The following is a 72,089-nucleotide window of genomic DNA, read 5'->3' on the forward strand; positions in this document are numbered from 1 at the left end:
TTAACAATTTTTCGTGAGAGTAACCTGCCATTTTAGGCCCTAGAATTTTGCCCCAAGTAGCCAATCCGAAGGGAAAAAATCGATTGAGGAAAAAACTAAAGTGACCTTATCCATTTCTGGAGTTCACCTTGATATTGACCAACTGCACAAAACCCATTCGGAGGGGGACACTCCCAGGGCACCACGAGGGAGTTTAGAATGATCTCACAGTGCGAACCAATGACAGAGACCGTAGGACATGTTGACACACACCCTTTACCTACTTACTGTAAACACTCTCTCCATCCACCTTGATATTGACTCATGCAAACACCATCCGAAGAGGGATGCTCCCAGGGCACCACAAGGGCAAGCATCAATCTCATAGTGTGAACATTCAGGGAGAAATGTGAGTGGAATCATTGACATATGAGATACATCTCTTCCTTCCACTGAGTATTTTATAACCTAGGATTTAGTGTATTTAGAAAAAAACACAGCTAAGAATTTTAACTAAGTGACTTTTTAGGCTTGCCCAAGAGTAAGATTTACCTTGGATAGTTGAACAACTTCTGATCATCATCCATTAAAATCTTTAGCGGAGTCTTTGATCAACTGTCGCATGCTTGCAGAAATCTATCTAATTCACCTTTCCAGGTAGGTTCCTAGGTAGGAGTGTTCCGTTTCCGTCAGCTTAAGTACCCCAGCCTAGATAGAACCCATCTTAGACAAAAAGTCCCTTATAGATAGATTTAATACAATTTTAATCTTTTATGCTAATCAATTTAATCCTGTTAAACCGATTTAAAAGATTAAACTAGGTTACTAATCCCATTAGAACGTTGAACTTAGGTCTATCTCAATCCAATTTTAAAACATGAGTTTGCCTAAGTCCGCATGCAACTCTTTCTTATTGATTTTAGTTCTAATTTCTATTTTAACACTTATAATAGAAACAACTAAAACCAACCACAACGCAAAACAAACACATACAAGGCATTCATAACTTTTACAAACAGCCTAAGTGCTATGCTCCATGTATTGCTCATTCATTGCTAGTTTTATATAACACTTATACAACACAGCAACGAACCAAGCAAAACATGCTTACATTCACCCTTAACTATAATGCTTATAACATAAAGATGATGCACTTACTACATGCATGAATATAACTCTTATATTTCATGATGCAAGGGCATGCATTCTTGTAATTTCATCATGCCATATTATAACACTTATAATAAATGATGCATGAATAATTGCACAACCTAAGGTGGGTTTCAAATCTGTATGTCATTCATTATGCCATATAAACCACATACATCTCATGTATATTAAACAAAAGTTGATGAACTAGGATAATTTGCCTCAAATCCTCAAAAACTAAAGCTAACTATTACAAAAACAAAGAATCTCCGGTTCAAATAGGCGAACCGGGTCTAAAACTATTCGGTCGAAGTCCGCGTCTCCACTAATCGTGTACCAAAACCCAAGCGATCGTCTACATGAAAGAATAAATGCTTTACTCAATCATTTACCTACACTTCTAGAGCTAAACGATCGTTTACCTTTTACTATGCGATGAAGCATGAGGTACGCGATCGTGCAGCGGGCAACACGACGCAAGCCTTATACGATCGTCTAAATGACAGTGATGCAGTGAAGCACTATCGTTTAAACAATCACTGAGTGAGCGCCTAAGTATCATATACCGCGTGATCATGTAGTCAGTAACTATGCGATGAGGCATGTTAACTACACGATTGTTTAGAGCGTGCGTCTTTTAATAAACAATGAGCATCAAATGCTCCCACTCGATCGTTTACCTCCAACGTCAACGCAATTAAGCAACCAATGCTACGAGATAGAGCAAACATTTTACCCCATCGATTAGCATTAGCTAAACAATCATTTACTAAATATTACACAATCACATGCTTGTAATTACTACATGAGCTCAACTCCACCTCAAGAATTAAGGGAACCTCGACGTAATGGGAGGGTTGCGAACCCGTCTGATCGCTATCTGGGTTTCACGAAAATCCTAGCTATGGTGACAGATGGCGACGTTGAGGATCCTTGTCTATAAAAAGGCAATGGAGGATGTTGATCGAGATGAATGGGTTAAAGCCATGAATCTCGAGATGGAGTCAATGTACTTCAACTCGATATGGGATCTCGTAGATCAGCCTGATGGGGTAAGACCTATAAGTTGTAAATGGACCTACAAGCGCAAACGGGGTACTGATGGGAAGGTGCAAACCTTCAAGCCTCGACTTGTGGCAAAGGGTTATACCCAGGTGGAGGGAGTCAACTATGAGTAGACTTTCTCACATGTTGCCATGTTAAAGTCGATGCGCATCCTCTTGTCCATTGCAGCTTATTATAATTATGAGATTTGGCAAATGGACGTCAAGACGGCTTTTCTGAATGGCAATCTTGAGGAGACCATTTACATGGTGCAACTCGAAGGATTCATTGCCCAAGGTCAAGAGCAAAAAGTTTGCAAACTGAATCGGTCCATTTATGGGCTAAAGCAGGCGTCTCGATCTTGGAATATTCGATTTGATGTTGCGATCAAATCGTATGGCTTTAACTAAAAAGTTAATGAACATTGTGTTTACAAGAAAATAGTCAACGGTTCAGTAGCTTTCTTAGTATTGTATGTAGATGATATTCTACTCATTGGGAATGATGTAGGTCTACTGACTGCAGTTAAGAACTGGCTAGCGACCCAATTCAAAATGAAAGATTTGGGAGAGGCTCAGTTTATTCTGGGTATACAGATCTTTCGGGATTGTAAGAAAAAAGTGCTAACGCTGTCTCAAGCATCGTATATTGACAAAATCTTGCTCAAGTACTCGATGCAGAACTTCAAAAAGGGCCTATTACCATTCAGGCATGGAGCCACTTTGTCTAAGGACATGTGTCCTAAGACGCCTCAAGAGGTTGAGGACATGAGACGGATCCCATATGCATCTGTCGTTGGCTACACTAGGCCAGACATTTGTTATGTTGTGGGAATAGTCAATAGGTATCAGTCTAACCTAGGCCAGGGTCACTGGACCGCAGTTAAGAACATCCTCAAGTATCTTTGGAGAACGAAGGACTACATGCTCATGTATGGGTTTAGGGATTTGATCCTTACTGGATACACGGATTCTGACTTTCAGACTGATAAGGACTCTCGAAAATCCACTTCAGAGTCAGTATTTACTCTTAACGGAGGAGCTATAGTGTGGCAGAACACTAAGCAAGGGTGCATCGCCGACTCCACGATGGAGTCCGAGTACATAGTGGCTTGTGAAGCTACTAAAAAGGTCATCTGGCTTAGAAAGTTCTTGACAAAGCTGGAAGTTATTCCAGATATGTCTAGGCTCATCACCCTCTATTGTAACAATAGTGGTGCTGTGGTGAACTCCAAGGAGCCCAAAAGTCATAGACACAACAAACACATAGAGCGAAAGTATCATCTGATCTGCGAGATAGTGCATCGAGGAGACGTGATCATAGTGAAGATCGCCTTGGAGCAAAAAGTTGTTAATCCATTTACGAAGGCTGTCATGGCTACAGTGTTTGAGGGTCACCTTCAGAGCATGGGTCTACAGAACCACCCGCAGCTGGACTAGGGCAAATGGGAGATTTTGTTGCACTTGGTTTTTATGCCCTACTTTATTGTTTTGAACATGTTTTTCTATACTCCCCACTTCGCTTTAGGACAAGTGGGAGATTGTTGGGGTTTGTGGCCTAAAGTCTCTTGTCCTATAGTTTGTAAACAACTTTGTAAGAACACTTGTGATGTATAATATATATGATATTTACTTCACTTCTTGACTTTGCACATTTAGATGTTTTTTATTTTACCACAAACCAATAAACTTAATATCCCTGGTTGTCTTTATGAACTTAAGCATATATGTAGTGACATACAAGTGGATCATGTCTTAAGTGACAACCAAAATAGTCTGTAGTATATGGATATAGGAGGAAAACCTTATCCTAGTAACACTATGGACGCAGCCCGCTTTGTGGAATTGTTACAAATGTTGTGACTTGTCACAGATGGTCTGATCCTGATCATTCGTGTAGTGGACATGCGAGTGGGGGTGTCCTATACAAAGAGTTTGTATAAAACCTGACCTCGAAGTGTTAATGTCTTGTCATATTTCATGATTGAGACTTTACTTCACTAGGATGACCATAGGTTACATGACCTCAATCCTGAGTGAGTTGGGAACTCCTGCCATTGAGGGCGATCCTTTGATTTGCATGGGTGCGAGTGGCCAGAACATCGACTCAAACCTATCACTTTGGGGACTCGTTTGATTTGGGAACTAGGAACTCAACTTAACAAGATGAGTTCACTCCTTCCCCAAAACAAGGGTAAATAGATAGATTGCTCTCTTAAGGGCTGATCCTGTGGCTTGAACGAAGTGGCGCCACGCACCTTCTCATGGCCCGAGAGGTGTTCACACATAGTAAGACTATGTTGTATTGTTCATTAGAGGGATCAGTGGTACTTAAGGAGGAAGATGTAATTACAGGGGAAAAACGATAAATTGGCATGCTGTAATTACGAGCATCTATGAAAGGTCATCGTACTAATGATTGGTTATATCCAATGGACATAGAAATATATCTATGGTAAAAAGAGTTCAACTGTCAGTCTTTAGTAGAATGCCTGACAGTTAACAGATGGTGGATATCGTGACTAAAGAGTTTAGTCAGCTATTCACATACCGTTGGAGCTTCGAGTCTTAGGTCCATAAGGTCCCCTTGGCAGCTTGGATACAAGTTAAGAGTCAAGTTTTGGGTCAGTTTGAAATGTTCAAATTGACAAGAGGGAATTCGATTATATATGATATAATTGAACTAGTTAATTATATATGATATAATTAATTTTGTGTAAGAGATACATTAATTTGGAGGAAATTGGATATAAATATGATTTATATCTAGTGGAGGAAAAATACTATAATTAATATATGATATTAATTTATATGTTATGAATATGATGAGATCACATTCATTGGACGGTTAAAAAGGAAATGGGATGGCGTCTCTTCTGTTTTAATAACAGATGAGTGTGTTGAAACACTTTGAGGTGCATAAATAGCTCACGGTGTGTTAAGCATGAGATGCGCGGACATTGTGTTAAAAAGTGTGTCATTGCTTAGAAAATCAGTGTCTATACGATTGTGCCTACACGATCGCTTACATATACGAAATTTCTAAGCGATCGCTTATCGATTACACCTTCACGCACTATTTACTAAACTATCGTTTACCTTTTCCTAAGCGATCGTTTAGCTCCGGATATTTATTAAACGATCGTATAGACGATTGTTTAGTTTTTCCTACACAATCGTTTAGACGATAGCTTACCCTTTTTTCCTACACGATCGTTTAGACGATCGCTTATTTTTTCCTACACGATCGTATACTTCACCTAAACGATCAAGCATCTTTTCTATGCGATAGACGAGCTCATCTTCCACTTGCTTGATCGTTGTGCACGGTCTCTTTTCCTCTTCCCCTCTACCAAACCGAACAAAGCCCACACTTTGGATTCTCACTCCAAGAATATTGAGGGCTCTAAGTGGTAGTGTCATCTCCGTTTCCTTCTTTTCGTATGGTGATTGTTTGAGGTAGACGATTGGGTTTTAGATTTACTGTGAAGAAGAAGTCTTCAACTGGTACGATCTCTTGATCTCTTTAGCATTACGAATGCATATTAGTATGTTTTAATGTATATGTGGTAATTCTGTCACAATGAATTGGAAAGATCCGCTTCCACTCGTAGGTACTCTTGAATAAGAGTTTCTTCAGTAAGTCTCAAGTATCAATGGCATTATATAAAGAGACTAGTCATCTCGTGGTCCGGTCTTATACAAACTCTTTGTATAGGACACCCCCGCTCGCATGTCTCCACATGAATGGTCCAGATCTACCATCTGTAGTAGTTCACAACACTTGTAAACCTCTACAAAGAGGTTCGTATCCATAGTGTCACTAGGATCAGGTATCCCTCCTTAATCCTTATATTACATACCTTTTTAAGTTATCACGTAAGGCATGATCCACTGGTATATCTCATATACATGCTTAAGTTTACATACAATAACCTGGAGCTTTGTTTATTGGATATGAGTAAATGCCAAATAAAATAACTCTTATTTTATTCATAACAATGTGTACAATTTATAAACTACGAGACTTCGGGAGAATTAGGACACCAATCCCAACACTTCTCACATAGAGAAGCAATTCATCATTCATCACTATTCATCAGTTATCATCTTTCACCTTCATTCATAAGCACTTTTAAATACAAATCACAAGGCGGACAATATATATATATATATACGCACAAGTTTCAAACATTTAATGTTTAATTCCCATTTATATGTTACTTTTTAAGTACAACAAGCCATTTTTACGTGTTTCTATATGAAAAAATGAAAACATTGAAAATATGAAGAAAAATTATATATCAAATTAATTTGATAAAAATATATATAAAATAAAAAAAAATATTAGATACAATTTAATTTGTAACAACATTTAAAAAAAATTGAAAGTTAGTTGGATAAAATCAAATTTTATGATAAAAAAATAAATTCAAATATAAATTAGTGAAAAAATAAGGAATATTTTGTTTATTGTGATTAATTCAATAAGTAGTTAGATAAAATCTAATTTGATAATAAAATATAAATTCAAATATAATTCAAGGGTGAAAAAAATCATGAAGGGAGTTCGTTGATTTACAATTACACAGTATTCATAATTCCATTTTCATTTAAAGTTTCAACAATTATATTATATTTATAATTCCATCAACCACAAAACCTACAAAAGAAGTCTAACTCGTTGTAGAAGCATAGCAAAAACAGCAAGATTACAAAAGTGAATACTTATTTGTTTGTCAAAAAGACAAATTAATGGTATAATAATATAATAAGATGATAATGAATAAAAGTTGATTAAAGAAATACAAAAAATAATAAAAATTTAAATAAAATATGCAGCTTGTTAGATGATAATATGTATGAAATATGAAGTAAAATCCTAATCAGGATAAAAAAAAATTAATCCGAATTTAAAATAATAAAAAACGAATAAAATTATGTGAAACTTAAAGATATTTTATAAATTAAAATCAAAATGGTGGTAAACAAATTAAAGACAGATTAATTCTGAATATTTTTGAAAAGTAGTTAAATGAAATTAAAACTAATTTGAATCAATTAGGGGAGGAATGGATTGGTTTATTTTAAATAAATTAGTGAAGTAGTTATCAAAATCTAATTTGAATATTAAAAATAAATTCAAATTTCAAAATAGGGCAAAAATTAGAGAATGGCTCTCATTTTCAATTTTGAAATTGGATCTGTTAGATTATAATATGATTAATTTGATTATTAATCAAGCTCTCCAATTTCATTATATTTATATCTGATTATCAATCAAGTTCTCCACTTACACTATACTTATATCTTAGTTATTCATAAAGTTCTACCTTTACACTTAATTAATATTCTGAATATACAAACCAACTAAGGGCAAGTAAGATATTATCAAAATGTCGACTAAAATAGTGAATAAATATGAAATATGTACAACTGAATCTAATAACATGTACAAAACAATTTAAACCTTCAAAAGTATGAAAAAATATTCAGTTAATTTATTAAAAATATGAATAAAATAATGAAAATCAATTCAAACATTTGAATAAATTTAAAATTTGATTAGATAAATGAAATTTGATCATATATGGATATTTAAAATATAAATTTGGTAGAAAAAATTGGATATTTAATTCAGAAAGTGGTTAAACAAAATCTAAATTAATAATAAAATCTGCATTGAAACGTTAACTACGTCAAGAATTCGTCATTGTTTATGATTCTACATTTACCATGTATTTGTAGTTTCATCAATAACAAAAGCTACGAACGAGACAAAGGTAAAACAGGATCTGAAAATCTGTGGCATGTGCATGTCATGTGAGTTGCCATAAATCTTATTATTTATCGGTTTTGCCATTTTTGAAAATCAAACCCTAAACTTTGTTATACGTTCCAACTCAAAAAAATGAAAGAAAAGAAAAGAATTTGAGGCCTAAAGCACCGTCTAAGAAAGTATTCAAAATGGTTCAAATAAGCTTGATGGGTCAATCCAAGAGCAAGGTTGAAATAGTGAGAAATTCAGCTCATGATGACAAAGAATGTCACGAAGGCAGCGCAAAATCAGAAAAGTTATATTCTCAATCAAATCGGACCCGCAATCATAAATGACTAAACCATGAATCACAACTTCAAAGTGGCAGCCAATGTTGTGGAAAATTAATTTTGGACGAGCCAAAATAAGCTAAAAGATAGGAAAAAAGGGTTGATTGCACAAATAACAACCAGACCCAAAATAATTAAAGATGTAGAATAAAGATAAATATATTGGGGATATGACACAAAATTAGCATTAGATATCACCGATAGCAGCTATCAGTCATAGCTTTCAATTTGAGAAATATTAATACAACCTTAAAATAGTAACACTTGAAATATCACCTTTCAATTTTCTATCAGTTTTCAATGGCTATCATTAATATACTTTGATCAATTGGAATCAAACTTAAAATATTAACACCTATATCAATGATAGACTTTTATGAGTAATTATCAACTTTTGAAAAGAAACTATCATCTTTCAAAGATTAACATTTAAAGCTATAAGTGATAGAAATTTATCAATGAGAAGTCTATAAGTGACTATCTTTGATATTTACCTAAGTTATATCACCAATATCATTAATATCATTTATTTTATTGATATATATCTAAGTCATATAACTGATATACAGATATCATTGATGCTATAGCTATCATTGATAACTTCAATCAGTGACTATCACTGATAACTTTTAGCAGTGGCTATCAATGATAGACTTTCATCAAATAGAACTGACTTTTATATCATTGATATCATCGATATATGGATATCACCTAAGTTCAATCATCGATATATTGATATCACCTAATTTCAATCATCGATATATTGATATCACCTAAGTTCAATCATCGTATCACTGATAACACTTATATTATAATTATCGATGATAACTTCTATCATTGATAACATGTTACATAGATAACTTATGTCATTCCTTTTTATCATCAAATAACATGTCATCGTTGATAGCTTCTATCACTAATAACATGCTATTAGTGATAACTTTTAGGCATCTCACTTACACTTTAGTTCGAGATTCGACTTTATTAATTAAATTCACTAAGTTGGCTATCAATGATAGATTTCTATAAGTGGCTATTAACTGTGAAAAAAATCATCAAAGATTAAGCTATCAATGATAGAACATTTTAATGGCTCTTACTGATAGACTTTAATTAGTAACTATCAACTTTGAAAGATTAACACTCAAAGCTATCAGTGGTTATTATTAAGAAACTTAAAATTAAAAACTAGATAAAGGAAAGAAAATTTAAAAAATAAATAAATAAAATAAAATAAAATAAGCAAAAACTGGAGAAAGAAAAAAAAATTAAAACAAGAAAAAAGAAAGGAATCAAAAATCAAATAAATTAAAGAAAATTAAAAAAAGAAAGGGAAGAAGAAAACATCGAAGAAAGAAAAGAAAATAAAAATAAATAAATAAATAAAGGAAAAAAGCAAAAATCGGAGAAAGAAAAGAAAATAAAAAAATAAAATAAAAAAAGGGAAAAAGCAAAAACCAGAGAAAGGAAAGAAAATAAAAATAAAGGAAAGAAAATAAAAATAAATAAACGGAAGAAGAAGGAAAGGAAAGAAAATAAAAAGATAAAAAAATGAAAAAGAAGAAGCAAAAACTAGACAAAGGAAAGAAAAAAAAGAAGCAAAAATCGAAGAAAGGAAAGAAAAAATAAATAAAAACAAACGAAAGAAGCAAAAACAAAACAAAAGAAAAAAAAATAAAAATAAAAGAAAGGGAAGAAGAAGGTGTGCAACCAGACAAGACAAGGGATGACGAAATTGAAAATTATAAAAAATTCAAAAGTTGACTAGTCAACACTTTTATATTTGGAAATATTATAAAGATGTGATATATTTTTAGATTTTTCTCTTATTTTATAATCTATTACAAATATCCAGGAAAATATATACTACGAAAATAAGTCTATAATGAAAGTAGACATGAGCTCAAATGAATTCTAGGCTAACTTATAATTGATCAATAATCCTAATTTATTCAAGATTAGAAAAAAACTCACATCCTAATCTTTAAAGGAAAGAGAAATCATATGTCATGTCATTGTAACCCCATAAAAGTAACTTTAACTTTTGACTTCTTCATTTAAAAAGTTTTTCATGGTTTTGGCATCAGAGCCATCTTTCTTTGTTTTGCTAGTCATCTTTTTTCTAAATTACAAATTTACCGTTAAAGTATTCTGAAGGTTAGGTGAGATTGTCCAGCTATGTACCTAAAGATTACTTGATACATAGTATGACAGATATTTGCTCTACTATGTGTCTTGAAATCACTCGGTGCATAATAATATAGAGATTGTTCTACTGTGTGTATTTAGATTACTCTGTGCTAGCATGACAAAGATTTATGTACATATTTGGTGATGGTTTTTACCAACTTATAACTACTTTTTCCAGAGCTACTTCTACAAAACTTCTATTTTTTAGTTATCTCGAAATTTAAAATTGCTCACTAATCATATAATTTTATAGAGTTTCAGATTTCTATTGAGAATGTGAAAACTTTTGTTTAAAATTATTTACTTATTTAACTACTACTATTCATTGGACTTTTTAGCTCATTCTTTTCTTAATTTTTCCACCAGATAGCAATTAAATTTTCGATAGATCTACTGGAGTTTAGATCTATCACCAGTTCTATTTATACTACATAGAATTGCATACGTTAATGTAGTACAATTATTTTAACTTATAATTAAACAAAATGGCTAATCATAGTTTGAAATATTTGAAAAACAAAACTTAGCATGTTCTTATCCGACGAGTGTTCATGATTTCGTTTGAATGTTGTGTTTTGAATTTTATTTTCATGAAGTTGAATAATGAGTTTCTTTTCTCTTGGTACAATTTTGTAGAAGTTTAATCATATGAGATTGCTAATATTTCAAATACAACCTTTATTATTATTATTTCCATTATTTTAAAATATAGTGAGTGTCCTTAAAACATTAAACTTAGTCTAAAATATCGTTGACATCAAATAGCACCAGTGGTCTAGTGGTAGAATAGTACCCTGCCACGGTACAGACCCGGGTTCGATTCCCGGCTGGTGCATTCTTTTTTTCTCACTTTTTTTTTCCTTCTCTTTTAGTGAATTTTATGAAACTTCTTTATAATGTGAAAAGTGTAAGTGTTCCAATTTTATTAATAATCAAACTTTAGCTTTTAAATTTTGTATCTACTAGATTATTAATTTAAATTTTAATAAATTCATAAGGTCCTTTTTGGTAATTATTTCATTTTTTATTATTTGCTTTTAAAATTAAGTCTATTTCTTTTCCATTTTTTGAAATAATTTGCATATTTCTTGAGTACAATTGTTGAATTCTCAGATAAATTCAAAAAACAAAAACAAGTTTTTAAAAGCTATTTTTGTTAGTTTTCAAATTTTGGCTTGTTTTTTAAACCATTGGTAAAAATAGATATCTAAGAAAGAAATTTGGAGGTAGAAATAATGCATATAGGCTTAAATGTCGAAAAAACAACAAAAAAAAAATGTTACCAAAGAAGGACTAAAATTTTGATTTTCTTTTCAATAAACTCCTTACGTATTTGAAAATTTTCAGACTTAATTTTACTATTAGACATAAAATTTAATGTTATGAACAAAAGATTCGTGAATTTGAGAAAGTTTTGCCAACATGAGTGTAGCTCAATTGGCACCGTGTTTGTAATATTAATCTCGAGGTCAGAGATTTGATCCACCCACCCCTTATTTAATATAATACCTTTGCAAAATAAAATTGAGAAAGTTTTTAGTACTTTTTAGATTTTTTTAAACTCAACGAATTAAATAGACATAAATTTAAAATTTTGAGAACTAAAATTATAATTTTTTTCAATTAATGTTATAGGCTTAGATTTACCATTTCAATTTTTATTTAACGTGGATATTATTCATTTTTTAGTGAGAAGTTTATGAGAAAGATAGTGAAATGGATGCTATTTAGATGGTTCAGATATTACCCTATTTGAAATATATTTTCAAATATTTAATTTAAAAATAAGTCATTTAAAAAAAAAATTGAGTGTTTGATAATCACTCAAAATAGTTTCGAAATGTATTTTAAACCATTTTGATAAAAAATACTTAAGTAAAAATGAATTCTTTGAAAATACTTTTTTCTCAAATCAATCTAAATGGGTCTGAGCATCAAATTTGACTTTAGAGACTTGCAATGTTTAACTTAAATTTAAATAATTATCACAAATTTTTACCTTCTAATGATCATTCTCTTTTTCCATTGACAAAAATTGAAAAGATCAAATTTTTTACCTCTAAATTAATCGATTCATGTCAATTTTCACTATAAACTGTGTCATCAAATTAAATCAAACTTAATTGTGATTATTTTTATACCATGTGCAGATTTCGCTAAATTCACCATAAATTGTAACTGAAAATAAAGTAGAAACCTTCAAAAACACACTAATTTCAAACAAAAATTAAGTTTTGCACAAAATTTATATCTAATTAATATACTAGATTGGTGATAAAAAGGACATTTGCAATGGATAACACTTTTAGTGTTAATAATTAAGTGTATACATATTTTAATAATTATAAGTATAACAAAATTTATTCGTAATAGACTCTATCATTGATAGAGTCCAATCAATAACATAGTCTATCACTTATGAACTTTGAGAATTGGACTTAATTTTTTTTTATATTTGCAAATTTTTTACATTCTATTATATCTACTAACACTTTGAGCATGATTGCTATATTTACAACTGTTCCAAAAAAATGTCAAATTTTTTTAAAAGTTTCATTAATTTAGAACCAAATATTTGTTTTTTATTTATTTGAAAAATTATTAGAGGGTAAGTGTGACCTTGTAAACTTAAAATACTTATTTAAGTTTTAAGATTATAACTCTAATAAAAGTTTGCTAACACATACGACTCTTCATACGATACTAACATTGATATTGGGAGAGAAACAGTATACAAATACGAGAAGCCAACTCATGCTCTGATAGACACCATTTCGTTCTTGGTACTAAATTAATGGGGCGATTTCGATCAAATTCTTCAAACCGACCTCATCCCAACCTACTTGCCCTGACCAGATCTCTACATCAACAATTCTTATTACAATGGATATACCATTATCATGCTTATTACCATGGATATAAATATGCTCTACTTTGTATGAATAGAATCTCATATGATATATATAATATATTGTTATTGTATAGTCACATTGTGACAATTATTTTTATTTCAAAGTTTCTACAAAAATCAAAGCATTATAAATTATTCAAACATTTGATGTTGTAGCCTCCACTAAAGTTGCATGTAACTTTAAGGCTTCCTCTAAAACACATTGCCTATCAAAAAGAGCTGACACAACAGCAACACCTTTAAGATTTGGGACACCAATTTCCATCACAGCAGCAGCATTACTATGATTAATACCACCAATTGCAACCACAGGCAATTTCGAAGCTAAGCAAACTCTTTTCAATCCTTCAATCCCAACAGTCAGATTGTTTGCTTTTGTGTTTGTGGGATAAACTCCACCACACCCAATGTAATCTGCCCCATCAAGCCATGCCTGTTCCGCTTGCTCCGGTGTCTTGCACGACACACCGATGATCTTATTGGGGCCAAGAAGTCTGCGAACCTCATGAGCAGGAATATCGGACTGTCCAACATGTACACCATCAGCATCACACGCTAGTGCAATGTCAATACGATCATTGATCAACAATGGAACTCCATGTGCGTGACAAATTTTTATACATGACTTTGCTGCTTCCAAGAAATCGCGAGTTTTAGCCTCTTTTTCCCTGTTCATAGAAATAAGAGAAGATTAATCACAGAAGAAAACTAACAATTGAATACAAGTTTCCATGAATATGCAAGTATTAAACTTATTGTCAAGTTAATTAAGGCCCCATTTGGTAACCGTTTGATTTTTGGTTTTTGAAAATTAAGTTATCTCCTCTCAATTTCTTACCATGATTTTTCATCTTTTCTTAAGTGAAAGAATTGAATTCTTTGTTAAATTTTAAAAAAAAAAAAAGTTTTTAAAAACTATTTTTTTAGTTTTTAAAAAATTGCTTGGTTTTGAAAACATTGGGGTAGAACGTAGATGTAAGAGATTAAGATAATGAAAATAGAGAGTGTTCATGGGCTTGATTTTTAAAAACTAAAAACCAAAAATCAAATGGTTACCAAACGAGGTCTCTAAGATATTCAAATCTTACGGTCGAGTCTGAATACAGAGAACTACTTCACTATGCCTAAGGAGTACCATTCGGCCTACATTTTATGGGTAAGTTCTAAAGCCATTTAACCTTTGAACTGAGGTGTTGAGAGGATATTAAAATGCAAGAAGGAATTCCATACATTTGAAGTTATGACTTGAACTATACATCAACTTGTGAATGACCTTTTTAACAAACAAAATATCAAATTGATAGATAGAAGCCATTAGACAAACCTTATTTGAATAATAGTAGCACCTCCTTCCACTGCAGCTTTAACAGCATCACTGATAGAACGGTCCCAACGCTTATTCATACCTGAGTCCGTAACGGCATACAAGAATAAGTCAGCTGGATTGAAACAGCCTTGTCTATAGGAACTTTGTTCTCGACTCTTGAGACGGCATAGATGATCGAATGGCCCTTGAGGTCCATTTCCAATGCCGATGTCCTTGCTGTACTTCAATGCTCTTTCAATAAACTGTTTGCTTGTCTGTAAAGACCCACATAAATAAAACCTTAGTTGTGGACAGCCATCAAGTGTTTTTTTTTTTTTTTTTTTAGATAAAATACGACATGATTGATTAAATGAAATATCTAAAGATATCAAAGGTACAAAAGACCCATTTCATAGGGTATACAAAAGATGTTTCCAGTTTGCAATAAGAAAGGAAAAGCCATGGCTTTTAATAGCCGATATATCTTTGCACCAAAAAAAGCAGTATGTATGATAGTATCCATAATGTCCTCTGTCAATTTGGATTTTTCCTGAGATTCTTGCATTTTTCATCCCAAATCTTCCACAAAACAACACAAATAAGACATAACCATAATTGATCTTTAGAGGCTTTGAAGAGTGAGTGACTAATCAGTAAATGCAACCAACTCTATATATCAAAAGGGAGTACAATCAACCAGTTAAAGGCATCAAATATCTCATACCAAAGCCCTCTAGAGAAAGTGCAGTTAAAGAAAACATGTTGGACAGAGTCATTGTTGTTTTGGCAAAGGCAACACCAAGAGGGAGAGAGGTTGATCCAATGCAGCGTTTCTATAATCTATCCACGGTATCAAGACAAGAGTTATTGATTTCCCCTAGGAGGAATTTCACTCTTTTTGGGCAAGGGCATCTCCAAAGTCTCTTGAAAAAATCATCTGTGAGTGAGAGTCTGCTAGTGGTGAGGAGATTTGATAACTTGTAGAAATACACAAGTTATTTTACCTTTTTTATCTAAAACAATTAGGAAAAATCATAGAAAATGTGTTAGCCTGACAAGGAAATCATGCAATTAATCACATTATGCGATCACAAGCATGCAAAATTCATAATACTTTGAAAGTTCTAAAAATTGCATCTTTTGAATGCAGAAATCTACTTGAAACAAAATGATGAAGCAAGCTGCAGCCGCATGAACACAGGAAAAATCTTGACGCCTAACTTGGAATCGCATAGTTCTTCGTGATAAGAGGAGACATGATATTTAAATGCAACTGATGCATGGGTGGTGGAGGTCAAATAAAAATGATCAAGTTGGTAGCTGACGTGAAAGGTTCCCGACAAAGCTAATGAACTTCTGACGTGAGGCAGGCGGCGCGACAGGGCATGGAATTTAATGCATGGTATCAGCATAATCATTAGTAAGAGACACATGGGTGAAGACTGCCCATTCTTCAATTTCATCATCCTTTAAGTGTCTTCTAAAATTTAAAGCCCAAATACAATGTTCATTATTCCAAATCTCCGCCACAGATGCATTTTTTGGGCCAAATAACTGATATAGCTTAGGGAAAATCTGTTTTAGTGGGTGTTCTCCAAACCATAAATCATGCTAAAATGTCGTAGATGAACCATTACCTATGTTATAGCAAATATTCCCATAGATAAGATCCTTTTGCTGCAGAATAAATTTTCAAGGCCACCTAGAAGAGAGGGTTCTATAATCTGTTACCTTTAGATCATAATGTTGAGAACCATACTTTTCCTTGATCAAGATTTGCCAGAGAACCGTTTTTTCAAGGTGAAAACACCAAATCCATTTGACAAGGAGGGCTTTGTTGTGTTGGTTGATATCAATGAATCCCAACCTGCCATTTTCAGGAGGTTTCTTTATACAATCTCATCTTATCAAATGGGATAGTTTGCTGGTCACTGTCTTTGTGACCAGACCATAAAAAATTCCTGAAAAAGCGTTCAATGCCATCAATGATTTTTGTTGGGGCACGAAAGAGGAATGAATAGTAAATAGGCTGGTTGGATAGGGTGGCATTTATCAAAGTTAATCGACACCTTTGGAGAGAAAGTTGTGCTGCCAAGAGTGAAGCCTTTTGTCAATCTTGTCCATGATTGGTCGCTAGAAGGATGGAGTGTTAGGCCTGCCATATAAGGAAAGACCCAAGTATGTGTTTGGCCAATGATCCACCTTGTATTCATATATTGCAGCAATAGAATCATCCCTGATGCATCTTCAAAAAGGCCAATCAAATTGATGAGATTGTCAATCATCCTCTCATTGTTCGTAGAGAAAAGGATAGTGTCATCCGTGAAGAGGAGATGATTGATGTTTATGGTAGATCTTGGTATCCAATATCCGCAAATGAAACCTTTTTCAGCTGCCAAAGAAAGGATCCTACTAAGACAATCTATAATAAGGATGAAGAGGAAGGGTGAAAGAGAGTCACCTTGCCTTAGTCTTCTAATGGCTTTAGTTTTCCTCTAGGTTTGCCATTAATAATGATTGAGAAATTGGTGGAGGATATACAACCTCTAATCCATGTGTCTCCATTTAGTACCAAAACCCTTCAATTTCAGTATTTCATCAAGAAAATCCCAATCAACCTTGTCAAATGCCTTCTCAATGTCAAGTTTAATGGCCACCCCTTCAGTATTTCTAGAGTGTCAATCTTCAATACTTTCATTGGATTAATGATGCATCTAAGATCTGTCTACCTTCAACAAAGGCCGATTGGTAAGGAGTGATGGTAGAAGGGAGGACTTTCTCTAGGCGATTAGACAAAACACGAGCAATAATCTTGTAGAGACTAGTAAGGCTAATAGGACGAAAATCTCCCACTTTCTTGGCATCAATTTTCTTGGGAATAAGGCAAAATATATGTCTCATTAACATTTGCATTGATGATTCCATTCTAAAAAAATCTTGGAACACTCTAATTAAGTCAAGTTTTAAGATGTTCCGTGATTTTTTAAATAATTCGGTGGTGAAACCATCAGGCCCCGGCGATTTATTGGTTCCCAGTGCCTTAATCGCCATCAAAATCTCTGTCTCAGTGAAAGGAGATTCTAAAGACTGGCTAAGCTCATTATAAATGGTATCCCAAGCCAAAGGATGTGGCAGAAATCTGTTCCCTGATTTTCTAGTGAAGAGTTTTGTGTAGAAAGAAATAAATTCAACCTCAATTTCAGCATTTGCTTACACTAACATTCTGTTCATCGAGGATTTTAGTGCTACAGCCCTTTCTCTTCTTAGCAGCCGCATACCTATGATAAAAGGTTGTGTTTTCATCCCCATTAATCAGCCAATTGGATTTGCACTTTTGCCTCCATTTAATCTCCTCATTTGCATTAAGGGATAAAATCTGTTCTTTGATCTCAAGTCTCCTAAAAGCAAGTGATTCTGTAATGGTGCCAATTTCAGCGGCGTGATCAATAAGACCAAGCTCTTTTTGAAGTAACACCCTCTGTGATTCAATAAGACCAAAGGTTGTTTGATTCTGTTCTTTAATCACTTGTTTGAGTCCCTTTCGTTTGTTGATAAATCCATGTCCAGGGTGGCCTATAATAGGATGGTTGTTCGACCGATTTGCAATAAAAGGAAGGAAGCTTCTGTGGATGAGCCACATATTTTCAAATCTGAAAGGGGAAGGGCCCCATTTCTGATTTCCAACAAGAGTCAGTAGAAGGGGATAATGGTCTGAAGTCGGTCTATCTAATTTTCTCAAAGATGCATCAATGAATTTGGTGATAATGGATTTTGTGCATAGAAAACGATCAATCCTTGTGTGAGTTGGTAGTGTGCGAAAATCGGTCCACGCAAACAAGCCATTAGTAATAGGTAAATCAATGAGTTCTTGATGATTGATAAAGGAATTAAAATCAGACATGGCTTTGTTCATTCTGCAGCTGTTTGAATTCTCGTAGGGCCATCAGATGAGATTGAAATCACCTCTAATAGTCTAATTTTCTTCCACAAGGCAGAAAAGATCTTGTAGTTTAGGGACAAAAAATTCTGTCTTGATTTATTGATGGTCCATAAACCCCTGTTAACCAAAGATTAAAGCCATCAGCAAGAGTGAAAAGGATAGTCAGGGACACCTTTGGTGATTGAAGATACTATAAAAGAAGCCGCATTCCACATTATAATAATGCCCCTAGAAGTCCGATCGCGTCCAGAGAAGCCCATTCAATTCCTCCAGAGTTCCATAGAGATTTGATGAAAACAATATCTTTATCACGACACTTAGTCTCTTGGAGGATGACAACTGCAGGATTTTGTTTAGTGATCAATCTCTTAATGGTAGCCCATTTTTTCCACGATTGGAGGCCTCTAATATTCCATGATAGGATTAACATTAAGATGATTGACTCCCCTCCCAGATCAAGGCCTTTGCTTTCTTTTCATAAGAGATTGAACACTCCAGATTTTTTATTTCTCGAGGGCCCTTTTTCTATTTAAGAGTGTACTTGTTTTTTTTTTTCTTTCTAGTTGGTATTGTCATGATGCAAAGACCACATTCTTCAAACCATGGTGCCAGAGCAATCAGATGAGGCATAGGGTTCATGGAAGAATTGTGTATAGGAGGTGGAGGGGGGGAGTAACATTCGTGCCAGGGGTTTTCCATGTGTGAGGGCGTAGGTTGGACTGTCTTGGGGAATAGATTGAAGTGGGCTAGAGGAGGTAGCAGTCGGAGTCAACTTCTGTTTGGTGGGGGATGATAGAAGTGGAGTGTTTGGTACTGGCAATGAAAATGGTTGGCTTATGATTGATAGTAATAAGTTTGGAGGGGGATTGAGGAATGTTTGATGGTTCCGGAAGGTCTAAAGGCAAAGGAGAATTTTGGTTTGTTGCAACGGGCGAGTCTGGGTCAATGGGCGGGTTAATGGGTAGTGTGTTTGATGTGGATGGGTGAGAGGATGAAGTACAGATGGGGTCCACAATGGTTAAGATTTGACTAGATGGATTGTTGCTTGGTTGGCGTGTTTGGGGAGTAATGTCAGTGTTAAGGACAAATGGTTGGTTGGAAACGACAATAGGCTGACTAGCAAGGACAATAGGCTAGCTGGCGAAGACAGAAGGCTGGCTGGAAAGGACAGTAGGCTGCTATGGAAGGATAGATTTTTCAGGAGATTGTTATGCAAGGTGGTACTGCATCTGAGTGGGTACAATACAATCAGAAAATTTTGAAAGTGCCTCTTTCTTCGTGCCATTCCTCACTGTATTTTTGACCGGAAAGCCATGGATTCCAACAATAACCCCCACATGATAATTTGCAACAAAAAAAGGGTCGATCCACACAGAAACCTCCGATTAGGATGATGAAGGAAGAATCACCCTTGCTGGAAGGAAGCCTATTTGATTTTGTTTAACTTTAAGGCTTATTTCCATGATATCCATTCTGTTAAGGGTCTTGTTTGCCACTTCAATTAGTCCACCACATGCTTCACCAATGTATTTGAAAGTAGCTATGTCCCACATATCAACTAGCAAACCTCTAACTTTTATCCATCCTCCATATGAGGGGACAACTTGTTCAGTGTGGTATTCTTCACGGTTCCATAGAGAGGAGTATTTGATATTTGTCAATGTTTTTCCAACCTTTGTAGGTACCCAAAATCTTTGCTTGCTCACAGTCTTGACAGCACAATATTGCTTTGTTTGGTTGAAAAGGAGCAATGGAACCAAAAGCAGTAACTTCAGCTTGAATGGCCCCGAGAATGATGGAAATTCTTCCTTCGGATAACAACTATGTTGTTTGTAAAGAAAGGGACCAAGGAGGGTACTGGCAAAGTCGTCAACTGGTTTGCAACAAGAGAGGCGATTGGTTCTTTAATTGTTCCATTGTTGACTTCAATCCGTGGGGCCTTATCCTTTTTCAACAATGTATTGGTCTCTCTCTTCTTAATGAGAGTACCCTTGAATGTTGGTGGCTGGCCTTTGTAAGTTGTATTAACAGCATCAGAGCTATAAAAGGAGGTGACCTCTACAAATGACTTCCAACCTTTTCGATCTTCACCAGCGGGGATGATGAGGCGGTTCTTTCCCCATTGTAATCCAGTTTTACCAATTCAAAAGAGAATCCTCTCTTGCTAGTGATCTTTTCAGTCCATAGAACATGATCATCTACTCGGGTTTCTTTGAAGAATTTTTGGTTCAAAGGTGAAATGAGTAAGCTCTTTAGGGTGTCAGTGATCCATCAAAGTGTACTCCAATGGATCAAGATGGAGAAGGATCTATCCTTGGCTTTTTCTGTAAGACTAACCTTTGTGCCCCGGAAGAAGGATCAATCTCGATCAAGAACTTCTTCCTTTCTATTGAAATCTGTCGATGTTGTTGTGTACGGTTCATGATGAGAGGGAGAATAATGTCGGTGTGTTCTACATCTTGTTGCTTACATTTAGGAGTGGTTTCAAATTGAAGCCAAATTTTAAAAAATAGAAAAGGTAGGAAACTTGTTTTTATTTTGAAATTTTGGTTAAGAATTAAAATGTTTAGATATAAAAGAGAAAAACCATAATTAAGAAATGGTGGAAAAACAAGCATAATTTTCAAAAATAAAAAATCAAATGGTTATCAAAAACCATAGGTTGACCTAGTGGTAAATAAGGGAACATCCCCTTAATAAAGGACTAAGAGGTCATGGATTCAATCCATGGTGGCCACTTACTACCTAGGATTTAATATCCTATGACTTTCCTTGACACCCAAATGTTGTAGGGTAAGGTGGGTTTGTCTCATGAGATTAGTTGAGTGCACGTAAGTTGGCCCAGACACTCACGGTTATAAAAAAAAAATAGTTATCAAATGGAGCCTTAATTTATAGTTTTTAGTTTTCGGAGATTCAATTTATAAACATTTCAACCCATGAGTTTCTTTATTTTGTTATCTACCTTTAAGGAGTGTTATCAAAACCCAAGCCATGTTTTGAGAACTAAAAAAAGGAGTTAAACCTTGTGTTTGTTTTTGGAACTTGGTTATGCAATTATTAAATGTTTCTTCGAAAGATGAAAACCATTGTAAAGAACTGTGAAAAACAAACACTTTTTAAAAATCAAATGGTTGTCAAATGGAACCTGAGTTTTTAACTCGTAACTTGTGGGGTTGAACTCAAGACAAGATGGAGGTAATCTCCAAATATCTCAAGCCCTAACCACCCCTTAGGGTAAGTGAGCATACATAGTGAATATAGCATTATTTTAAACAATTGTTGTCCTACAACAAGTAGAAAATGGTTCATAAGTTTTTATTTATTTGTCTGTTTAACTATTCAATAGGAAGTTGTATTATGAGCCCCTGAGACTTGAAGCTTCTTATGGCTTAAGTTATTAAAGAAGAGATCCATAGACAATTACCTTGACAGCTGAGAACATTGAAGACCCTTTAGCAAGTTCAGCTGCAATGCATGATGCTAAGCTGCATCCAGTACCATGAGTGTTGCGAGTCTTTATTCGCGAAGATCGTAGCTCATGCAAATCCTTGCCTGTAGAAAATAGTTCAAAATTTGAATTCAATGGATATGTTTCCTTCATCACAAAAATTAATATCAAATTATCAGAATTATGCAATATGTACTTACCATCAAAGAATATATCAACGGCATCCAATGAATCAGGAAGGTCCCCACCTTTGACAAGTACATTTCTGAAAACAACATGACGCTCTTCAGCATCTCTCAGGATTAGGTTAAATTTTAATAAATATAAAACCATTAAATCAAATGCCAACAATATCCAACAATGTATATTGTCTTAAAACGGTCAGGCCTACACAATGAAACCTTCTACAACCTAAAAATGACAGTATGAAACTGAGGCATCTAAAATGTGCAAGGTTCATTTTAATTGGGTAGAAAATTGAATTTGAAATTATTATAGTTATTATTTGAGTATAACATTAACAATTGTGGGGATGGAGAATTGAATCCTCCGACCTCGAGAAAGGGAGTAGAGCTAAGCTTATTTTGGCAAATCGAAATTATCTATATAATTAATAACTTGCAGACTGAGAAATTAGAAAAAAAAAATATTTAAAAATCTAAGAGAAATTTGGGTGCTTTTCTTTTGAGTAACCCAAGCCTAAACAACTAGCCATTTGCTTCTCTCAACTCCTGTTACTCTTTTTATAACTCCCTATCTTTATTTCCTTCTTTTGGATTATTTCATTCTTCAGTAAAATTGTTTCTTGTCCAAAAAAATAATCAATAAAATAAAATAAATTGTTGTTCTCTTCCTGAATGTTCTATAACTCCCTATCTTCTTTTTTTGTCTTCCTTTCTTTGATATCCATTGATCGAGTGTCTAAGCTAGCTGGTGTCCACCTTAACTAATTTCATGGACACCCATGTGCACCATAACATTTTGTTGTTAGAAAACTAGTAAGATTTTGATATTCAAGATACATAGCTAAAGAACGTTTGAATCTATTCCTCCACAGTTTTGATGACCGGCCAGTCCATGATGGTTTATTTACATTCTCTTACTAGCAAATTCCTTGACTAGATACAAATGACCAACAATATGCCTAACAGAACTTTTAGTATCTATCTTAATAATATTCTTAACAAAATTCTTGCAGAAAACTATACTAACAAGTTTTAACGTATCTTTGTTCTAATCCAAACAACCAAAGAATTAGAACCAAAAAAGATAGTTGAATTATAAAAGATATACATGAACGCTCTTTGTTTCAAAAATAAGTTGCAATATTACAATCCAAATTTCTACGCTAGATCATTACCATATTGTTTCATGTCCTAATTTTTCGTCCGAAATTCTAAAAGATTTGTACTCCTAGAGTAGTTTCAAAATTTAGGTTAGGTGCAACTTTTGAAAGAAAAGAGGCACCTGCAAAATGTACTTTTTTATAATTTAGCCTGAAAAAGTCTTCTTTGAATGAGTGCCAAAGTTGTTCTCTGTAACCAGAGGTGACAAAATCTCTCTTTATGAGAAAGATGGATTCCTGCATTAATTTCAATGAAATTACAAAAGAAGGCAAGCATATCTGATGATTAAAGACCTACTTTGATCCCATCTGATGGATTAATGTTGCAGCATGACGCATGTCAGAAATTGTTTTAAGTGGCATACCACCAAGTAAGGCAGATGCTTCCTTCAAATTTGGAGTTACCAAGTCAGCCATTGGTAGAAGCTCTTTCCTGCAAACGGAAAACATGTAATAGCTTTATGGAAAACAGACATATGAAGATCAAACATGAATTCTGAATAAAGAAAAATAACTGTTTTCATTCAATTAGCAATTTATGGCTCTAAATTTATTTTGTGGCTTTCCAACACACCAAGGACATGTCATCTGCAAAAATAAATAAATAAAAGAATGAAACAAGACCCATTATCAGCGGCCCATTTAAGGGGCGCTTTAAGCCCATTAAAATTCAGTCAGCCCAGCTTTTTTAAAAATTTAGGGCTTTGAGACACTTTCTCCACGCTAACACACTTCACCTTATCAAGACTTGACCCACTATTTGTCTTATTCAAAAAATAAAATATAAAATAACCCACGATGCTACCCAATTCTTCTTTCTAGCTTCATCGACGCAAGCGACTTCTGTGACTTCTTGGACCAACTTCGGCGACTTATCTTACTATTTGTTTTTTCTTTCCAATTTCAGTTTTTTCCTTTCGTTTCTTTCTTTTTTCCCGTTTCTATTTTTCCTATTGTTAAATCTTTCTTTTTCTTTTCTTTTGTTTTCTTATCTCACACTATATGACATTTTTTATTCAAAATAGGACGGCGGAATCCACGAAAATTAATTAAAAATGACCAATACTGAAGATGAAACAAAAAGGTTGTGGCAATATGTGACAAAGAATGAAAAGATTAAAGGCAGGAGGTGGAAAAATTGTTTGGCAGTGTAATTTCTGCCAAGAAAATAGGAAAGGTTCTTGTACATGAGTTGGGGCATACTTGCTGTGGATTTAGTATGTAAAAAGGTCACCCCTAAAGATTTTGTTGGCATGCAAAAGTTGGAAGATGAAACAAAAACTCAAATTTTGAAGAATGTTACTAGACAAATTCCTCTACCACCTTCACAACATATCTAATCTGAATCTCGATCTTTTGGAAGTATGAGCGGCTATTCTTATCCAACTATGGAACAAAAGAATAGAAAAGGAAACATTAGTGCATTTGAGAAGTCATTTAACTTGGTAATTCGTGATCAACTGCATGCAGAAATAATGTTTTATTCTTCAGGCTTGCCATTTCATTTGGTTAGAAATCCACGTTATGTAAATGCATTTGCTTTGGCCGCAAATTATGTATAGTCAGGTTATTTACCTCCGGGGTACAATATGTTGAGAACAACCTTTCTACAAAGAAAAAAAAGAAAATGCTGAAAGATTGTTGCAACATATTAAAAGTACGTAGTGTGAGAAGGGGGTAAGTATTGCCAGTGATAGATAGACAATAGGCAGAAGACACTCTTAATTAATTGTATGGCAATTACAAAAGGAGGATTAATGTTTCTTAAAGCTATAGATTGCTCACGTTAGATTAAAGATAAATACTTCATAACAAATCTGATGGAAGAAGTCATAAATGAGATGGGACATCAAAATGCGATTCAAATAATAACCGACAATGATGCTAATTGTAAAGATGTTGGACAAATTATTGAATCACAATTTTCAAACATAATTTGAACACCATGTGTAGTTCATATTCTCAAACTTGTTTTGAAGAACTTTAGTGCAAATTGATAGCGATCAACATGTATTTGCAAAATGTAGTTGGATTTCTAAATTTTCTGATGATGTGTTTGTCAAGTACATTATCATGGGGCTTGCTATATTCAACATGTTTGTCTTTGAAGTGACTTTCAATAACAAAAACATAATTTGCATCTACAATCATTGTGCTTCAATGATTTAAACTCATTCAGAGTGAATTGCTAATAATGGTTATTAGCAATAAATTGGGATGCTACAGAAAGGATGATGTGGGGAAAGCAAGATATGTTAAAAAAAAGTCGATACTTGATGATATTTGGTGGGATAAAATTGATTAGATTCTTTCTTTCACACCTATATATGATATGATCAGAGATTTTGATACAAACAAATCGAGCCTACAATTGGTAAATGATATGTTTTGGACACCATGATTGCAAAAGTGAAAGTTACAGCCTATAAATATGAAGGAAAGCATGCAAATAAATTCTCATATTTGTGTGATGTGGTGCATCAAATTTTGATTGATCTTTGGAACAAAAACAACACTAATCACCATTGTTTGGCACATTCTACAAATCCAAGGTACTTAGGTTTATTTTATATTATTTATTTCTAAACACATTCTAAAGGTTGATATATTTTAAGACTTTATTTAGGTAATTATAGTGATCAACGACTTCAAGAAGACAAAAATTGAGTCCCACCACATAAGATGTTGATGAGGGTCATACTCAAATTTGTGAAGATGATAAGAACAAGGAAAATAGGTATAAGGCTTGTGTGAAACTTTGTAACTTTGTTGTGTTAAACTAATTGCGAACTTATTGGAACCTGAATATTGTTATGACAAGTGTTTTCAAGGTGACCCAAGGCGTTCGCTTATAGCAAGAGGTGAGACGACCTTGGGCCAATGCACCTTGAAGGAAACTAAGGCTAGCCTAACTCCACCTTCATCATACACGAAGACGAGTATCGGTCTTTCTTTTTCTTCCTTTTTTTCCAATTTTTTTGTAACAAGTGAGAAAGAAAGGAGTATAATCAAACAAATTTTCTACCTATTTTCCTCATTCTTGTCCTCTTCTCAAATCTAAATTTAATCCTAGTCACCATCTTCAGTAAAAACTATAACTTCCAATTCTAGTTAATCCAAAGATAAATTATAGCTCCTTTTGAATATTCAAAAGTTCTTGATAAAAGAAGTAGATTGCTATGGCTATATGCCGAGTCTTCTACATGTTGTGGTTTCTATCTTGTTCCTTCTCATGTAATTCACAAATGAATATATACTCCAGTTTCTCTCACAGAATGCGAAAGATGAAGGTTGCACAAGCAACTTCATAGCTATCGACCTTAAAGTCGAAGTAGATGCACTATGGACGGCCTAACAACTCTTAGGATCCATATGATATCTATCACGTATAGAATCAGTTTCAGTAAACTCTACAGACATTGTAGAGATATTGGCAAATTGTATGTTTACTTTTTGTGTGCTCGTCCTCTAAACTAAAATATATCGTGATACACTCCATCCTCTCTCTCGATACTTCTAAATCTTTATGTGATGGGACTCGATACTTCTAAATCTTTACGTGGTGAAATCAATTCTTGTCTTCTTGAAGTCATTGATCACTATAATCCCTAAATAAAATTTTAAAATATATTAAATCTTAGAGTGTGCTTAGAAATAATAAATAAATAAATAAGATAAAGATCTAAAATATTTATAATACCCTGGATTTAGAGAATGTGTTTGTTTCAACGATCAATCAGCATTTGAAGCACCACGTCATAAAAAGATAAGAATTCATATGCATGTTTTCCTTCATGTTTATAGATTGTAGCTTTTACTTTTTCAATTATGGTGTATGCCATATCATATGAGGACAAGGTTTGCCAGTTTGATACACACCATATGTAGGAGGAGTAAAAGAAAGAATATAAATCTTATCCCACCAAATATCAAGTATCAACTCTTTTACATGTCTTGTTTTTCCCACATCATCTTCCCTGTAGCATCCTCATTTATGTTGATAATCATTATTAACTTCAAAGACAAACAAGTTGAATATAGCAAGCCTTGTGCAATGATTCATGATAAAGTTCTTGACAAACCCAACATCATCAGAAATTTCAGAAATCTAACTACATTTTACACATACACGTTGTTTACTCTCAACATTTTTTGTAACACAAATATTCTTCAAAGAAGATTGAGAGTATGAACTACACATATGATGCCCAAACTATATTTGAAATTGTGATTCAATAATTTGTCATGCACCTTTACATTTTGCAACTTCGTTGATGATTACTTTTTTCAAATTCTAGTGCCCCACTTCATTTATGACTTCTTTCATCAAATTTTCTATGAAGTAGTTATCTTTAATCTCACATGAGCAATCTATAGCTTTAAGAAGCATTGGTCATCTTAAGGGGCTTCTCTACAAATCGCTCCATCCATGACTAACAATATTTACCCTCTTCTCACACTGAGTACTTTTAAATTTTTAATAGCTTGCAATAATCTCTCAACATTTGTTCTCTCTCTTTGAAGAATGGTTGTTCTCAACATATTGTATTCTGAAGGTAAATAACCTAACAATGCATTATTTGCCACCCAAGCAAATGCATTCACATAATGTCGTTTTCTAGCAAAATGAAAAGGCAAACCTAAATAATAAAATATTCTAGCTATTTCTGATCATGAATGGCTAAGTTAAATGACTTCTCACGTGCACTAACATTTCATTTTCTTTTCTTTTGTTCCATAGTTGGTCATCCCATTCTAACCGATGTGGAAAAAAGGTAACCCATACTACCTTTGTTCCTAAGAATACCCCATACCCGGAAAGCCGATGTCGTGGTAGCTAGACTGACAGTACTTCACTCAGAAACCCCGGTCAGAACCATTCGCCCATGCTCCTCTTTGGAACATTGATAACTGACTCTGACACCATTGTTAGGTACTTAAGCACTTTGGAGAATCACCCCCCAAAAGCTAGCTATTGAGGTGAGAGAGTCAAGCCACTTAAGTACCACAGTGGTCATTCCATTCTAACCGATGTGGGACAAAGGTAGCCCATATTATCTTGGTTCCTAACAAATCTCAAGCCTCAATAGGTTCTAACTTCTAAGGTGCCTCAGATGTAAGCTTTAATGCTAAAAGTGTGAGTTACACACATAAGTTTCAGTCTTTCAGAGGCCTTTTAAACCAGAAAGCACTGTCCTAATTAAGAAGATATTTAAAAAATAAAAACATGGAGCACAGAAGTTATCATAATCATACAAATAGAACCAGCTTGAAGGACTGATAATATTCCCTTTAAAGAGAGAATCAACTTACTGTAACACTGAAATAATGGTAGGACCAGCCAGAACATCTCCACTGGTAGACACCATGACAGGATCAACCACCAAAGCTGCCTAATTACATTAAAATTTTAAACAACGATTATTAAATCAAAGAAATCCACCAATAACTTCCTGAATTACTTTATACCTTGAACAGGAAACTCCTTCAAGCATTGATGTAGAACCCGAACAATGCCAGTAGAAGGTAGCATTCCTGTTTTCACCTAAATTAATGTAATCATTAGTAATCTTCTATTTGTGCGTCCCAGCTTACATAAAGTATATATTAGTGTGTACTCTGAAAGAACAATAACAGCTAGCCTGTGCAATATCCTAATCATGAACAGTCCACATTCTTGTTCGCATGAGCTCCTAAAAAGCTTTCAATAGCCAATCATAACTTGAAATTTCTTATTTAAAATATATATGTGTGTGTGTATATATGTACATATATTGTTGAACCTACGAAGGGGTTACTCTCAATCCTAATTTAGTTATACTCACCACATCCACTTGCATATCAGAGAGAACAGATTTCAGCTGCTCTGAAACAAATCCCTCCGGCACAATGTTTACATCCTGAAAAAGTTATTACACCTTAGTGTTAAAGAAAATTTGTGTTACAGGCAATATAATTTAGGACAAAACATCTTTAGTTAATTTGATTTCAAAACAAGCAAAAATTAAGTACAAGGACGTTGTATATTCTAAGAGTGAGTTTAGGATGATTTTTGCAAAGATGAAAAGTGCTTTGTGCTCATCAAAAGTACTTCTCAAAATTTTCATAATGTTTAATTAGAAATTTAAAAATGATTTTTAAAAGTGATTTTGAAAATTATTAAAACAACTACGGATGAATTAGCGCTTATAGACTAAGCGTTAAGTACTTCTCTGATTACACCATAACTCAGTGACATTGTACTCCGATTTCATTTGCAAATCCAAGAGATTCTTCAGTGGGTCCATTCATTCATGTAAAGTCCTCAATATTGTTTCACTTAACTTTATATGTAACTCCTCTAATCCATGGTCATAATCGACCTGCTCTAATACCAAATTGATAGGAACCCAAACACAACCAAACTATCTTGTAACTTTATATGTGAATCAAACTTACAAGATAGTCAAGTAATTCAAGGTACTTGGAGACCCTCCCCTCTTGAGAACTCTCTCGAGCCTTAATTCACTCACCGCAATATTGCCTTACTACTCTCTCCCTCTCCCTCAAAATTTATAACCAAGTATCCTAACAACTTCTCTAACTAATTACTAATATAACCCTTAGTACTCTAATAACATTCCTATTATGCACCTCGGGTCACATGGAAAATATTGGTAATTACAAAAGATCTTCGAAAATCAAAACCAAACCCCACCCAAAGGGAAACATAAAATCAATGAGAGACCAAAGATCATTAGAATCCCTTTCTAACCCTCTAATAAACACTATTATTCCACAACCCCAAAGACCCCACAAAATAACGCACACTCCAGCAAGGCACAAGAATCAGCTTTTCTCACGAAATGGATGGAAGAAGAACTCTCTCATCATATCACTATTGTTTTGGGAATGAGACAAGTGTTTTTCACCATGCCTTAGAACTCAAGGACACAGATGAACAACCTATAGAACAGATCCTATTCAAGTAAGGTCGTGGTGTTTTTCACCGTGCCAAAAGCATCCATAAATACACCCTAGACAGCACTTAATAAATAGTGCTAACAAAGTATGAGCTTTCACTCAAAAGCACCTTTTTTCAAAAATCATCTCAAACTCCCCGAACATGTCACTAGTGCTGTGGAAATGAGAAAGGTGTTTTTCACCATGCCAAAAGCATTCCTAAACACACCCTAGACAACACTTAATAAAGTGCTAACAAAAGGATGAGCTTTCACTCAAAAGCACCTTGTTTTCAAAAATCATCCCAAACTCTCAATAACATTAGAAATTGACCATTGCAGCATGTTAACCATTTTCTATACCCCAATATACCAAAACGTCCAGATAGGCAGCAAGTGAACATTTGTTTATTTGTTCACCAGTCCTTCCCATTGTTCTTTCAACCCAAAACAAAGACAACAATTCATAAATATAGATAATAACTATAAGTGCGTGATAATGACCTGAACTCCCACAGTGTTCTGTGCAGTAATAGCAGTTATCACAGTGGAGCAGTACACTCCACGAGCAGCACAAGTTTTAAGATCCGCCTGGATTCCAGCCCCTGCTCCTGAATCAGAACCAGCAACACTCAACACATGTGGAATCCTCATCTCATAGCGATCACTTGAAGCTACAACGGTTTCTTCATGCTTCTTCATGGCCACACAAAATCTAGAAACTTGATTGAACTAAAAAAGACAACAGTAAAAATTAAGGCACAGAGAGGAAAATCTATAAATATTTTCATAATAGATAAAAGCTACCCCCTGCTTGGAACTCCTGAATGTGGAAGGATTTCAACCCAATTTTGGATGCATAAAAAAGGGGCAGGAATTTTGATATCAGTAGTGATTTGAAATCTTGTTTTATTTAAAAATAAAATAAAATATATTGTTCTACATGGATCTGATTTGAGAGGATTTTAAACTTTAAAAATTATGTTTCCAATTCTCCTCCATATGAGATTTTTAGAATAATAAAAAAATAATAATAATAATATCTGCCTAGCCACCTCCATATGACAGGATAGTTTCTTCTGAATTCAACAAGACTCAATGTCATTCAACCAAACTAAACTCAAGGTTAAGTTTTTCTATTCTGTTTGTGCATTGTATTTTGGAGGGTTTTTTTAATTGATAACAATAATTTCAATCTTTTAAAATAAAGTTTTTCAATTCCAACAAGTTTCTTATAGCCAACAAAACTACAGGGTTTCCTCTTCGCTTTGTTCATTCTTAAACAGTATTTGGCCTTTTTATTTATTGATTCAGACGAGAATTGATTTTTTTTTTTCTTGTTCTTTTTACTTCTTAGTTCAATCTGTTTTTTTCTTTCTAGTTTGTGAGGTATGCATTATTAGTTTTATGTTTTCATTTAGACTAGTATAACATTGGTTGTCAAAGAAAAATCAATAAAATTAAAGATTAAAAAAAATAGTACTCTTGATTTTCTTATCCGTGGATAAACCAACATAACCCAACGAAACAATATTAAAAAAAAAAAAAAATTTTAAAAAAGAATTAAGAAGAAGAAGACCTTGGGGATCTGAGAAATGAGGGGCAGTGGCACCATTTCACCAACGGCGCCGGTTAGGGGCTGAATTACTGTGTTTCTGAGAAACAAAACAGAGATATGTAACTCTGGTTGCTCGGAGAGGCGAGAGAGTGTGAGAGGGAGGAGGCGACGGCAATTGAGCAGCTGATAGTGCAGCGTGCGGCGACACCGCTGAGTCGGTGGTGGCGGGGGTCCGGGCGGAGTGCAGTTGCTGGTGGGTAGGACGTGGCTGACGTGAAATAGGGTTTTGAAAAAGGACAGCTACAGTGGTTAAAAACAATTTTTTACAAAACTAGTAATAAACTCGCTTGTGCATTCAAATTTAATTCTCAACGTTTTAAAGCAGTAAGGGGATGTTTGGAATCGATATGAAATGGTATATCTCAATATCCTATGTCATCTAAGTGTTTGGAAGTTCATTATTCTATCTCACTGATTTTAATTGTTTGTAGACCCATTTTTAGAACGTGTTTTGTATTTCACCGTCATTTTCCTTCCATATATTGTATATCATCTCAATGCTTGAACATGCTCGATCATACTCAATTGTTCATATTCGATCAGAACTCTCCACATTCTATATCATCTCAGCGTCTCAAACAGCTCTTAATAAAAATATTAAAGAATATCAAAAAATATATATATCATAAAAAAATTGTCAAAGTTTCAATATAAGGTTTTAAAATGGTATTTAATTATCTAAAAAAAAAAAACAATCTATCTAGAGATGTTCATTTTCCATGGTGGTGGGTCCCGAGGGGACCTATCCCGAACAAGACGGGGAATGAGTGAGAGAATGAGGAGGAAAAGTTTCCAATGGAGTAAATGGAGACAGGGATGAGGAATGCATTTCCCTCCCCGCCTCCTTAGTCTCTTTTATTTATTTATTATAATAATTTAATGTTATTGTCAGGATATTGAATATGTTGAATTTAGCTTTTAAAATTAAATTAGGGTAATTGTTTTAAATGACAATACTATTGGAAATATTTTCAAATATAGTAAAATGTCATTGCCTATCAACGATAAACACTAATAGACACTGATAGTCGATAGACAATAGATAGTGACATTTTTCTATATTTGTAAATAAGTTGACTCATTTTCCTATATTTGAAAACATCCATCTAGATTATATAGAAATAATTTGATCGGTAGTTATTTCTTTCTACTTGAAAATTTGAGTAATTTTCTTGAATTTCAAATTTACTTGTGGAACTAATCATATGAAAAATTTCATTATTCAAGGTATTGATTTTAAGTTAATCGATTTTTTTACATAAAAAAAATTAAAAGATCAAACGATAAAAAAATTCCCAAAGAACCCAACCCTGCGAATTTTTTTCGGGTGAATCCTCGTTCCGATCCTCGTAGAAAATTTTTCGGGATGAGAATGAAAGGGGGAGCAAGGATGGAAAAGCCATATTCGACTATGTATAGTATAAATCTATCCATATCTTTACTATTTAAAAGGGTTATGGGCAAAAAATTTATTTCCAAACCACTACTAGTTGATGGTAGTTTCTCATTTAAATCATTAAATAAATTTTTTTACTATTTTATTTTTATTAATTCATGTTAAAATTAAAAAAAAAAAAGATATCATATTTTATCTCTGATTCACGTTGAAAAAGAAAATACTCTCTTAATATATTTTTTTTTATTCTCTAATTCACATTAAGAGAGACAATTTAAAAAAAATATATATATATATCATCCTACCACTCACGTTAAATGATATTAGAATTTCAAAAAAAAATTACGTTTGGTCTCTATTTCACGTTAAATGATAAACATTTTTAAGAAAAATCTTATGTTATCGAAAAAACCTCCACGCACTTTTTCCCCTATTTTATATCTAATTAATTCAGGTTTAAAAATGCACCTTTTATCTCTAATATACCTTAAAAGATATTTTTTTAATTAAAAAATCTTATATAAAAATATGCCATTGACCTTAATGATGGTAGATTTAATTTTTTTAAAAATAAATAAATAAAATAAAATAAATAACCACATGTTATCTTTAATTCTTTTTTTTTTTTTTTTAATTTTGTAAAACCAAATAATGATTTCAAATCTAAGTTTTCTACCTTTAGTGTCTATTAGGTATCTTCTTTAGTTTCCATTAGTTTTTTTTTTTTAGTTTCCATATGAGGCATCTCTTCCAATTTTTCATTTGTTTCCATTATCTCCCATATTTTTTTTCTTCTTCTTTTAAGTGTAACAACCCCAAAAGTCAATACTAAACTAGGGAATGTTACTAAAATTCAACTTGTTACTAACTCACTTTAGAAAAATGTTGGCGACACTGTCACAAAAAAAAAAACAATTTTTTTACTGTGACCTATTCAAGAAAACACCTCAATATGCATTGATCGCTCGTGAAAGACAGGATTATAAGCTAACTGAATAGCAGATTTATTATCACACCAAATTTGAGGTGGATAAATACCAAAGATATGTAAATCTTTAAGTAATTGATGCAACCAAAATAGATTTGCAGCAGTGATTGCTAAGGCATAATACTCAGCTTTAGTAGAACTTCTTGAGACTGTATTTTGTTTGTTGGCAGCCTAAGAAATGAGATTGTTGCCCAAAAGAATTATGAAGCCAACTGTAGCTTGTCAGTCTAACAAGTCTCTGGCCCAATCAGAATTTTTAAAGAAAAGGTAGTAAGATGAAGATTAGACGATTGTTTGAACATAATTCCTTGTGAAATAATTCCAACAATGTAGCGTAAAACAAGTTTAGCAATAAATAAATGACTGTGAATGGGAAAATGCATGAACTACGATAACTTGCTTATAGTAAAAGCAATATCCAATCGTGTAAAGATAAGATATTGAAGGGCTCCAATCATTTGTGGATATAATGTACTATCCTCCTCAAAGTAATGATCAGTACTACCAGTAATATTGGTAGATTAAGCAATAAGAGTTTGATATGGTTTGCAACCACTCATGCCAAAAAGGGTATAAAATGTCTTGAGTGTACTTTGTCTGTGGTATAAAAATTCTAGCAACTCTAGAGTTAACTTCAAGCCCCAAGAAATACTTAAGATGAAGAAATCGAATTCCTCAATAGAAGCACATGAACGCGTGTGCCATTGAATTTCGTGTGGAAAACTTGAAAAATAGAGAAAAACATAACAGGATAAACATACATTCATAAGCATGTTGTTCACAGAGATAAAAATACATACCCTTGAAGACCTTCTTTATGTTTTCCTCCGCACGAACTCTTTGAAGACTTTCTTCAACAAATCCTTCACAATCTCATGAACAGCCACGAACAGGGACACCACTATATGGAAACCTTGCTATTCTCTGATAAGAATCGATATGGTGAAATCTCATTTTAGAAAATTTGGAAGAGGAACTTCACAGAGAAATTTTCTATAAAATTCTTTCTTTTGAGAGAAACGTGTCTTGTTGTGTAAAGAGGAAAAATCGTAAGAATATTTTCTTCTCTTTATTCTGTAAATCTTACCGAATGGAAAGTTATTCCATTAAGCCAGAGAGGGGGAAGTTATTCAAATTTAATTTATATATCAAATCTCATTTAATATTTAATTAATTAATCAATAAATTAAATATCATATATTTAACTAAAATTATATTTGAATCATATTCAAATATAATTATATCTCATGACCTATAGTTTAAATACGAATCTCATTCATATTTATTATAACCTATAGTTTTTATATGAAACTTATTAATATAATCAATATTTGAATCTTATTCAAATACATATCTCTCATGTAACCTATAGTTTTAATATAAATCTCATTCATATTGATTTAACATATAGTTTTAATATAAATCTCATTCATATTAATTTAACATATAGTTTTAATCTGAATCTCATTCATATTAATTAATATTTGAATCTTATTCAAATATTTACCTCTCTCATATAATAAACTATAATTTTGAATCTTATTCACTTAATATTATAATATATTCATATACATCATTGATAACTATCAAAAAGAGCTGCATTTCCTTGCTTAATTTAGGTTTGTTAATGGATTTTATGTGTTTATTGTCTTATTTTGTAGGTATCATGCAATCAAGAGGTAGAATTAGCTATTTGATGAGAAACAGGGTTAATTTGCAGCAATTTGGAGGTGATTTGAGCATTCAGACTTCAAATGAGAGGACATTACCAAAATGCCTTTGTGACAGAGTTGCAACGCTCGCCCAACGCTCACCTAAGGCTATAAGACAGAATGTGAAATTGCAGGAACAGTGTTGCAACGCTACAAATTTTGGTGGAAAAGTGTTGAATCTGCGCACGTCTCAAATTTGTACCAGCGTTGCAACGCTGCCTCAACCCTACCCTGACGCTCGGGGTTTGAATCAATTCTAGTGTTGCAACATTGTGCCCATTTTCTATAAATATTATCTTCAATTTTAGGTCAAATGAGGTTATCTTTTGGAGATTGAATTGTTGGAGGTCGAGATGGAGCTTCAATCTCCTTCTTTCTCCTTTAGATTTTAGTATCTTAGTTTAGGATTTATATTTGTTTCTTGGGATGTAAATGATGAATTAGACTTTTCCTCTTCCTATTGTCTATGGGATGTTGAGGTAACTTCTATCTAATTTTTGGAGCAAGAACCTAACATTAGATAGAAGTTGCCTCAACATCCCATAGACAAGAGGAAGAGAAAAAGTCTAATCCGTCATTTACAACCTAAGAAACAAATGTAAATCCTAAGCTAAGATACTAAAATCTGAAGGTAAAAGAAGGAGATTGAATCTTCATCTCGGCCTCCATCAATTCAGCCTCTAAAAGATAGCCTCATTTTACCTAAAATCGAAGAGAATATTTATAGTAAACGGATGCAGCGTTGCAACACTGGAATCGATTCAAACCTCGAGGGTCAGGGAAGGGTTGAGGCAGCGTTGCAACGCTGGTGCAAACTTGAGGCGCGCGTGGATTCAACACTTTTTCGTCAAAATTTGTAGTGTTGCAACGTTGTTCCTGCAATACCACATTCTTCCTTATAGTGTTGGGCGAGCGTTGGGCAAGCGTTACAACTCCGTCACATGAACATTTTGGTAATTTCCTTTCATTTGAAGGCTGAATGCTCAAATCACCTCCAAATTGCTTCAAATTAACCTCGTTCCTCATCAAATGGCTAATTCTACCTCTTGATTGCTCGATACCTACAAAATAAGACAATAAACACATAAAATCCTTTAACAAGCCTAAATTATGCAAGGAAATATAGCTCTTTGCAAGATCTATCAATTATACTAATTGTATCTCATACAATTAATTTTCTTATTTAATTTGAACAATTCAAATTAATATGAAATTAATTGATTCTTGTTTTACCCTTAGTACGCTAGCAATGAGACCTTATGGGCCTATATATTAGAAACTCCAATGATACGAGATTAATTATTCAAACTCTTCAATTAAATTAAATAATATTCATCAATTGTAGATCACTCATCTAATGACCCACAGCTACACTCTTCGCAATGTAGATGTATTTGTGTCCACGAATATAGCCAATCAATAGTAAGTCAACCCTTCACGAATAGCTCGTAATTACAGCTAGTTCAAATTATTGTTTCACCCCTATAATTACATCTAACTCCTTAAGTCCCATTGATCCTCTAATGAACAACTTGTTTATGGTCCTACCATAAACAAAACCCTCTTAGACCAATGAAAGGGAGGGGCCTCATTATTCACGACCTAAGTCGACATTTAAAGAAACAATTCATCTACTTATCCTAAAGGCGGGAATGAGTGAATTTTATCTTGTGTAGCTATGTTCTTAACTTTCTACTCGGACAAATCCCCAAAATGGTACATATATTGAGCTGACAAATCTGGCCACTCTCACCCATACAGATCAAAGGATTGCCCTTATAGATAGAAGTTGATAACTCATTCATAGGCAACAACGTTGTGTTGGGATTGGTATCCTAATTCTCCGAGAGTCTCGTTGTTTGTAATTATACACATTGTTTATGAATAAAATAAATGTTATTTCATTTTGGCCACTACTCATATCCAATAAACAAAGCTTCATGGTTATTGTATGTAAGCTTAAGCATGTATATGAGATATACAAGTGGATCATGCCGTAAGTGATAACCTAAATAGGTCTGTAGTATAAAGATTAAGGAGGGATTCCTGATCCTGGTAACACTACGGATACGACATGCTTTGTAGAGGTTTGCAAGTGTTATAAACCACTACAGATGGTAGATCCTGACCATTCATGTGGAGACATGCGAGCGAGGGTGTCCTATACAAAGAGTTTGTATAATACCGGACCACGAGATGATTTGTCTTTGTATATAATGCCATTGATACTAGAGACTTAAATCTCACCTAACGACAATAGGTGACATGACCTCAATCCTGAGTATTTTGGGAACTCTTGCCTTTGAGGGCGGTCCTTTGATTAGTATGGGTGAGAGTGGCCAGATTGTTAACTCAACATACCTAACTTTTTAGGGACTTGTCTTATTTGAGAGCTGGGAACTCAGTTACACAAGATGGAATTCACTCCTTCCCCGAAGCAGAGGTAAGTAGATAGATTGCTTCCTTAAGGGCTGATTCCAGGGCTTGAACATAACGGCCACAACTTCTCTTTAGAAGAATGGACTCATTCATAGTAGGACTATGACTTATGTTCATTAGAGGGATCAGTGGTACTTAAGGAGTTAGATGTAACTACAGGAGCATAATGGTTATTGGCTGAACTATACTTACAAACGATTTGTGAAAGGTTATCGTACCGTTGATTGGTTAAGATGGACACATAATATATTTGTGGTAGAGTTCAGCTATCAATCTTTACTGGAGTGTTTGGCAGTTAACGGATGGTGGAACCCGTGACTAAAGAGTTTAGTCAGTTATTCACGTACCGTTGGAGCTTCGAGCTACAAGTTCATAAGGTCCCCTTGGTAGCTCAATGGATTCAAGTTGAGAATCAGTTCTTGGTGATGATTTGAAATGTTCAAATTAACAAAAAGTATTTTGATTATATATATGATATGATCGGTATGGTGTATAAGATACATCTAGTGGAGGATTAATGTAAATGAGATTTATATTAAGTGTCATGGAATAGAAAAAGAGCTATGGTTTATATGTTTCATGAGATGAAATATTAAAACTATAGGTTATAAATATAGTATGATAAGTTGGTTATCATTTATACTTATAATAATATTAATTATTGGATAATTATCTCTTTTTCTCTAATAACCAATTGAGTGGGAGGTTATTGGTGGTTTCATGGTAATCGTGAGATAAAAAGGAAAAATGTTTTTCTATTTTTAGTGTTGTTGAATTGAGAATTCCATTCTCGAAAAGTTCTCATGGAAAGGTTGTCAAGTAAATAAGATTTACTAAACGACAGCTTGGAGAGACTAGATGATCGTGGAGTGTTTCTACATGATAGACACTCAGCTAGCAGATGAGCTAAATGATCGCATAGCTTTTGTTAAACAATTGGGCATCGTCCTATACGATAGGCTTTAACATTTCCCACTTGCTCAATCGTTTACACAATTGTTCTTCTCCGACTTCTCGCCTCTAACCAAGTCCACACAAAGCCCACACTCTGGATTCTCACACTGAGAATACCAATGTAACATTTTTGGTGGTGTCATACTCAACTCGACACTATTTGAGGTACTATGGAGGTCGTTCGTGGTGTTTGAAGTGTTCGTGACCTTGGTGATCACTTTGATCGTGCAGTGTAGCGGTCATATTGTACGAGCATTCGAGTGTTGCAGTGTTGCTGATTGTTCGAGCGTTCATGATCAAGGGTCTTGAAGATGAGTCTTCAAAGGTTTGTTAGTTATATCCCTTGATCGTTTAGTAGAGCATGTTGTAATTTCATTTGTGCATAACCGTATGATTCTGTTTGTGACTGTAATTGTTGTTGTTCATATAATTGAATGAAATTTGGAACGATTCTTCCACTGCTCATGGAAATCCTCATGTCCAATTTCCTACACGTTGCGACGCTGATGTCTAGCTTAGCAATGCTCTGCAGAGCGTAGCATTACGTTGTGGCAAGAAAAGCTAGCATAGCTACGATTTGGGCAGAGTGTCATTACATTCCATGGTCGACATCCGTGAGAGCAGTTGATGTCCAATTCGTGTGTTGGAATCTTTGGCCAGGTAGTTTTGCAGCAGTTTTTGTATTTTTTTTTATTTTTAATTAAATTAATATGATGTAATTATATTAATTTGATTAATTTTTTTCTTAGGGGTGCCAAATTTGGTCTATTTTTGCTGTTTATTTCATTGATGCGTGTGATGTATGATTAAATTTTATATGTTGCATAATATATGTCATATAGTTTAAAATTCCACCTTAGGATAACATTTTTATGTATCATATTTAATATAAATATTATATTATATGATTGTATGATATGACAAGCATGCACATGCATCATATTTAATATAAATGTTATATTATATGGTTGCATACTTCATAAAGCATATCCAATACTTTAATATGAGTGTTATTTTATATGATGGATATGTACGATTTTCTTTAGAGTTAATATAAATGTTATATTATATGATGAAAATGGTGATGCATTGAACATGACATTACCTAGTAAATATAATTATTGTATTTAGCTAATGTCATTAGAATGCATGTTATAAGTTAGAATAATTCATTAATTTATAAGAGTTATAAGTTTAATGAAATAGATTAAAATCTATAATCAAGAGTTGATGCAAACATAAGGTCTAACTAATTTTAAATGGTTTAAAATTAATTCATTTAGACTTATGTTAAAAATATTTGTAGTATGATTAGAAATAGGTTAAACTTTTCTTTTCTTTTTAATAGGATTAAATTGAAAGCATAAAAGATTAAACTTATAAAATATTTGCCTATAAGGAACCTTTGTCTAAGGAATGTTCTATCAAGAATTGGGGTATTTAAGCTGACGAAAATGGAACACCCTTACCTAGGAACCGACCTGGAAGGTGAATTAGACCAATATTTTATAAGCATGCAATAGATGATTAAATTTATTAAAGTGTTTAATATATGATAATCATACATTGTTAAACTATCCAATATAAGAGTTATATTGGGCCAATTTAACAATGAACTTAGATAAATTTATTAGACAGATTTACCTAAGTAATAAACCTTAGGTTTTAAAATACTTAGTAGGAGGAAAAAGATGTATATGATATTTCATTTTTCCATCATGTTTTCCCTTAAAGTTCACACAATGAGACTCATGCTCGACCTCTAGGCACCCTGGGAGTGTTTCCCTTCGGATGCTGTTTGCATGGGTCAATATCAAGGTGAATGGAGAAAGTATTTATAGTAAGTGGGAGAAGGATATGTGTCAATATATTCTACGGTCTCCTTCATTGATTTTCATCGTCAGATCTTTTTATATGGCCATGAGGCGCCCTGGGAGTGTCCCCTTTCAGATGGTTTGTTCATTACGTCAATATCAGGGTGAACTCCATAAATGGATAAGATTCCATTAGTTTTCGCCCCAATCGATTTTTCCCCTCGGTTGGCTCATTGGAGCAGAACTCTAGAGTCTAAAATGGATTGTCACACTTACGGAAAATTGTTAAGCAAGTTAATGATTTCTTGACTGAACTAATAGTGATTAATTATTATAGGAATAAGAGTTATTCTGGTGTAATAATTGGTTGAGAGTGTCTCAATTCAATGAAGGGGTGATTGACCACCCTTCGGTGGCTTTTATCCTAAATCACTAAAGGATCATTGCAAAATTTGATGTAAAAAGGGTTCATTAAAATTTTGCTAGACATGATTTTATTTAGAAGAGTTATGAAAAATCTAATGTAGATCAATTAATTTTGTTGCAGCGATATGTCAAGTAAAATTCTTTCATTGTTAACCACTATAGAGTTGACAAAAAATAATTATACAACATGGAAAGATTTACTTGAAACTATTTTCATGGTCGACAACCTAAATTTTGTCTTGATCGAGGAATGTCCTACAATCTCAACCCCTGATGCAACACGAAATGTTTGTGATGCATATGAAAGGTGGAAAAAGGCCAATAATAAGGCCCGAGTTTACTTATTGGTGAGCATATCTGATGTCTTAGCCAAAAGATATGAGAACATGTCGTTGCACTTGAGATCATGCAATCATTAAAATTTATTTGGGCGAGAGTCCTCACAATTTGAGCAGAATGGGGTTATAAATGAAAAAACCAGTAATGTCAGCTCCTCAAATGAACTCCAATCCTTATTGAATGTCAAGGGACAAGTAGAAGAAGCAAATGTTGCCAACTCAAATGAAGTTCATCACAGTAGTTTGACATTTGGGATAAAATTTGGAGTTTCTAATAAAGGGAACGAAGTTGGTCCCACTGTTCTCCATAGAAGGAAGAATTCTAATGACGACAAATGTATTTACTTGTCTTAGAAATGTGTTTAGTGGAGAATGATAATTTTGTCTGGATAATTGATTCAAGGTCCACTAATCACATTTGTTCTTCCTCTCATGGAATTAGTTCCTAGAGGCAGTTGGAAGCTAGAGAGATGATTATTCCAGTTGGTACTAGAGAGGTCGTTTCTGCTATTGCCATAAGCGGACTCAAGTTATTTTTGAACAAGAAACAGTTTATGTTATTGGATAACGTATATGATGTTCCTAAAATTGAAAGGAATTTAGTTTCAGTTTCTTGTTTGATGGAACAAATGTATTCTCTTTCTTTTTTTCAAAAAATAAAGTGTTTGTTTTTAAGAATGAGATTGAGATTGGTTCTGCTTTAGTAGAAAATAATTTGTATGTACTAAGGCCATTAGTTACAAAGGTTGTCCTAAATACTGAAATGTTCATAACGACAGCAAAAACTAAAAGACAAAGAATTTCTCCTAAAGGAAATGTCCACCATTAGCATCTTTACCAGTATGTGAGATTGAGAGATTGGTTACAAAGGTTAGGTCACATTAATTTCAATAGAATTGAGAGATTGGTTAAGAGTGGACTTCTAAATAGTTTAGAAAAAAAATTCTTTACCAGTATGTGAGTCATGCCTTGAAGGAAAAATGATTAAATGACCTTAAACTGGAAAATGCTATAGAGCCAAAAAGCCCTAGGAGCTTATACATTCAAATTTTTGTGGTTCGATGAATGTAAAAGCAAGAGGAGCGTAAAGATATTTTTAAAGCTCTTGAAAAGTTCAAGGAGTATAAGATTGAAGTTGAAAACTTGTTAGGTAAAAACATAAAAACACTTCGATCTGATCAAAGTGGAGAGTATATGGACCTGAGATGCGAGGACTATATGATAGAACATGGAATAACATCTCAACTCTCAACATCTGGTACACCTCAACAAAATGGTGTATCAGAATAGAGAAATAGGACCCTGTTGGACATGGTTCAGTCTATATTATGCTATGCTCAACTTCTTGACTCGTTTTGAGGATATGCAGTGGAGATTGTAATTTACATTTTGAACAACATTCCATAAAAAAGTGTTTCTGAAATACCTTTTGAGCTTTGAAGAGGTCATAAAGATAGTTTGCACAACTTCAGGATTTGGGGATGTCCGGCTACATGCTAATGAGAAATCCAAAGAAATTGGAACCTCGTTCAAAAGTATGTCTATTTGTAGGCTACCCCAAGGAAACGAGAGGTGGGTACTTCTTCGATCCAAAAGAAAATAAAGTATTTGCATCGACAAATACTACTTTTTTAAAAGAAGATTACATGAGAGATCACAAACCACGAAGCAAAATAGTATTAAGTGAGATTTCCATTGAAACTATTAAAACTTCAACATGAGTTATTGAAGAGGCTAGTACATCAACAAGAGGTGTTGATGTTGGTTCATCTAGTCAAGCACACCCATCTCAAGAGTTGATAATGCCTCGACATAGTGGGAAGGTTATAAACCCATCGGTTTGCTATATGGGTTTAACAGAAGCCCAAGACATCATATCTGATGAGGCGTTGAAGATCCATGGACTTACAAGCAATGGAAGATGTCGACAAAGATGAGTGTACTAAAGCCATGAATCTAGAAATGGAGTCAATGTACTTCAATTCTCTTTGGGATCTTGTAAATCAACCTGATGGGGTAAAACCTATAGATTGTAAAAGGATCTATAAGAGGAAAAAGAGTGTAGATGGTAAGGTATATAACTTTAAGGCTAGACTGGCAGTAAAGGGTTTATACCTAGGTTGAGGGAGTGGATTATGAAGAAACTTTATGGCACGTTGTCATGCTTACGTCTAACCGGATTCTCTTATTCATTGTCACACATTATGACTATGAGATATGGAAAATGGACGTAAGACTGCCTTTCTTCTCGTGTAGCTGTATTCCCAGCTCCCCACTTAGACAAATCCCTAAAATGGTAGGCTTATTGAGTTGGCGAATCTGGCCACTCTCACCCATATAGATCAAAAGATTACCCTCACAGACAAGAATTCACAACTCAGTCAAGATTAAAGTCACATGAATGATTAGAATTAGATCCTTTGTATAGGATACCCCCACTCACATGTCTCTACGTGAATGATTAGAATTAGATCATTTGTAACACTTTACAACTATTGTAACAATTATAAATTGGGTCGTATCCATAGTTGCACTAGGATAAGGTACCTAGCCTTATCCATGTACTACAGACCATTCAGGTTATTACTTAAACACAATCCACTTGTATGTCAACTACATATATGTTTAAGTTACACTAAATAACCTTGGATCTTAGTTTATTGGATTGAGTTAATGCACAAATAAAATAAAATTTATTTTATTAATAAAAAATTGTTTATACAAGTTTACAAACTACAAGAACAAAGAGATTTATGACACCAATCCCAACAATCTCTCACTTGTCCTAAAATAAGTAGAGTGTACAGTACAACGTACAATACAAGTAAAGTACACAATACAATAAACTAGGACATATACTATACCTAGTAACGTCTCCCACTTGTCTTACACAATACGAATGACACATTTCCCAATCTCACATTCACAACAACCCAATACAAACACCACCATGAGGTCTTTCTTGTTATTCTCAAGGATGAGAACTGTTAGAGAGTAGTGGGCTTCTAGGAATTAATTTTGGGAGAAGGGATTAGGAGTTTGATGAGAGTTACATAGAGCAATTTTTTTCATGAGGATGAAGATGAAGATCTTTTCAATGAGAGCACTCTCCTTTTCTGTAAAAATGTGAGAACCCCTCTTTACGTATTTTGGGTTGAGAGATTAAAGAAGAGAGAGGGGAAATTATGAAACTAACTCCCACTCTCAAAATTTTAAAATTCAAAAATTAAAAATAGAGTTTTTAATTTTAATATATAATAACCAACTTATTATAAATAACCATATGCTATATCATATATAACATATAATCTATAGTTTATATTATATCATATATAATATAACCTAAAGTTTATTAATATCTCATATAACCTATACTATTAATATGAATCATATTCATATTAATTTTAACCCATAGTTTTTATATGAATCATATTCATATAACTAATATTGAATCATATTCAAATATTTATTTCTCTCATTAAAACTTTATATTATAATGTATCATATACTCTATATTGATTATATATTATATTATTAATTCGCTTCAATTAATTTGAACAATTCAAATTAACCAAAAATTAATTCGATTCTCATTAATCATAATTGAGCTAACGAGGGGACCTTGTGGATCTATAGATTAAAGCTCCAAGGGTACTTAATTAATTAATTAAACTCTTTAATTACATTAATCAACTTTTATTAACTGTATGTCACTCCACTAAAGAGCGACAGTTACACTCTTCGCACTATAGATATATTTTTTTGTCAATTGGATATAACCAATCAACATTGACCCTTCACAAATTGCTCTAAATACAACTTTGTCAAAATTACCGTTTTGCCCCTATAGTTACATCTAATTCCTTAAGTCCCACTGATCTCTCTAATGAACAATTAGTTATAGTCCAATTATAATCGAACCCCTCTCAGGCAAATAGAGGGTATGGTACCACATTGTTCAAGCCCCGAAATCAACCTTTAAGGGAGCAATTTCTCTACTTACCCTAACAGAAGGGAACGAGTAAATTCCTTCTTGTGTAGCTGCGTTGCCAACATTCCAATCAGACGAGTCCCTAAAATGGTAGGCTTATTGAGTCAACGAATCTGGCCACTCTCACCCATATAAATCAAAGGACCACCTCTAAGCTAGAAGGAACACAAGATTGATGTGAATGAAGATGAGTGGTAAATGACTTCTCTAGGTGAGAAGAATGGTTGATGTGTTACACTCTATCGCACTTGCAACAAATGTAGAAGGGTTCTAAATAAATGCTGAAAAAGTTTTATCTACACTATTTTACTGCATGCGTACAAGAAGAAACAAGAAAAGTGAAATACAAGGGTTTAATAAAAGAATGGTGCTAAGTGATAGGGGGATGTGTTGATCCAAGTAAAATGAACACGTAAGAGTGTGGGTAGGGATGAAGATGAGAGATGCTTGTTTACAATCCAAATGTATGTCAATGCGTTGGGTTTCTGTTTATCTAATTATTCAATATTTCTCAATGCGAATGCCACATGCTCCTATTTCTAAGGTGCATGTGTTGGTTACAAAAAGCAGTGAAGCACAAGTATTTTTATCTCTAAAGCTACAGTGCGTTCTGGCTTGATGTGTTTCTAGCTGTCCTATTCTCTCGAATGGTGATAGATGAAATTTATATCTTTATCTATTGTATCTATTTCTATATCTTATCGCTAAAAACTTGTAATGATTTAAAATGAATGAATGAATGTTGATGGCTCTACACGCTCAAGTTGCTTTGCGATAAAGATAATGTGATACTACGTTCTAAATGTATGTGATGATGATATGCTTCGTAGTATGCGTCCGTGTAGTACGTGTCACAAGTTTTCTTACGCTGGAACCAAGTATAATTCCAATGCAATTTTCTCAGATTGACCTGAGGTCGAACACGAGGATTGTTGTGATTAATGTGATAATAATGTGGTATATGCGACCAGTTTAACATAAAGAATAATGAATTGGGTGTGCAGAAAAGTAAGTTGCAATGAAAAGTAAATTGCATTAAAGAATAAAATGAGATGGTAAGTAAAGTGTGATAAAGTAAATAGCAGTGATAAAATAAATGACTAAACTATTAATGATACAAGGTGAGGACTGGCTGTGAAGTTGTGCAAAAGAATCTGATGAATGCATTGGCAAGTCTTATGAATGAATCAGAAAGAGAATGGGTTGAGAGAAAGGACATCGCAAGTTCATCAATCTTGTTGAGGACGCAACTAAGGTTCCGCTTTCCCTTGGCTTACACCTTTCAGTGATCGGCCGCATTCCCATACGTCTATGGTGAATCAGGGATGAACATGATGAACGCAAGGTTGTTTTCATCTCTGGAAATACTTCTTGCTTTAGTTAACGCATTCTTCCAACCTTCTTTCAATAGGCGGAATAACATCTTCACTTCTGCTATCACAGGTGAAGATGTCGTCGAGCATGCTTTAGCTAAACTCAGCTGATTTCCTTAACAAGGATTAACTCACTCACTTAATCCTTCCCCTTTACCCAGGGGATTAGTGACACATGATGAAGAAAATAGATGATGAATGTGTGGAAAAGAACAGAGAGATGATAATGATTATGATAATGATATTAAATCTAAAGATTAGCATTTGATACAGATGGTGAATGAGAGATTAAAGATGGATGAACACAGTAGATGAATGGAAAATAAGAACAAATACGGAAAGAGTGTCAATGTCTTGACACAGATCCCGATTGAAGACGTTTTGCTTGTCGGTGTGTGGAAGAAATGGAGTGGAAAACTTCCCTCTCAGGCTTTCTTTCCAGGTAGAAGTGACCTCTCGCACAGAGCTTCTTCTTCGGGAATGGAAAGGATTTCTTGCTCGGAGACTTACCTTTCAGTCTTGTCTCATCGTTCTTCTGGATTTTCTCTGGGTTGTCTCTTCAGACCAGCCTCCTTAACATTGAATTTGAGGAAGCTATTTATAGACCTTGGCTCCTGTATTAGTGGTCCCACTTTGAAAATCTGATAATTCCTGCCATGGCGTAGTGGAAATGTCCACTCTGCTCCACGATCAATTTGTCAGAATCGTACAATAGAAAAGTTGTACACTTGTTAGAAGTCCTTGCGAATGCGTTGCTCTTCACATTTTCGATCGATCGCCGCATGTGGTGTAATTGTTTTGATCTTTTATCAATTGCCACATGTGGTGGAAATGCGTTGATCGCTTGAATCCATGATCGATCGTCGCATGCGTTGCAATTGTGTTGTTCTTTCTTTGTTCTTGAATGATTGCCGCATGCTGTGTAGATGTGTTGTTCATTTTTTTCCTCGAGCGGTTATCGCATGCAGTGACCTATTTCCTACAAAACAAAGACTTGGACATTCCATTTCACCATCGCAATGGGGTTAGCAGGTGTGTTCACGACACTTTACAATTTTCGTATTTCTAAGCCAATTTCTATACTGTTGACGCAAATTTTCCTTCTTTTTGCTGCATAATCTAAATAAAACGGAATAAATAACTTGTATTTCTACAAGCTATCACACCCCCAAATTTAGATATATGCTTGTCCTCAAGCATATCCTCGACTAAGGCAATTCAGCTCAACTCCCATCCTAACTTTGCGTCGATCGGCTACTCTGAATGCTCCACCTCTACATAATTTCTCAACACCGCAAATTCCTTCTATCCTTTAACAATTCTTCAACATGCTCTATTTTATTCTTATCTAAGACAAACCTCTACCCAAAGTTCCCTTCTAGTCTTGAGAAGAATGTTTTACCTTTTCTTGCGAAAACAACGAAGTGCGTCTTTATGCGGTGGCCTGGTTTGCTTCATCTTATAGAGAATGTTGATCATGGTTATACCCTTCGTTTTGGCTTGCTCCCACGGGTGCCATGCGAGCATCCAACTTCGGTTGTGTATCAATCTCAACTTCAACTCTTGATCTTCAGCCAAGTTTTACTTTTGCTGGTCAGAGGAGTTGTCTCTTTTATCCTTATTTTCTTTCTCTCTCTCTCTCTCTCTCTCTTTTTCTTTTTTTTTTACGATAATGATGAATGAATTTTCTTGACATGACCACATCCACTTGATTGCATCTGCTCAGACCTTCCCCACCCCCAAATTTAGAGATGCGCAAGGTCCTCCTCATTGCGTTGTTTTGGATAGAAAAGACAACACTTAGTCAAAAATTTAAAAAGAAGGTTTGAGCAGAATCTTATAATAGAGAAGGTAAAATAGAGCTATTGCGATGAATTGTCTAAGTGTTAGGCAGAAAATACAATATATAAAGAAATTTTGCTAAAGATATGCATAATACTCATCATGGCAGCGCAATTAAACAATGCAAAAGAAAAGACAAGAATTACCGCAATAATTGACAAAGGATGATAAAAGTAAAGAGTCCAACGCATAAGGAAAGAATGATTACTCAGTTGTATAAAATTTTTCTAAGTACACAAAGAATTATAAGTATCGCAACACAAAATTGTAAGTATGTACAAAAGAATACAAGTTATAGATTTCTATATATAAAAAAAATGAATGGTCACAGATAAAAAATTGCAAAATTGTGGAAAAGGTGTTACACCCCCAAATTTAGAGTTGCGGCGGGGGCTCTTGATGAGGAGGATGTTGCGGAAGAGCTCTTTGTGGCGCTTCTTGAAATTGCAGAGGTTGCTCTAGATGTGGAGGCACCATGGGACCATGTAGATATGCCGTTAAAAAATTGAAGTACTCATGGTTGCGCTCAGCCATCTGTCTTTGGTTCAGGCGAATGGTAAAGACGTTGCGTTGAATATTGACCATCGTCTGTCGCATCATTGTATTACTATTTTGCAACTCTACGTTGCTCTCCTACAACTCCGTTATTGCATGGAGGAAGAAGTTGAGCTGATGAGATAAGAAGGCCCGCATATCTGCTAAGTCAACAGCAAGGGATGCGGTGGTGGGTTGCGCCGTCGATGTTTCACCAGCATCGGTTTGAGGTTGAGTGGAATGGCCTTTTCCCAAACCGTATGATTCATCAACATGCGACGATGTGGGTGAAAATTGAGGTGGAGATGGATGGCGGGGGGACGCTGCTGGAGATGCGGGGTTGGAATCAGGAGCAAGAAGGAGGTTTGTGAATTGTTCGGGAAGAGGGGAAAAGGGTTCGCTTGGAGGGCTTGGTGGGCGAATTATTAAAGGCAAAGGGTCCAAGGGTAGACTGGTTTGCTTCTGCAGTGATCGTTCTTGGACGATTTTCTTTCCTTTAACATTGTAGTGCTGCTTCTTTGGCTTTGGCGGTTGCGGCGCATTTAGATCAATGAGGGGCCTTTTTGTTGGAAGCTCGGGGTAATGTGGTGAATCCTTGAGAAGCATTCTCAGGATCTTCGTGTGGATGATGCTGTGAACTTCTGGCATGGGCTATTCGTCAATGCCTTCACCCATAAAGAGGCACAGGCTCGAAATTATCCACGAAAAGAAGTATTGACCTCTCACACGGCCAACAAAACCTCGAATCTGCTTCACAATGAGCTGGCCCACATCGATCAAAATGTCGCGCGCTATGCAGTATGCGGGCATGACTCGATCCCTTGAAATTTTTTTGTCATGCGTTGTTGGGATGAGTCGCCGTTTCACCAAATAAACCCAAAGTCGCGCTTCTGGCAGCAGCTTGTTGGAGGCGAGGGTTTTTATGCCTGTTAATGACACCGACCACTTGGTGCCCAGTTGCGTTAATACCTTCAGCGCATCCTCCATGTGTTCATCTTCAAGATCATCAATTATCTTGTTACCTGGTGCTTCCGGGAGGTCCTTCAACTTATAGAGTTCATTGATGTCCTTTGCGCTGAATGACACTACCCTACCTTCCATAATCACCGCATCTTCGGTGTCATGGAGCCGGCCGTGATAGAAGTGTGAAACCCGGATTTCCATTTTTCCTACTTAAGCAGGTGGTTAAGGAAATTAACTAAGTGAAAGTTAAATCCTATGTTGAAGAGAAGGAAATTTCTAACTGTTGAATAGATTTTCCTTGAGTAGTTTTGAGTTAAACTTTAATTAATGAAATTTGGCTAAGTGTAAGGTAAAAAAGGACCCATGCGTTAAGAGTTAGGAGACATTAACGCATAAGTTGAAAAGGTAACCATGCGTTTGTAAGGTTGGACGCATGATTGGTCGAAGTATTGGTAAGAGGCATTTCCAAGAGTAACCATGCATTGGAAGCCAAGGAGAAATATGACTAATTATTTGACAAATGCATTAGTGTGTGCCATGCATTGGCCATTAGACTTTGAGAGGTTATTTAGGAGGTTAGTAGAACATGCAACAACAAATGTCTTGAAGAGGTTAGAAAACGTATGCGGCAGCCTCAAGTTGTGCATCAAAGGGCGCTGGACGTTGGATGGGTTGGATGCGATGGATGCGTTGGATGCGATGGATGCGACGAAGGCAGGTGCGATGGATGCGTTGGACACAATGGTATGCATCTATGTGGCTGGAGATTAGATCAACGCATGGGGTGCGACGACTGCGATGGATGCATTGGACACAATGGTATGCGTCCATGCGGGCGAAGGATACAGCGGAAGGAGATGCGTTGGTAGGTTACGATGGTGCGATGGCATGTGGTGATGGGGGTATGCGTCGATGGTATACGGTAGCACTATGCGTTGGTGTCACACGGTGATGCTATGTGGCGGTGCTATGCGTTGATGACATGCGGCAGTGCTATGTGTTGATGACATGGGGTAGTGCTATGGTCGTTGACATGTGGCAACGCTATGCGTTGATGACATGCAGTGATGCAGCCTATGGCATGCGGCCGAAGGAATGTGTTGGTAGTATGCGATGGAGGCATGTGGCTGAAGGAATGCGTTGGAGGCATGCGACCGAAGGAATGCGTTGGTAGTATGCGATCCATGCAACGATGGATGCGATGGATACGATGGATGCAATGGCATGTGGTGATGTTGTACGATGGATGCGATGGCATGCAGCGATGGATGCGATGGACGCAATGGATGTGGTAGTGCTATGTGATGGTAAGCAGCGTTGGATGCGATGGATGCGGCAGTGCAATACTATGCGTTGGTGATGCATTATGTGTTGGTGATGTGCTATGTGTTGGTGATGTGCTATGCGTTGGTAATGTACTATGTGTTGGTGATGTACTATGCGTTGGTGATGTGCTACGCGTTGGACATCCGAGGGCATGTGGGCGCATTTGTGGTTAATGCATATGAGGTTGGATGAACGCATAAGAAGGATGAACACATATGAAGGATGAACGCATTCAAGGACGTCATCCAGACATGTGGCTTGTTAGGAAGAAATCTCAAGCCTTAAGTAAATGAAGTGGATGCATAAGAAGACATGCAAGATTGAGGGCTATGCATTGGTAAAAGGGGAGCAAGACACCTTGGGTTGCGTTGATGTAAGAATGCGTTGATAGTGTAAGGAAGAGACACTTGGACATGCGGCCAAGTAGGAGGTGTCGGCGTTAGAGCAATCTTGGACGCATATAAATAGAGCCAAGGACTTCAGATGAGAACTCAAATTCTCTTCAAATGACATAAAGAAGAGTGTATTGGGAAGAGACTATCCGTTGGTAGCAAGACCATGCGTTGGTCAAGAGGTTCCAAGAGGGGAGATGCTGTCGAACAGAAATGATAGGAAGTAGCATCAAATTGGGACGAGAAGTTCTCCCAGAATACTCGTGCGTTTGGAGTGACTTCAAATCCATCTGAAATCTAGGAAAGTCTAGTTTTCAGGGTAGGGCTGCCGGAGAAGAAGCTTCAAGGAATCAGGCTGGAGAATGAGAACAAATCAGAGGGGTCGAGCTGTCGGGTAAGCTAAGCCAGTCTTGATGTTTTGATGTTTCAGGTTAAACCACGAGAAGTTATGAGCTAAGATTTTGAGATAGGCTTTCTGAGACATTTTAGATCATATTTGTAGAAGGAAATATCTCGAGATAAAGCCTAGAACTATGAGTAATCTGAGCATTAAGTTGAATCTGGATCATAGGGTTCAAAAGGGAGCCTAAGGTGACCAAAGGAACTTCTAGAGAGAAAGGTTCCTAAACGATCAAGGTGAGTGACTAAAATGTTTGAATAAAATATTTACAATGTTTTAAGAAACTATGTGCTAAAGAAAAATCTTTCAGATAAAGACATGTTTTTTAAGTTTTATTAAAGAAAGTCATTGTATGACTAGTTTTACTTGAAACTTGGTACCGAAGGACGGTTGAGAAGGTATCCGAGTAGCTCGATATTGAAGGACACAATTGAGAAGGTATCTGAGCAAAAGTACCCAAGTGTGGGGTAGTTCTTTGATAAGAATCAGTTTTTTGGTCACTCACTAGACTTTATAGCTCATGTTTTCCATGTTTTATGTTTTACCCCCCCCAGGTAGGTGAGGAGTTCTAGGGTGCTGCTATGGTTAAGGTCTGCCACAAGCCACAGTTGCACTTCCGGAGGGTTTTACAGTTGTTCTTGTAAATTTGTTGTTAAGTCTTGGAGTTGTATAAACGTTACATTGTTGTAATTAAATGGGCCTACTTAATCAGTTGTTGTTTGCCTCCTCGACTTAATCAGTTGATTGTTGAATTTGTTCATTGGTATCAGAGTTATTAGGCAGTAAATGTCAACAAAAGGGTTGATAACTGCTGCAGTCATGCCCTCTCCTAGGCTCAGAGGGTAGTCTAGGACGGGGTGTGACGCCCTCACTACGGTAGGAATAACGATGGACGAACATTGGTAGAAAGTTTCCCACCCATGTTCCACCACCACGCTCGTGATGAGATCCGATAGTGGCGTCGACGCAGGGAAGAAGCCCATTTCCATCAGCAGATCATCATTTTCTTTCTTTGTTGCTGGGCACCTCCTGGTCGACGTAAGCTTGCTGCTTTCGACTTTTGCTTTGCCCTTGTCTTGAGCGAACGGAAGGTGGAATTTTTGTCTTTGTTTTCGTTCCCTTGCCTTGTGTTGCTCTTCCTTTTCCTTTTCCCATTCTTCCACTTCTTTTCTCTTCCTTTCTTGGACGCGCTGCACATTTGCTTTGTGGCGTCTTTCCTTCTCCTCCTTCTCCTTCTTTTCTTTTTCTTCTTCTTCTCTCATCTCTTTCAAATTGCTCTGAGGCAAGCAAAATGTGCTGCTCATCCTCGAGCCTTCTTCTTTCTTCTTCCGCCGCCCTTGCGTTGTCATGGCGAACCTCCTCATCATGGAGTTTTCTAGCCAAATCGCTTGATGCGATGATTTTGCGTGCACGTGACATCTTTTCTTGCTTCTCTTCTGCTTCTCTTTTTCTTTTCTCCTTCTCCTCTGCTATGCGTTGAAAGAATAATGGGTCACTTGTAGACCCTTGCGATGCCGCATAAGAGGGGTGATGTCAGGGTCTTCTCTATATTCAGACGCAACCAATTTGGTATGCGATGTTGAAACTTGTAGTTGTGCTGATGCTCTAACTTTCGTAGACATCCCCTCTTCCACCCTTGCGGTGGTTGATTCTCCGTCAAAATCTGGACTTTCCACCCACTTTCTTTTCTCCTCCTTCTTCAGGCGATTCTCTTCTCGCCTGCGTTGTTTCTTTTCACTCTTCTTGTTTTCTTTTTTCTCCTTCTTCAATCGGGCTGCTTCATCTTCTTTCGCCCGTTTTTCTTTACTTTTTCTCTTCTCCTTCTCTTTGGCTGTCCTCGGCTGCTTCTTCGCTTTTATGACCTCCAGAACAGCCCTGATGGGTCCCTCATTAGAGTCTGTTGGAATAGTCTCCTTAGGATCCAAAGTGGCCAGGGCCATTCTCCGCGAATCTTCTGCCAACTTCTCCTCTAACGGCAGTGGCTGGTTCACAACTCCAGCTTTCGATAACCCCCCCTCTTTTTCCAAATTTCTCAAAATACTCCCAAATACCTCCTTGTCATCCCTTCGATTCAATTCGCTTTCAGTCGAAGGTACTGGGAGTGCCACCTCAGGTCGGATGGCAGGGGCACTCTCCGTGCTCGGCCCCTCTCGGTTGGTAGGTGGTTTGGCTGCTACAGAGATCTTTTGCCGAGGTTTTTCGGTGATTCATGGGGAAGGCTTAGGCTGGGCGGCGAGGCGACGACTGGCAGCAAGGAAAGCCACCTCTTGTGCGGTGACGGGGGCTTGGAAAGGGGACGATGGTAGGGAAGATGAGTGGGAAGATTGTCCGGCCATTTTTATGGTTGAGGTGAAAGAAATTGGAAAACTTTTGGTCTTAGGAAGAAAATCGGAAGGGTATGGTATGCAGAGAATTCTTTAGGGATTTGCTTTCGCGAGAGATGCAAATGAGCTCCTCAATTGTAAGAGGTGTGATTTATAGGTTGGTCCTTGATGGGCCCAACGCAATAACTTCGTGGCAAGCTTCGGTATTCCAAAAAGCCTGTCGTCGCGCCCCTCCCATTATGATGTAGCAGAAAGGACGTCCTTTTGTTTGCTAAGTCATAATTCCCTCGAAAGCTGAAGTGATTCGACTACTCTCTCTGCGAATATTTTATCATTTTTTTTATTTGGACGGGCGCAATGTTAAGTGATCAACGCAATGCATCCGTTACCGCAAATGCATAAATGCGGAGGATGGGCACAACGTATGCATTAGTACAACACACCCCTCAAAGCAACACATTTCTGGTGGATGGGCGTACGGTATTTCTACCAGCGCAACACTACCTTTGACATAGTGCGTTTTTGCTGAGGGTGGGCGCAATGTACATACGCGCGCAACTCATCCGTCAACGCAATGCATTTTCGGAAGACGGGCGCAAAGTGTATCTATTAAAGCCAGATACACCCGTCATCGCAATTGCATACCGGATGTTTTTTTTATGGTTTCATCAACATCGCAACACTTATCCCAAAACCAAATTGATAAGACATTTCGGTGTTCATTTTTTGTAATATTCATTCACAGAATTTAAGATCAATGCAATACTGAGACAGGAATGTAAATAAATTCAACAAAGCATGAAACTAAATTAAGCAAGCAATAAACTATGTTTAATAACGCAATAATAAAGCAATAAACTAATTTATGAAAGCGGTAAGAAAGCAGTAAAGAAAGCGATAAAGAAAGTAGTAAAAATAGTGTTAAGGATGCTGGTTAAAAAAAAAAAAGTTCTTCAAGGTTACCGCAATCCGCATCCCTGCAGGTGGTCAAACTTGCCTGCACAATGTCACTACTGACATTGCTCCTTCCCATGAGATCTGAGGGCTTCTGAATTACTGGGCAGCGTTCTCGGTGTTCTATTTCGAAGCTTGGCTACCAGTTGCCCCACCTGGACCTCAAATTCCTTATGGAAGATGCTTGCGATTGCATAACCGCATCGTTTTTCTCGATATACTGCTTCAACACATCTTCCAAGGACGATGTATTAGTTGAGGTGTTGGATGTGGAAGGTTGGTTGTGCGATTGCCTCTGTTGATGGTGACTCTGATTCAGACTTTGATGAAAAGCCAGAGGGTTTCCTTGATTCCCGGAGTTGATCTGTGAATTCCTCTGGTCTCCCTGGTCGTTGTTACCTCCCCAACTGAAGTTGGAGTGATTCCGCCAACCCAGGTTGTATGTGTTGCTGTACGGGTTGTTCTGAATGGAGTACACTGCCTGTGGGTTTGATGGAAACATTTCTACTGAAAGACCCCTTCGCATTGTGCACAGCTTATCGCTGCCACTTGTGCCAACGCATTGGTTTGCGTTGCACCCTGGGAAAGGGTTCCCTGATTAATTGCCATCATCTGGAGAAGAGAGGTTACTTCAGCCATTTGTGTGGCCAAGGTGGTCATTGTATCTGCAGGTACAATGTCACTTTCTGCTTTTCTTCTCTCTGGGCCTCTTCCCCCGTACCCGTCATCTACCCAGTCATCTGTGTTTTGCAAAATGCGATCCAAGATGACCTTGGCTTTAGTGTACATTTTGTCCATGAATCCTCTTACCGCGAAGGCATCAGCAACAGCTTGCGTTGATCTGTCCAAGCCATTATAAAAGGTTTCCATCAGAACGCAATCGGGAATGCCGATGTGCGGATAGTTCTTTACCAATCTTCTGAATTGCACCCATGCGGTGCTAAGAGTCTCGTTTTCCATCTACTTAAAATGCAACACGTCCCTCCATCTTCTTGCATTGACTGCAGGTGGGAAGAATTTCTTCATGGATCGTTCGACCAACGGTCCCAAGAATTAATATCATTTGGCTCTAATGAATGAGCCCACCTCTTCGCCTCATCCCGAAGTGTGTACGGGACGAGGTATAATCTAATTCCTTCTGGAGTCACGCCAGAAATGGAGAAAGTATTGCACACTTCCACTAAGCTGGTCAAGTGTGCGTGCGGGTCTTCACCTTGCATACCTCCAAATTGCCCTGCATTTTGGATCATTTGAAGCATGACCGACTTTATCTCAAATTATGCATTCTCCTCAACCATGGGTCTTGCAATTTCGGGCGAGAAGTCATATAAGTTTGGTGTTGCATAGTTCCTCATTGGGATATTGCGATCAGTAGCTAGAAACACTGGATCTAGCAATGTTTCTCCTTAACCCCTTGATTCCCATCGGACCTATCATTATTATTAGCAATGTTTCTTCTTCTCCTAATATAGTTCTGGCATGCTCGTGCACGAAAAGTACGCTCGATCTCTGGGTCGGCTTCGAATTCTGGTTCAGTCCTAGTACTCATAAACCGTTAGCCTGCTCTCTGCGATAAACAGACAGTACATCAAAGATCTGTCCTGCAAAATACCACAAGAATATTCAACACTAAACGTTACCAGTCCCCGGCAACAACACCAAAAACTTGATAGATGAAATTTATATCTTTATCTATTGTATCTATTTCTATATCTTATCGCCAAAAACTTGTAATGATTTTAAATGAATGAATGAATGTTGATGGCTCTACGTGCTCAAGTTGCTTTGCGATAAAGATAATGCGATACTACGTTCTAAATGTATGCGATGATGATATGCTTCGTAGTATTCATCCTGTAGTGCGTGTCACAAGTTTTCTTACGCTGGAACCAAGTATAATTCCAACACAAGTTTCTCAGATTGACCTGAGGTCGAACACGGGGATTATTGTGATTAATGCGATAATAATGTGGTATATGCGACCAGTTTAACATAAAGAATAATGAATTGGGTGTGTAGAAAAGTAAATTGCGATGAAAAGTAAATTGCAATAAAGAATAAAATGCGATGGTAAGTAAAGTGCTGTAAAGTAAATAGTGGTGATGAATGATACAAGGTGAGGACTGGCTGTGAAGTTGTGCAAAAGAATATGATGAATGCATTGGCAAGTCTTGTGAATGAATCAGAAAGAGAATGGGTTGAGGGAAAGGACATCGAAAGTTCGTCAATCTTGTTGAGGACGCAACTAAGGTTCCACTTTCCCTTGGCTTACACCTTTCAGTGATCGGCTGCATTCCCATACGTCTATGGTGAATCAGGGATGAACATGATGAACGCAAGGTTGTTTCCATCTCTAGAAATACTTCTCGCTTTAGTTAACGCATTCTTCCAACCGTCTTTCGATAGACAGAATAACATCTTCACTTCTATTTTCACAGGTGAAGATGCCGTCGAGCATGCTTTAGCTAAACTGAGCTGATTTCCTTAACAAGGATTAGCTCACTCGCTTAATCCTTTCCCTTTACCCAGGGGATTAGTGACACATAATGAAGAAAACAGATGATGAATGTGTGGAAAAGAACAGAGAGATGATAATGATTACGATAATGATATTAAATCTAAAGATTAGCGTTTGATATAGATGGTGAATGAGAGATTAAAGATGGATGAACACAGTAGATGAATGGAAAATAAGAACAAATACGGAAAGAGTGTCAATGTCTTGACACAGATCCTAATCGGAGACGTTTTGCTTGCCGACGTGTGGAAGAAATGGAGTGGAAAGCTTCCCTCTCAGGCTTGCTTTCCAAGTAGAAGTGACCTCTTGCACAGAGCTTCTTCTTCGAGAATGGAAAGAATTTCTTGCTCGGAGACTTACCTTTCATTCATGTCTCGTCGTTCTCCCGGATTTTTTCCAAATTGTCTCTTCAGACCAGCCTCTTTAACATTGAATTTGAGGAAGCTATTTATAAACCTTGGCTCCTGTATTAGTGGTCCCACTTTGACAATCTGATAATTCCTGCCATGGCATAGTGGAAATGTCTGCTCTGCTCCACGATCAATTTGTCAGAATTGTACAATAGAAAACCTGTACACTTGTCAGAAGTCCTCGCGAATGCGTTGCTCTTCACATCTTCGATTGATCGCCGCATGCGGTGTAATTGTTTTGATCTTTTATCGATTGCTGCATGCTGTGGAAATGCATTGATCATCGCATGCATTGCAATTACGTTGTTCTTTCTTTGTTCTTGAATGATTGCCGCATGCTGTATAGATGCTTGTTCATTTTTTTTCCTCAAGTGGTTATCGCATGCAGTGACCTTTTTCTTGCAAAAAAAAAGACTTGGACATTCCATTTCACTATTGCAATGGGGTTAGCGGGTGTGTTCACGACACTTTACAATTTTTGTATTTCTAAACCAATTTCTATACTGTCGATGCAACATTTCCTTCTTTTTGCCGCATAATCTAAATAAAACGGAATAAATAAATTGTATTTCTATAAGTTATCAAATGGTTTTAGCTGAGATAACTTCAACCAGATGATCAAAATTAGCATGCACAACGTTACAAATGCATTTAACATAGTAGATTGTAAGTAGAGGAAAAAGTGATAGATCAAATGCAGGATTTTATAAAGAACGAAAATTTTACAATAGCAACACTTAATTGTATGAGATGATAAATGGAAATGAAGTGAAAATAAAAGAGTCAAGCCGCAGTGTTCAATCTCTTGTCCTCTTTAGCTTGATCTTAATGTGTGTACAATCAACTTGTTAAGGAATTGAAGAAGAGTTCTCTCTCGAGCTTGGTCTTCTGCAATTCTCCTTGATCAACAATGGCAATGGTTCTTTTCCTCTTGTGTTCTTGCAACAATAAAACAACTATAATCTAAGCTCTAAAGTGCTCTATCTATGTTATGCTCCTTTCTCTGGCTGCAAGTCTTCCTATTTTTAGGCATTTTCTCTCAGCAACTTGTGATATGACAGCATTAATTTCCATGCCCTGGTCAGTCACTTGCCATTTCAGTTGCTTTTCAGATGCCGACATTCAAATACCAATACTTGCAAGTGGTCATTCGACAAGAACAACATGAACCAATGTATCTTCTATGCGTTGGAAGCCTTCAAATGCATGCTTTTGCGTTAGCTGAGCCTGCGACACTTAATGAATTTTATTGAAATCCTGCGATGAGATGCGTTAGTGACACAATTTTATCAAAAATAATGTTTTTGTAAAGCTAGTAATGTTTGAAGAATTCCATGCGTTTCATTTAAGATAATTGCATTTTTATCATTAAAAATCCTAATTGTTCCAACTTTCGAGATACAATAACTTGTATTTCTACAAGTTATCACACCCTCAAATTTTGAACAATCCTCGTCCTCGAGTATTCCAAAAATAATTCTTTATCATCTCTATCATCTTGATGCACTCGCTTCACCTCTCATCATGCTAACTTGTAAGTATTAGGGTTGGCGTTTGAAAAACATACAGGTTTGTTCCTTCTAAAAAAAGAATGTGTCGTATCTCGAATGCAATAAGCCTTTTGTCAGTGACTCCTTTTGTTTCCCAAAACATTCTCATCTTTCTAAACCAACAATGCGTTGGATGCTACTTTTATAAAAAGCTCTTTTAAAAAGAATGTGAGCTATTTTTTAGGACCACTCATGCATTGATTCAGGTGACCCACCTTCGTTTTGGCTTGCCCCCACGGGTGTCATAAGAACATCCCACTATGGGTGAGTGCCCTTCACAACTGAACTCATATCTTAGTATTTATATGTTTCAAGAAGACAGTTTTTCTTAAGCTAGATAGTGGAGTCGGGATGCATTGGTCTTGGATACTTAACTTCATTTTTGCTTACCCCTACGGGTGTCATGCGAGCATCCAACTACGGTTAAGTGTCATTCCCAATCATAACTCTTGTCAACTTGAAGTCTTCTTTTATGAAGTGCTGACAGAGGAGTTTGCTTATTACATCTAAAACTTTTTTTTTTGTTTTTTTATGGAAACGCATCAACTTGAACCTCCCTCACCCCCAAATTTTGGAGATCAGCAAGGTCCTCATTGCTAAAAGAGAATTATAAAAAATTCTTTGAGATTTTCAAAAGGAGGTTTGAGTTGAGGCTTGCATGCGTCAGAGATAAAACATATGCTTGATTTTTTTAGATAAGTTTAGACTTGATTTTTCTTAACACCTAACTCTAGACTTAGAAGTTTTACATTAGTAATATCATCGAGGTATTAAGTTAGAGCATAAGATAAGAAAACAATCAAGGAATCAAGAAAGGTATACACAGGAGAAACACAAGGATGAAAAATGAGATATTTCATTCAATACTTAAAGAATGCATTGGGATTACTCATACAAAACTAACTTCTACAAAAGATTAATTAAAATTCACAAAACACAAAAAACACCCCTAGATTCCTTATTGCGCTGACGCATCATCCCTGCATTCAGGTGCGTGGTCTTCATCCATGAAGTGTAAAGGGTTAACTAGGTGGGCAGGCAGAGGGGGTAAGGCAAACATCCCCATTAGGACGGTTAATATATTGCATTGTAAAATTGAACTGGTCCTGCAGTCTCTGCATTTTCTACCGCATATAATCCATTAGTACCACATTCTGGCACTGCAAGATTGCCATTTGCATGTGGAGCGCTTCCATGGATGCGGCCATCGGTCTGATTCGCTCCTGGATGAACTCTTTCAGCTCATCCACGTTGGTAAGCGCTGGAGGTGAGGCTTGGGTCTCATGTGTCTCCCCAACTGGGTCTTCTGAATGTTGTGCGTTACTTGTTCCTAACCTAGTTGGTTCATAAACAATGGATGGAGGGATGAAAGAGGACAAAGTAGGAGATTGTAAAGGAGAAGGGCAGGGGCTAAAGGTCTCGCCAACTTGATCTTCATTTGTGTCAGCTTGATGCATCAGATCAAGTGGTTCATCGACTGATGGGGGTAAAGTTAGGGTAGGGAAAGGAAAGTTTAAATTGAGGCACGCTTCTTCATGCTACAAAGGTGCTTCAGATTCTTCATTTATGGAAGCATCATCGTTGTGTTCCACTTTTTAGACTCATCTTTTCTTTGTCATGAGTTTAGAGGGTGGAGGTTTTGCTGTCGTGGTTCTAGGAGGTAAGGAAGGTTGGTTAGGTGAACCATGAAACAAATGCCTGATTAACTTGATGTCCATATGACCATCGACCTCTTCATGGTCATCCTACAGAGGGATGCCCGCGCCTTCACACAATTCGCAAATAAGCCACGGGAAGTATAGCTGGCCGCGTGGCTTCCCCTTAACAGCTTTGATCTAGTCTATTATTATTTTTCCAATGTCGAGGGGGATGCGCTGCATAATACAATAAATGGCCAACACATTCTTTGGAAACCCTCTCATAATGTGTTGTTGGCATGATACGATTCTTGATCAGGTAAAGCCACAGGTTCGCATCTGGTGTGAGATTTCTGGAAGCCAAGATCATAACACCCATTCTTGAAATTTGCCATTGGCTTCCAGGTTTGGCCATTATTCTTACCGCATCCTTTAGATGATTTGGAGTTGGCTGTTCCAGGATGCGGTTGCCTTCTACGGCCAGGTTATCATTTGCGTTGAGCACTTCATTGATCCTTTTAAAAGAAAAGCGTACCAAAGTGTTGTCTACAAGGGTCACATCCTTCTTTTCATCAAACTCACTCCCATATAAGCGGCAGACAAGATTAGGCCAAATCCTTGTAGGGCCAACACATAGCTAATGCTAGCCCATTGCATCTACTATATCTGTTATGTATGCGGGCAATGGGCTGCGTTCGGGGAAGAATCCTTTCTCTATCAATATATCATTAAATTGGAATTTTCTTCCATTAACTTGCCTTGGTGACATAGTTGTCACCTTGCTTTCCCAGCTTCAAACTACCTCACCTCACAAGCTAGCCCCCTTAATTCTTCTTCTAATTCCCTTTGTAGGGTTATTTTTCTTTGCCCTTGATGTGCAGGCCTATATTTCTCGAGCCTACGTTCTATCGTACTTGAGTCAGAGCAGTGTTCATGCGTTACATCTACAGGTCTAGGTGCAAGATGCTCTTCATCCTCATCATCTTCATCAACTTCATCCATAATTAATCTTCTTTTTCTTTTTGATGGCCCATCATTCGCATCGGATTGTCGTGGATGTAATGCGTCAGGGCAAACTTCTCTCTCTCTTTCCTCATTTTCTTCTTCTTCCTATTCTTCTTCCAACAAAATTACATAACGATAGCCTCATCCATCATCTCGGCTGATGCATTGGTTGGGTCTGGACGCATCATTTGATCCATTCGTCCATCTATCTTGGGTCTAAACTGGCTAATATAGAATCGAAGACCTCTTGCTCATCTCTACGAGCTAGTTCTATTGGGTTGGCTGGGTTGTGCTCTAACACAGGACTGCCAGAGCTAGGATGGTTGCTGGTGGGTTTAGGTGGGTTGATAGGTGGGGTGGCAGAAGGGGTATACGACGAACCAAGTGAAGAGATGATGATGGGTGAGGATGGTTGGGTGGCTTGGCTAGCTTGGCCCCTTTCAGAAGGAAAAAATGTGGCCAAGGGTTGAATGCAGAGGGGAGCTAGTGGACACATGGCTAGTGATGGAGTAGTGCGGAGATGCTTCGGGACTTGGTCATGCGTTGAGATTAAAGAGGTGATGTTTGGGATGGTTGGTGGTGGGGCAAGTTTTCTATATGGTAGTGCGGCAGAAGATGAGGTAGGACATTTAGACGCATGTTGCCGCATCGACTTGGTTGGTGTAGGTTGGGGTTTTGGAAGAGTTGGAGTGGAGGGTTTTGTTCTGGTTGGGGTTTAAGGTTTTTTAAGGGTTTTGGAAGATGCCGAAGCACGAGTGAGGGTTATGGTCGGAGCAGGTTTTGTGGTCGTTTTAGGTTGAGACGATCTCCGAGAAGTAGAAGACGAACCACCTTGCTGCTTGGCTAAAGTAAGAGGCTTTGACATAGGGGAGGGGAAGAGGCAAGGGATAATGAAACGGACAAAGAAAAAAACAAGCTTACCGGTGAGTCTCGGGTGAAGCACATCAACTGGTTTTGACTATCTGAGGTGTCTGACATTGCAAGCGTAAGAGATGAATAGAGCTTTCAATGGACCGGCTGCTTGGTTGTACGGTGAGGGCTGAGTGATTTTTTTCTTTAACATAGAGGGCTCGAGGAAGATGGAGAAATAGAAGGTAAAGGGTTTGTGAGCCCTTTTATAGACCAACCTAGGAGAAAGAGAAGAAAGGATAGCTCTGATGTGTTAGTTGATTAGGACATTTGGGCTGCCCATTAAATGCGGATGTGAAGACACACGTCTTGGGCTTCCAAACACTCGAGTGTTGATCCCCCGAAGAGCGTTTTTTCAACCTCTAGTGCATGGCTATGCGTTGACCTAATTCTAACGCATTTACTTTACGAATTCTCAAGTTGGTTCAAACAGACATTCAAAAAATAAGCCTTATATATATATATATATATATATATAAGCAATACAAACAAAAAGAAAGGATAAATTAAATCAAGAATCAAAGCAAAGATAAATTCAAACAAGAATCAAAGCAAAGTGATAATCAATAGCATAAAATATAGAAAGCAAAAAAAAAAATGATGAAGAGGAAGCGTCCCTGGAATATATGTCTGATCAAACGCAGGGAAGCTTCAACGCGAGCTTCAGATAGCTTTGTGCAGCTTGAGGGATGATTTTTAACGTTCTAGATTTTCGTCAAGGTAAGGCTTCACTCGCTACCCATTTACCTTGAATGCATTTGTACCATCCTCTCGTGTGAGTTCCACGGCTCCATGAGGAAAGACCGTTTTTATGATGAATGGACCTGACCACCTGGATTTCAATTTTCCTGGGAACAATCACAAACGTGAGTTAAATAGCAAGATCTTTTGACCAATATAAAATTCTTTCTTACTGATGCGTTGGTCATGCCAATGTTTGGTCTTTTCTTTGTAGACCTTGGAATTTTCATATGCGTTAAGCCGCCACTCATCGAGCTCGTTGAGTTAAAGCTTGCGATGTTCACCAGCGATCTCCAAATTCAGATTCAGATTCTTCACTGCCTAAAATGCTTTGTGCTCCAATTCCAAGGGTAAGTGACATGCTTTTCCAAATACAAAGAATAAGGAGACTTACCTATTAGTGTCTTGTAGGCAGTTCTATAAGCCAATAATGCCTCATCCATCTTCTATGCTCAATCTTTCCTAGATGCGTTGACCACTTTTTTCCCATATAGATTCGATTTCTCTATTGGATACTTTAGCTTGACCATTGGTTGGGGGGTGGTCTGCGGTAGCGATTTTGTGCCTAACATTATATTTAGCAAGTAATCTAGAAAGTATACGGTTAATGAAATGTGTACCTTTGTCACTTATTAGCGCCGTAGGCGTTCAAAAGTGCATGAAAATGTTTTGGTAAGAAATTTCAAAATGGTTGCCGCATCACTTTTGGCACAAGCTACAACCTCGACCCACTTTGATACATAATCAACTGCCAACAAGATGTACTATTGTTTGCAAGACAGAGGGAAAGGTCCCATGAAATCAATGCCCCATACATCGAACAACTCAACTTCCAATATGTTGTTCAGAGGCATAGCATCCTTTGAAGAGATATTTCCAGTGCATTGGCAGGGATCACATTTTAGAAAATACTCCCTTACGTCTTTAAAGAAGGTGGGCCAGAAATACCCACTTTGAAGAACTTTTGCAGCAGTTCTTTGTCCTCTGAAATGACCACGATAAAGAGAGTCATGACATTCCGCTAGGATGCGTTGTGTTTCAACTTCCGGAATGCATCAACGCATAGTGAAGTCAGGACCGTGCTTGTAGAGAAACGGCTTGTCCCATAAATAGAAATTGCTATCATGAATAAGTCATTTCTTATGTTGTACATTGAGTGCTCAGGAAACTGTTTTATTGTTAAATAATTAACAATGTCAGCACACCATGGTTCCCCATCTTCAATTTTAAGCAGGTGTTCATTAGGGAACGCATCTCTGATTTCAACTTATCTTTTCTATATTTCCCTATTTTCAGCCTTGACAGGTGATCAGACATCTGATTCTCAGTTCCCTTTCTGTCTTTAATCTCTACATCAAACTCTTGTAATAGCAGTACCTATCGAACCAGCATGGGTTTTGCATCCTTTTTGTCCATCAAAAACTTAATAGTAGAGTAGTTCGTGTAAAATGTTGTTGCCGCAACAACCAAATATGCTATGAAATTCTCAATACCAAACACTACCGCCGACATCTCTTTTTCAGTAGTGGTATAATGTTCCTGGGACTCATTTAATGTCTTTGACACATAAGAGATAGGAAGTATCAAATTTCCTTTTTTCTCCCCTAACATGGTTCCAACTGCTACATCACTCGCATCGCACATCAAAATGAAGGGTTACGTCCAGTCCAGGGCTATCAGTATCGGAACTATTGTTAACATATACTTCAATGTATCGAATGCATTGATGCAGTCTGCATTAAATATATAGGGCATGTTTAATTCTAACAATGCGCTCAGAGGTCGCGCAATTTGAGAGAATCCTTTCACAAACCTTCTATAGCCTGTGTGGCTTAAGAAGCTTCACAATGCTTTAACATTCGCAGGCGGGGGAAGTTTAGCTATGACGTCTTCTTGTATACACAAGGCTCATCAACATTTTGATCAAAGCCATAAGATTTTATCGCAGTATCAAACCTTATGTTCCAAGATCAAGATGCTTGTTTCAGTCCATAAATGGACCGATTAAGCTTGCAAACCTTTTGCTCTTGACCTTAGATCATGAATCCCTCGGGTTGTACCATATAAATAGTCTCCTCAAGATTTCCATTCAGAAAAGCAGTCTTCACATCCATTTGCCAAATCCCATAGTCATAATATAAGGCAATGAATAGGAGGATTCAGATAGACTTCAGCTTGGCAACAGGCAAGAAAGTCTCCTCATAGTCGACTCCCTCAATCTGGGTATAACCCTTTGCCACCAGTCTAGCCTTGAAGGTTTGCACATTCCCATTGAAAGAGTTAAATAACATGCAATAGAAGTATCAAGGATCCATAATCATTCAAATTCACTAATTTTGGTAGAAACTAAAGCATGCTTTTCTAAAAAATGGGTTTTAAGATCATACCTTTGAAGAACTCTCCAAGAAAACGAGTGTACAGCAGCAGTCTTCACTTGATATCACCGTGAACCACCTCAAAGACTTCCCTATTATCCTCTTGGAGCTTTAAGTAAAGTTGTGGGACTCAAGAACAACTTGAAAAAGTGAAGAACCAAGAAGAACTCACAGCAGCCGGACAAAGATGATAGTCTCTTCTCACAGAAATTTTTCTCTAAAAAATTCTGCATTTTTTTTTTTCAAATGACTCCAAACTTCTTTATATATTGTAGATGAACATGCAAGGAAGTGGAGTGCATGGCTTGCAACTCATGCTTGGAGAATCAATGAGGAGAGGATAATGGCCTTTGTGTGAGCATGAAAATGAAGATAATGGAAAAAACTCATTTTCCATTTTTTGCAACATGCAAAACGAATTTTCATTTTTCTTTTAAAACATAAAATGATTTTAAAAAAATTTTAATTGAAAATTGGTTTTCTTAAATTAATTTAAAATATTAATTAATTTAATATCAAATATTAAATTAATTTTTGCACAATAATCATCTTCATATATTTAAATCATATTTAAATATATATTCTCTTGTTCCGTTTAATTTGAATGTTTCAAATTAATTTCTCAAGCTACCCCAAAGCTTATACATTTACGAGCTAGTAGGGGGACCTCGCGGACCTACAGATCATGGGCTTCAACGATTCGAGATTAATCGGCTAAACTCATTAGTTCGATCTAATCCCCATTCATTAACTAATGGGACACTCCACTATAGCCCATAGTTGAACTCCCCTCACTGTAGATATATTATGTCCACATGATTTAACCATAATCAACAAGTCGACCCTTCATAGGTTATCTGTAATAACGGCTGGGTCAAGTATCTGTTTTACCCCCGAGATTACGTCTTATTCCTCAAGTCTCTACTAATCCTCTAATGAACAACTAGTTTGTGATCCAATCACTAAACCAAACTCTCTCAGCCCAGTGAGGGGATGGAGCCCCTTATTCAAGACCTGGATTTAGTACTTGAGAGAACAACCTTTCTCCTATCCCTAAATCGAGTAGGCTTGAACTCTGTCTTGCACCCTATGTCCCTAGCTATCTATCCGGTCTTACCCCCTGAAATGGGAGTCTTATTGGGCCGGCGCTGTTGAGCCAACACTCAACTATGAAAATCTAAGGGAAATCATGAATAAACAGGAGTTCATAGTTAGAGGTCATTGATGCGTTGTGAATATGATGAAGTAATGGTGGAATATGCGTTGTGCATGCAAGTTTTCCTAGCAGAACCCAAGTATAAATTCTACTAGGTTGCCTGGTAAGCCCAAGGTCGAACACCGGGACTAGAAGACAGTATGCGACGGTGATTTCTGATAACTTTGCAATGACAAATAAAACAATGCATTGGTTGGTATGTTGTTTAAGGTATAGATTCTATGCGGCGGAATTGAGAAAAGAGTTAATAACACGAAAGTTATAATGAGTATGCGGGGGAACGGGTTGAGAAGGAATTTAGCTAACACTTCCTAAGATTGTATTCATGTTATGCGATCATGCTACACACATACAACAACAAGTCATCTCTCAATGCAAATGTTATAGCTCCTAGTTTTAGAACGCATGTGAAGTATGCGATGATGTCTATAAGACTTATGTCTAAGCCTCTATTCTTGTCTATGCGATGATGAATGACACACACATACACAAGGCGACCGCATACTACCATAACCTATTTCTAGGGTGCATGCGATGCATGCTAGCAAACAGAACTTATCTCTAAGTCTCTAACTCTTGTTTATGCGGTTCTACGCTTTCTCAAGTCTAGATTCTAACTTAGCTCTCTCAAGTCTAGGTTCTTTCTTTAGACTTTCTTTCGAGTAGCTCTAAAGGGGTGATGGACGTATACATAAGACAAGATGATCGCATGCAGTGAAGATTTTAGGTCATGCTAGCTAAGTACTCCTCAACTCATCCGGAAGTTTAGTTACTCATGCGTAATGTAAAGAGAGTGAACAGATATAGAGATGCAAGTTCCATTCTATAAATGAAATCAAAATACAGAATGACAATGGGAAATAAAGATAGGGAGCCTGGTAGCAATTTCTTGCTTCCCAAGGATTTTACACTGTTTTTCTCTACTCTGATCAAAGAATCTTCTTGTTTTCGCAAGAGTCGACCCTCTCTCTGTTCTCAACGCTTCCCGACACTCTCTCGAGCTAACCAGGAATGATCTTCTGGCGTCTTCTCTCTTCTTTCGCCTCCGTCTTCTAAATGTAAGAAAACTATGAACAAAGGCTAACTATCTTCTGTATGGAGAACTCTCTATATGACTCAGCTGGAATAGTACCGAATCGAACTCGTTTAACGAAGGTGGCCTTCGGTATTTATAGAACTTTAGGGTGAAGAGCTTTTTCTCTCAAATGATTGCATTGATGGGATGTCATTAATTCTCTGTCTGATGCGCCGATTAATTGTCATAAAAAAGTTGAGTGTACTTGCTACAGTGTGTCGTTAACAGCTTGTCAACTAAATTCGGATTCGACCATCATCAACTTTCTATCCCATTGTGATTTATTAAGCTTTCATCTTGATGCGCCGTCTCTATGCGGCCACCTTCTTGAGCAAATTTTCACGAACGCAAACGATCGCATAGCCTTGCGGTCGCAATCTCTTAATGCGCTTGGACGCTGAATTCTTTGGATCGCAATTCTGCCTTGCGCCAACGCATTTTCCTGCATAAATACGTAAATTAGCTGCTTTAATACGATGGACGCATGGGATTGCAAACTTCTCAACTTAATGCTTTTGGACACGATTTTATATATTTTTACCGTCGCAACCCTACATTGTTTTATATCTTTGCATTGTAATAACGTGCATTTCTGCCCGTTATCAGTCATCTAGGTGAAATAGTTAGTCTTAAACAATAAACATTGTTATAAAGTAAGAGTGACTTATTTCTTGGTCCTGATTTTATACAAACTCATTGCGTAGGACGCCCCCACTCCTCATGTTGTAATATGTACGAATAAGGATCACATCGTATGTAGCACTTTACAACTCTTTGTAATAACTATAGAGTAGGCCGCATCCAATGGTGTTACCAGAATAAGGTACCCAACCTCATTCATGTATCATAGATCATTTTGACTATTTACTCGAACCCGATCCACTCTTATGTCTCCATATAAAGTTCAAGTACTCATATAATAGTCATGGGTCTTAGTTTACTGGATTCAGACTTTCGTACAATTTATGAAATCAATAACAAGTATATTGATCATAGAAGTTTATTAATTTACAAACTGCGAGTTTTTAGGACATAAAACCCAACACCCATCAACACCCCATTTCCTCTTGTAGATCCATTTACAACCTATAGGTTTAATCCCATCAAATTGATCTACAATATCCCATACTAAATTGAAGTACATAGACTCCCTTTCGAGATCTATGGCTTTGATCCATTCATCTCTGTCAAAATCCTCCATTGCCTTCTTGTAAGACAATGGATCCTCAACTTCGCCATCAGCTACCATAGCTAAGATTTCAGTTAAACCCATATAGCGAATAGATGGGTTCAAAACCCTCCCACTACGTCGAGGTTCCCTCAACACTTGAGGTGGATTTGACCTACTAGATGAACCTACTTCAACAACTCTTGTTGAGGTACTAGGTTTTTCAACAACTCTTATTGACGATTCGGTAGTTTCTTTGGAAATATCATTCAACACGATTTTACTTCTGGGTCTGTGCTCCGTTATGTGGTTTTCCTCAAGAAAAGTAGCTTTTGTCGATAAAAATACTTTATTTTCTCTAGGATCAAATAAATAACCACCTCTCGATCGCTTGGGGTAGCCTACAAATAGGCACAACCTTGAACGTGGTTCCAATTTCTTAGGATTAGCCTTAAGCACATGTGCTGAGCAACCTCAGATTCTGAAATGACGTAGACTAGCTTTACGACCATTCCATAACTCCAAAGGCGTTTTGGCAACACTCTTAGAGGGAACGCAGTTCAGGATGTACGATGCAGTCTCCACTGCATGACCCCAAAATGAGTCAAATAAGGAAGCGTAACTCATCATAGACCGAACCATGTTCAACAAGGTTCGATTTCTCCTTTTTGATACACCATTTTGCTGAGCGATATAAGGTGCTAAGAGTTGGGATACTATACCATGTTTTATCATATAGTTCTGGAATGTCAAATCCATAAACTCTCCACCTCGATCAAATCGGAATTATTTAATCGTTCTATTTAATGCATTTTCAACTTCACCCTTGAATTCTTTGAACTTTTTAAAAGATTCAGACTTATGTTGCATTAAATAATCGTACCCATATCTTGAATAATCATCAGTAAAAGTGATGAAATATTCATAACCTCCCCTAGCTTTTACATTCATCAGACCATAGAGGTCTAAATGTACTAGCTCTAGAGGTTCTTTGGCTCTATGAAATTTTCCAGTAAAAGGTCTTTTAGTCATTTTGCCTTCAAGGCATGGCTCACACACAGGTAAAGAATTTTCCTCTAACTCGCTTAGAAGTCCATTCTTCACCAACCTCTTAGTCCTATTGAGATTAATGCGTCCTAGTCTTAGGTGCCAAAGTTGGGCTTTTTCCTTAGGAGAAATTCTAAGTCTTTCATGTTGAGGTACTGAAGTTTTAAACATCTCTATATTATGGAGGACATTTGTTGCTAATGACCTTAGCACATACCAATTGTTTTCAAGTTTTGCAGAACATATATCAACACCATTCTTTGTAATAAACAATTTATGGAAAGAAAAGTT

General features: G+C 36.3%; 1 protein-coding gene and 1 non-coding gene across 2 annotated transcripts; one reads left to right on the forward strand and one right to left on the reverse strand.

Annotated features, from left to right (window-relative positions):
• Window positions 1-11,233: 11,233 nt before the first annotated feature.
• On the forward strand, window positions 11,234-11,304 carry TRNAG-GCC (transfer RNA glycine (anticodon GCC)). Its single transcript has one exon. It is a non-coding gene; the product is annotated as a tRNA-Gly (tRNA).
• A 2,098-nt stretch (window positions 11,305-13,402) lies between these two features.
• Window positions 13,403-32,272, reverse strand: TH1 (thiamine biosynthesis protein). Its single transcript, XM_039020998.2, has 10 exons — window positions 31,943-32,272; window positions 30,868-31,095; window positions 29,248-29,322; window positions 28,892-28,967; window positions 28,736-28,811; window positions 23,721-23,855; window positions 22,278-22,342; window positions 22,054-22,181; window positions 14,705-14,961; window positions 13,403-14,048 (listed from the first exon to the last, which is right to left on the reverse strand). Exons 1-10 carry the CDS (start codon window positions 31,976-31,978, stop codon window positions 13,517-13,519), a joined length of 1,608 nt encoding a protein of 535 aa, XP_038876926.1. The 5' UTR covers window positions 31,979-32,272; the 3' UTR covers window positions 13,403-13,516.
• Window positions 32,273-72,089: the final 39,817 nt, after the last annotated feature.

The sequence above is a fragment of the Benincasa hispida genome, chromosome 7 (assembly GCF_027475165.1).
Source record: "Benincasa hispida cultivar pf3 chromosome 7, pf3_genome.v1.1, whole genome shotgun sequence".
Classification (NCBI taxonomy): domain Eukaryota; kingdom Viridiplantae; phylum Streptophyta; class Magnoliopsida; order Cucurbitales; family Cucurbitaceae; genus Benincasa; species Benincasa hispida.

Excerpts from the sequence above, each read along its gene's own strand:
- TH1 (XM_039020998.2), bottom strand. The coding sequence starts at position 31,978 with ATGGTGCCACTGCCCCTCATTTCTCAGATCCCCAAG. Across the intron at positions 31,096-31,942 it reads TCATTTCTCAGATCCCCAAG|TTCAATCAAGTTTCTAGATT; the intron begins GTCTTCTTCTTC and ends TGTCTTTTTTAG. Across the intron at positions 23,856-28,735 it reads ACCATTATTTCAGTGTTACA|GAAAGAGCTTCTACCAATGG; the intron begins GTAAGTTGATTC and ends TTCCGTTTGCAG.